This window comes from Cornus florida, unplaced genomic scaffold, assembly GCF_030987335.1.
Source record: "Cornus florida cultivar Cherokee Brave unplaced genomic scaffold, ASM3098733v1 CherokeeBrave_3.0.0_Hap2_Chr02, whole genome shotgun sequence".
Lineage (NCBI taxonomy): Eukaryota > Viridiplantae > Streptophyta > Magnoliopsida > Cornales > Cornaceae > Cornus > Cornus florida.
In genome coordinates this window covers 28027588-28088535 of record NW_026775572.1, presented here as the reverse complement: position 1 = coordinate 28088535, position 60948 = coordinate 28027588, and the positions used below count along the sequence as shown (strand labels likewise).

The following is a 60948-nucleotide window of genomic DNA, read 5'->3' as shown; positions in this document are numbered from 1 at the left end:
ATAAAGAAAAGCTTGGCTGACTGTGGGCTTACGCAGCCTTATTTATGAAGAATTCTTAATAAAATTGACAAACTTATCTGATGGAAATACCTTTTAAGGTGTATTGCATTCCAAGGACGCGCAATGGGACGTCCGTCAGCTTCGGCCAAACGATATGCTCCCTTCCCCACTACTTCGGTAACCTTGTAGGGTCTGGTCCAATTAGGTTCCAATTTCTTTACATGAGCTATCTCTTGCTTCAGAACCCAATCGCCTACCGCAAAGCTCCTGAATCTGACACGTTTGTTATAATTGTTGCGCAGCTGCTGCTGATATGAAGCGAGCCTAATTGCTGCAGCATCCCTTTTTTCATCTAGGAGATCGAGACTCTACTCGAGCTGCTGACTATTGTTTCCTTCAAGTAACAAGGATGTCCGAAGGGTTGGAACTGCCGCTTTGGTTGGGATCACAGCTTCGGATCCATAAGCCATGGCAAAGTGACTCTCCCCTGTGGGCCGCCGTGGTGTGGTTCGGTACGCCTAAAGCACCTGAGGAAGATTCTCGTACCATTTTGTTTTAAGTTTCTCCAGCTTCTTCTTTAAACAACTGAAAATGGTTCGATTAGTTATTTTAGCCTGTCCATTCCCTTGTGGATGACTGACTGCAGCTAGCTTTTGTACAATTCCATGCTCAGCGAAAAATTTTCTTGTACATTTATTGTCGAGGTTCTTACCATTGTCCATCATAATGACTTTTAGGACCCCAAACCGGCAAATGATGTTGTTCCGAATGAAACTTTTTACCTGCTCATGGGTCACACTTGAGTAGGCCTCGGCTTCTACCCATTTAGAAAAATAATCTGTAGCCAGTAGCACGTACTCCTTTTGTTATACAGTCTTGGGTAAATGGCCCACCATATCAATCCCCCATTGTGCGAATGGCCATGGATTTGCCATTACATGCAAATCTTCGGCAAGTTGATGCTTCATGGGATCGTGGCATTGACATTTGTCACATCTCCGAGTATACTCTTCTGCATTCCGGGCCAAGTACGGCCAGAAGTAGCCTTGAGTTAGAACTTTATGTGCAAGGGATCTACCCCTAGAATGGTTTCCACAATCTCCATCATGGATTTGTTTCAACACCACAAGAGCCTCAGTAGGGCTTAAACATTTCAGGTAAGGACCTGAAAATGACTTCCGGTATAACTGGTTGTTAATGATGGCATATTTAGCTGCGGTGAGTTAGAGCTTCCGTGCTTCGGGCTTTTGGTTTGGAAGAATTCCATGCTTGAGGTAGGCTTCCAATGGATCAATCCAGCATGGTTCTCGAGGAATAACTGGAATCACCATTACTTCTTGCTGAGGATTAATGCTGGGCTCGTCCAAGACGTCAATCGGCACAATCCGAGTCAGATCTTCATTTGAGGATGACGCTGCTGTGGCCAATTGATCTGCTTCGGCATTCTCAACACGAGGTACCTGACAGAATTCGATTTGATCGAATCCCCGTGTAACATTCTCTACAGCTTCTTTATATGCTTTCATTCTTTCCTCTTTGGGATGGTACTGACCTGTCACTTGATTTATAACAAGCTGTGAGTCACTAAAAACCTTTAAACAACGTACCTGGAGGTTGCTGGCTAATCGAAAACCAGCAAGTAACGCCTCGTACTCGGCCTCATTGTTCGTAGCAGGGAATTTCAAGCAAATAGACTACTGCAGCTTGGTGCCTTCGGGTGTTGACATAATAACCCCTACCCCTGCACTTGTTTGATTCGAGAAACCATCGACCCGAAGCTCCCACTGTGGTTTAGGGGGTTTCGGCTCTTCGGGAGTGTCTTCATATTCGAGAAGAAAGTCTACTACGGCTTGTCCTTGTGCGACACCTTCGGCTCATAAGTTATATCGAAGGAACTGAGCTCGATAGCCCATTTGGTAATTCTCCCAAATAGATCAGGCTTAGAGAGTATACCCCGTATAGGATAGTTGGTGAGTACCACAATGCTGTGAGATTCAAAATAATGCCGAAGTTTCTTCTTGGCATAGACCAAGGCTAAGATGATTTTCTCTGCTTTACTATATCGTGTCTCCGCATCTGTCATTGTCTTACTTGTGTAGAAGACTGGATATTGCCTTTTTCCTTCCTTTCTAATCAATGCTGCACTTGTCGCTATACTATAAATTGCCAAATACATAATAAGAACCTCCCCGGGTTTTGGAGCGAATAGAATTGGTGGTTCGGCCATGTAACCTTTCAACTGATTGAGGGCCTCCCGCTGCTGAGGTCCCAATATATCTTTATTCTTAGATCTTATAGCATCGAAGAATGGTTTGCGCTTATCTGACAATCGGGATATAAACCGGCCGAGGGCTGCGATCCGACCGGTAAGAACTTGTACCTCCCTGCGATTTTTTGGTTCTTGATTCTGGATGAGGGCCTTAGCCTGAGCCGGACTTACCTCTATCCCTTTTTTATTCACTGTGTGGCCGAGGAATTGACCTGATGATACCGCAAATAAGCACTTGGATGGATTCAGCTTCATGTTGTACTTCTTCAAGGTATTGAAAACTTCCTGGAGATGTTTCGGATGGTCTTCCTTCTTCACACTTTTGACCACCATGTCATCTATATATGCTTCAACTGTCTTTCCCAACAGATTATCAAAGATCTTGTTGACAAGACGTTGATAAGTAGCTCCAGCGTTCTTCAGTCCAAAGGGCATGACCCTGTAACAGTAAGTCCCCTTTTCTGTAATGAAAGCCGTTTTTTCTCCATCTTCAGGGTTCATAGGAATTTGATTGTGTCACGAGTGTGCATCAAGGAATGTTGTGATACCCCTCGGATCCGAGACACGGGTTGATCAGGCTCAGGCCCAAACCCGAGGGAATATCAAACAATTAATATTTTATAATGAACACGGAATACAAAATAAATTAAGAAATGAAATTAAAGCTGGAAGGAACTAAAAATAGAATCCGCAAAATATTATAATTATTAAAATCCATCAAACCCAAACTCCAAAACTCCATCAGTTTACAACTTGGGAATCCATCTCTAGTGGACCCCTATTAAACATCCAAGCGGAAGATAGAACAACTGTAATAAACGTCCAGAAATAAAACTATAGAGAGAGCCCTACATCGTCGGAAGAGTGAATAGAGACCTCTGCTCAGCACGAACACGTCTAAGCCTGGAACTGTCGTGTACCTGAAAAATAGAAGTGGGTCAGGCCCACGCGCAAATTCTATACTACTACAATCCAAACAGAGGCCCGATACGCATGTACATCATAAACAATTTAACAATAGCTAATAGTCCGTAAATATATATATAGTCACACTAAAGGACTCTCACTGGACTATAAGCCGGTCTCAACCTGAATAGAGGTAACATGCTAAAACGCACACGAAGTGGGCACATGTACCTATACCTAAACAAGGTACACCTCCAACCATCGTAGCCAGCTATACATCCCGATGCATATACGCTCCCTAGCCATCGGTCCTGAGGCTCAAGCTCATACCGAGGTACCATAACAGTACATATATAAAATCCATCCAAAATCCCTGGTATTGCCGCTCAACAAGTAGTTGCCATGACAATACAAATCCACGGGAATTAACTTTAGTTAATCCCATCCTTATTCCAAGTAGGTGGGTAATGGTATTGTTTTAAAAACCAAACCCATCCTTAGTATGCCACCGTCCCATACCGGTGCCTACTTTCCAATCCTCCAGTAGTCAATAATACCAATAAATCAAGTATATATCAACTAAATTCCAACATCCAACATTCAATGTTAGCAGTGATAAAATAAGCATTGATAAACAGGGTCACAACAACAACATATACATGCCCAATTTAAGTTGTTCCCTTTAGTCTGATATAAAGACATAATTAATTAAAACTTCCATTTAATACCTTACAAATGACATACAGATATGTAGGGTATGTATCACAAAATCCTAACCTCCACAGTTGATACTAACTGTGATAATGTAAGCATCAAAACAATATTCACAGTATGTATGTAGACATGCTCAAATTATGAGGTTCCACAAAACCGATCTAGTGTTAAACTCAAATCCTCCTAGTATTTAAGTTCCAACAGTTGCTATTACAGAAGTTAAGATAGCTATCATCTAGACCCATCCTTCCAATAATTTATACTAGCAGTGGTAAGGAAAAACGTGAACCACAGAACCACAATGCATCCACAAACATGCTTAATCTAGGTTGAACAAGCATATAACACTACTGTAACTACCAGTTTCATAGCAAAACAGATATCATTTTAGTTTGGTTTAATCTTCATTAATCCTGAAATCATTTAAGACTACAAAGAGTATAAAGCCTAAGGGAAAGAGTAAGGATAGAATCTTGTCTCAGAAACTTTTGTTCAAAGTTTCAACGTCGTCTTCTTAAAAAATCCCGGCGAGTTCCAAAATCTGGTTACTGTTCATGGGTACGAAACACTATTCCTGAACTCAAAATTTGATCTCCTTCGTTCAGATTGTGCGACACTGAGTCATGAACCTATCCTCCAAATTTCAGCTCGATCGGACCACAGACGAAGTGGAATCGGATGTTTGATGAAATCTGGGCAGAATGGAAAAAAACCTGTGCGACCCCGTTACTGTTCACGAGTACGAATCACTGTTCTCGAGGTCAAACTCTGATCTCCATCGTTCAGATTGTGCGTCGCTAAGTCGTGAACCTCTCCTCAAAAATTCAGCTCGATCGGACCACGGACGAAGCGGGATCGGATGTTTGATGAAATCTGGGCAGAATGGAAAAAACCCGTGCGACCCAGTTACTGTTCACGAGTATGAATCACTGTTCCTGAGGTCAAACTCTGATCTCCCGTTCAGATTGTGCGTCACTGAGTCGTGAACCTCTCCTCCAAAATTCAGCTCGATCGGACCACGGACGAAGCGGGATCGGAGCTTTGATCAAACCTTGGCAGAATGTGAAAAACTGCGTTTTTCCTTCTCCACTTCCACAAAACGTGTGCTTTGTTTAAAAAGACCATACACAAACGTCTACCTTATACTTATAGAGTTTTTCTAAACCCTAGGTTCATTTAAGTCCAACTCACAATCCTAACCGGCCCATCCAATTAACGTAGAAACCTACGACGGCTATAATATAAAACCCTAATTTATACTGTAATTAAAACCCTAGTTAGATGTATTTACCTAATTACCCTATTCACCATTAAATACTTAACAAATAATCTAATTGAACAAAATAATAATTAGTAAACCCAATTAAACCAAATAAGACACACATAGAATAATTAAACCAATTACACTTAAACCATTAATGCCAATTAAATAATTAAAACACTAACAAGTAATTCCAATCAAATAACTAAACCAATTACACTTAAACCATTAATGCCAATTAAATAATTAAAACACTAACAAGTAATGCCAATCAAATAACTAAACCAATTACACTTAAACCATTAATGCCAATTAAATAATTAAAATACTAACAAGTAATGCCAATCAAATAACTAAACCAATTACACTTAAACCATTAATGCCAATTAAATAATTAAAACACTAACAAGTAATTCCAATCAAATAACTAAAAATAAATATCATTTAAATAAATTAAATCACCACAAAAGAAAACAATTAAGCACCTAATAAAAAAAAATAATGACACATAATCAAATAAAATGCACTTAAATAATAAATTAAATACCATTAAATACCAGGAATATCATTTTTAAAATTAGGGTATTACAAATGTCAGCTTCTCGTAGCCAGTGGTAGCATCAACCATCTGATCTATCTTGGGCAGATGGAAGCTATCTTTAGGGCAGGCTTTGTTAAAGTTGGTATAGTCTACACAAACCCTCCATTTTCCATTCTTCTTCTGTATGACCACTACGTTTGACAACCACTGTGGATATTGCACTTCTCGAATGAAACTTGCTTGCAACAACTTGTTCACTTCTTCAGCTATAATGTGATTGTGTTCGGGGGCAAACCTTCGGTGTTTCTGCTTAACCGGTTTGAACTCCGGATCCACCTTCAAACTATGGCAAGAAACTAAAGGATCGATCCCTACCATATCCGAGTGATCCTATGCAAAAGCATCTGCATTGCTCCGGATAACATCAATTAACGCCTCATTTTCTTCGGACGTGGAGGAAGAGCCTAAATAAGTGACCTTCTGAGGGTCACCGAGGATAACTTCCACGGCTTTAAGGGTCTCCTTAGTGGGCTTCGCAATTTCCTCTTCCTCCTCTACCTTGAGATACTTGGGTAGAGGGTTCTGTAATTGCTATTTGGGTATATTTTTGGAAGCCACACCTGGTTGTTGCTGAGTAGACACCTTATTTGCTTCAGCCTGTGTCAACATATATCATTCTTTCGCAGCGACTTGATCACCCCATAGATTAATCATTTCTTTTCCGTCCGGAGATAAACACCGCATAACCTGGTGAAGGGTGGACGGAACTCCTCTCATCCAGTGTATCCAACACTTCCCATGATGAGATTATAAGAAGGATGAATCTCTGTTAAAACAAAGTTCTCCTTCAGAGTCCTCTTCGCCGCAGTTACGGAAAAGTCTATTACTCCTAGGGGATCTGTTCTTGTGCCATTGAATCCCATCAACGGGCTAAAGGTAGGTCGAATAGATGATGACGGGATCTCTAGCTGCTCAAAGACCGTCTTTGTGATAATGTTGGCGCTACTTCCTGGATCTATCAAAACCTCTTGATCATACAATTGGCCACTAAAAGACTGATGACTAATGGATCCTCGTGGGGGAGTTGAACTCTGGATAGGTCGCTATCTCTGAATCCAATACTGATGCTACCCGAAGAGATAACATTGACTGAGGATATCTTCCTGAGCTTGTGGGCTGCCCTCAATCTAGATCTGTATACCCCCTCGGACTCTTGATCATCTTCAGACCTGCCATATATTGCATGAATGACTTTTACTTGCTGCGCACCTTCTACCTTACGGGGATAGACCTAACGGGGCTTTGCATACTCCTTTGTCATGAGGTAATCCGCCAACTCACCTTTGGCGATCATATTCTCCACCTATCGCCTAAGGGATCTGCAATCATTGGTTGAATGCCTATAATCTCGATGATAAGCGCAATGTTTGCTTTTGTCCCTTTGCTCCAGGGGTTGCTTTATTGGCTACGGAGTTGTGAACTTCATCTTATTCTCTTGGAAGAGCCGAGCCAAGGTAGTTCGGAGAGGTGTAAATCATTCCTCTACCCTTTGCCTCTTCTCAGGTGCCTGGGTGATCAGCGTTGAGGAACGTTGGCTTTTCTGAATCTTTGAAGTTGGAATTATTTCTGGAGGCCTGTTCTCTACCGTCACGAGGGTGATGTGCTGCGCTCGGTGGGCTATATTTTCCTCGAGCCGAATGTAGATCTGTGCCCTGGCATTGAGAGTCTGCATGTCGGGAGGAGAATATTTGACCAAGGAAGTGTGGAACTTCGTCCCCTAAATCATCACAAGTTTAAATGTCTCTATAGCAGTCGTGGGATGACAATCTGCTATTTCTGAGGCTTCCATGTTGAATCTTGATAAGAAATCCTGCAATGTTTCCCCTTCTTTTGCCTTACGGTGAAGAGGCTGGCAATGCTCTTCTTTTGCTTCTTATTTCCGCAATACTGTGCCAGGAATATGGTGCACAGAATTACGTAATCCAGGATGGACTTATGCGGTCTATTCCTGAACCACTCTAGTGCTGCTCTTGTCAAGCTGGTAGGAAAAACTCTGCACATCCAAGGGTCATTACGATCATCTAAAGCTATTTTTTGAGCGTAATAATTTAAGTGCCGAGAAGGATCCCCCGTTCCATCAAACTGGGTGAAAGAAGGCATGGTAAATTTCTTGGGCCTCTTAACCAGACACACGTCGTCAGTGAAATGAGTTTTGACCAAGGAATTTTTGTGTTCTCTAGCCATCTCAGCAGGTGTCTGAATCTTCAGGAGTCTTTTCTCATGAAAGGCATCCTGAACACCTGCACCATCTGGGATTCTATTGGACCACATTGTGAGCTTATGGCTGGATCCGACTCGCTCATCCTGCGTGTGACGAGGGCCGTTATCTGAAGACACAGCCTCAAATCTCGCCCTTCGTTGTTGCTGAACCTCATTCGGCTGAGCCTCATTGGGCCGTGCCCCATTAGGTGGAGCCCCATTAGGTGGAAGTCCGGTAATCGAAGGAATATTCTGATTAGGGGGTACTGCTGTGTCACCCACTGGTGCCGGTGGTGCCAACTGAGCCATCGCCGTTTGCAGAGTGTTATTCTGCTGTTGAAGCAAGGCGATTTGAGCCACACTTGCTTCGTTTGCCTGATGAAGTACGTCAAACTGGTGTAGAAACTCTTCACGTCTGTTGATCCGTTGAAGATCCTCCGTTCGACATTCTGGATGGTAGTTGCAGGATTCACCTGTGAAACAAGAGTGGGAATATATTTGCACACGATTCCCACAGACGGTGCCAAAGTGTAGGTGCAAAATTTCGCTCAACCAATTACGATCGAGAGAAAATAATACAACACACTCAACAAACAATAAGAATAAACAAGAACAGTATCTATTGAAGAATTGAATTGCTTGCCCCTTTATTGGAGGTCTAGGCCGCTATTTATACACAAAAGTTGGTAGAATTATGGTAGGACTCGCGTTGCTTGTCCTCCAATTCTTTCCATGTATGACTTTCTTTACAAATAGAGTTATTTCCATTGTATGATATTTCCTATGTAGAATTTGCTTTGTATAAAAACTTTCCATCCGAGTTGACTCCTTTGTTAAATAGGACTGAGCCATATTTAATTACATTTGGGCCGGATGCGATTTGGTGTAAGTGACTTGACTAATGAATCAAAACTTCAACAGCGGTGATGTTGGGGTGATCGGTACTTTTGTCTGGCTTTAGAGGCCCAACATAAATAATAATGGGTTAAAGCACAACGTAACTTGGGCTTGATCCGGATGGGCTTCTAAGATCTCCTAAATGCAGATTTGTATAATGGTGTCGTGTCTCATTTTTATTGGAGGGAAATTTTTCCCTCTACACATTTCTTATGTGATTGACTGATTATTGACTAGTCAAAGGGTTAAATGGTCATTTTATCATGTGCAGGGGTATGTTACAATCTATTTAAACCTGAGGATGTTATTGTCCAAAAACCGTTGACCCACATCCGAATGGTATTAACAGAAACCTCAAAAAATGTTAATGCAATTTAACCTAATAATTATTATGACTTATTTTATTTTTTCCTTTACAAGAAACTCACACATTCTTTCTTAAGTTATAGTATATTGGAATATGAGAAATTATTACTATCTTAAGCCCCATAATTCTTAAGTTATTCTTCAAATAAACTATTTTTAATACAAAAATGATCTTAGTCATAAAATTAATTGATTATTAAAGCCGACTTACAAAAAAAAAAATAAGTCAAAATATTTTCAAATAAAATTTTACTGTACAAGTTAGTAAAAAATGAAGTTTTTGTCTGGTCAAATACGGTTAAAAGAAAAAATATAAAATTTGACTAAAATGCGAGGTCTAGTTAAACGAAATTTTACGTAGTAAAACTTTGTATTGGTGTTTCATATGAAATTTTATTGTAAAAGTTAGTAAAAAGTGAAGTTTTTGTCTGGTCAAATACGGTAAAAAGAAAAAATATAAAATATGACTAAAACGCGAGGTCTAGTTAAATAATTTTAATACGAAATTTTAAATCTTCTTGTTGGTGTCTGAAATTAACGTTAAGAAAGATGTGTGCGAGAGAGACATAAGAAAGCTTATCTCATCAGTTACTACACTAGAGAGAGAAACAAGCTACCCTCTGATTGCCACCTGCCCAACCCCCCATTAATTTACACATTTTAGAGAGAGAAAGCGTGTAAGAAAGTTTAGAGAGAGAAACAGAACGGGAAAAAGAGGCATTTGGAGACAGACACCCTAATCACATAGTAAGTACATAAATAGAAACAAGAGAGAGATTGGGACTAGAGAGAGAAAGAGAAGACTCGAATTAACAAGTATATACCTGTTCACAGGGGTCGTGTCGGCTCTTACCAGGCAAAGACCACCGATCTATCGATCTCATCAATCTCTACCATTTTCGAAACCCTAGTCATCGTTATCGATCCAGCTCCCTTTTGTGTACAGGTTGGACAACAATCTGTGAAGGGAAGCGAATTCAATTGGCGATTTTTTTCTAGCCGAATCATTGTGAACTCTTAGGTATGGATTTGTAGTTGTTTGCTTCATTTCGGTTATTCAATCAATATTTCTTGTGTTGAACTGTGCTCATAAACATGTCTGTACGTTTGTAAGTATAGATGTATATAGTTGTGTTGATTTTTTTGTTTTTTTTTTTTTTGCGGCAAAGTTGATTCTAAAAGTGAGTCAATTTGAAGGTGTTCGATCTTTTAGTATGGTTTTTGCTAGCTATCAGTGTTTGATCTCGAGTTTTATGGAAGTATGAAGACCAATTTTGATTGCTTTTCTTGTTTGTCTGAAGTTGTAGCAATCTCTCTCTAATCTGTATCTCATATGTTTTTCACTGTAAAATCTACATCTAATACTTATTGAAATGTTTGTACATGTATATATGGATAATTGGACATGTATGAAGCGAGAACAAGTCAAAGTTCAAGCACAAGCTTTATGGGATGTGTTCAATGTTCCTCTTTTTGTTGAAAAATTACGCCTTTTTGGAAGTATTGACAAACTGTGATTTTTACTGCGCAGATAGTTTTTCCCGAATTTTAAGCTTAAAGGAGGTTTGGAGCATATAATCCAGCTCCTGAGAGGTTCATGCTTTTTGGGTGATCTGTGTCTTCATCCATCAACTTAAAGCCCCAAAACGGGCCGACTTTTTTGCTGTATTTAAGGCCACAAAGCAGAGAGTAACCGACATATTCAAAATTATTAAGGGCTTTTATCAGCCATCTTGGGAGCCATCTACTGCAATAATTGTCTTCCCAGATATATCTGAAAATTCTATCAGTTGGGTCAGTCTCTGTGTTCAACACAATTACAGTCTACAATACGGAGGAAGAATTTTCCTTAATTTTGGGGATCTTATCATCTGCTAATTGAGTACCCTGAGGAACCTCAGTGCGGTCTTGGCATGGCTACCATTGCTGCAAATCATTTCTCTGGAGGGCCTCGATCAGGTTGGAGCTTATATTCACTTTAATCTTATCATCATTTTGTTAGTATTATTTATCCGTGGTAGTTAATTAATGCTTGACGTAGAACTAGAAGGTGTACGTTTCATTAATTGATCAGGGTCTTATTTGTGGCCTAATACAAGGTCTAATTCTTTCAATGCCTGATGATGAAATAGATAATTATCGAGCTGCATGACCACAATACAATTAGCTGCTGTGGTTGGGATTTTATATGTAGCCCACAAAAATTGATGATGTTTCTTTTCCTTGGCATTTTCTGCAACCAAATGGAACTATAGGATTCATTGTGTTAATTTGTTCTCATTAGCATGACCATGTGGTGCTTATTCAATCACTGCTTATTGTTATTCATTTCTTGGTGTTACATAGAGATACGTTACATGGAGACATATCTGTGATCCACAATATTTTAACTCTATGCCTTAGTCAATGGCGTCTTTGCTAATTTTGATATTCATATTATTAGCAGCATATGATGTCTTTGCTAATTTTGATATTCATATTATTAGCAGCATATGATGCCACATTATAGTGATCTGCCGAATAAGATTTCTCAAGCAGCAGTTGACAACTTTCTTTTACCTTTTCAAAGAAATGTCCATACTCCTGTTGTTTATGATTTTCTATTTTTTTTAATCAAGTCCTATTTTCCACGTTGCTTGTTTATAGGAGTGTCAAGTGATGCTTTATACAAAGAACTGTGGCATGCTTGTGCTGGACCCCTTGTCACTGTCCCTCGGGAAGGGGAACGCGTTTACTACTTTCCAGAAGGTCACATGGAACAGGTATACTGAATTCGTATTATTTGTGTGTTCTTTCAGACATATGAGCTCTTAATAGTCATAGGTATTTGTATTCACATGGATTGAAAATTTTCTTCTCTTATGGCCCCCCTTCTTTATAAATGAAGTCTCTAACTTTCAATTTTTATCATGCAAAATATTCATATATGTTGTATTTCTATATATATGATGAGTAACATATATGAGTTGGTTAATTAACAAGTTTACCTCAATGACAATGTTTATGACTTCTAATTGCACATGATTAATACTTTTTGTTGCATTGGGAAAAAGTACAAAAAAAAAACTTTTGTTGCATTTTTTTCTTTCTTTCTATTATTTCTTATTGCAACGCCTATCACCCTGTTGGATGCACAAAACTTTTAACTCTTCCCACATCGTGCTTCATGTGAATCTTTTGCTTAATATATGTCAAATTGCTATTTAACACCCCAAGCATGATTACAATTGTTGACATTTACTTTATTCTGTGATATTTTTCCCTCTGTTTTTAGCATATTGTTTTGTTCCTAACTTTTTTCGAGATACTGATTCTTCTTACAGCTTGAAGCATCGACTCATCAAGGATTAGACCAACATCATCCTTCATTCAACCTACCGGCGAAAATACTTTGCAAAGTTGTGCATGTTCAGCTTCGGGTAAGTTTTATCATTTTCACTTAAATGCTCCTTTTTTATCTCAACTTTTTCTTGGCCTGCGTACGGTATTTCTGCGTCTTTCTTTTCTGGTTTGCTTAGTTGGCTGTACCTTGGATTGTAGGCTGAACAAGAAACAGATGAAGTTTATGCCCAGATAACCCTGCTACCTGAAACAGACGTGAGTTATCTCTCTCTTATTCTCATTGTAAGATTGGGAATCCCAGAGATGATTTGTTCCCCTCTAAATGCTCCATTGAATATATCTGATTTTTTATTTTTTATTTTTTATTTTTTATTTTTATACTATTATTGGTTCTAAATATGGTATTTGCACTTATTGCTTCTTATTGTTTCTTATGCGTCCCTTGTTTTATTCCCTTCTGTGGATCAGCAAGGTGAAGTCACCAGCCTGGATCCTCCTCTCCCAGATCCTCCAAGGTGCAATGTGCATTCATTTTGCAAGACACTTACTGCTTCCGACACAAGTACCCATGGTGGATTTTCTGTTCTGCGGAGGCATGCCGATGATTGCTTGCCTCCTCTGGTGAGCTTTGCAATTTTTATTAAGTATTAACTTAGTTTATAATATTTTGCTTCAGTGCTGCCTAGTACTACCGTCTTGTTTTTGCTTGGATTTTCTTTTGCCTTCTTTTAACGTCCAGTTTCCTATTCAGGACATGTCCCAGCAGCCACCCTGGCAGGAATTGGTTACAACTGATCTTCATGGAAATGAATGGCATTTTCGTCACATTTTTCGAGGTTTGCATATATTATGATTTGTGACTCATTAATAATAATACAGTATATGCTTAATTAGAGCTGGAGACATTCTAACTGCTTAAGATGGAAAGCTTAATATGGGTGCTATATTTTTAGTGCCTAAACATTTTTTGGCCACCCATCAAAGTTCTAACTTCATCCAGCTTGCTAAAATTATTGCGGGACTATTGTACTGGTGTGAATGGGTCATTCAAATGACGCAACAGTTCTTTTCATTTCCTTCGTAGAAGCTAGTGGGTGCCGTACTACTTATGGTGGTCTTAATAATTTATAGTAATGTTATGTGATCAACATCAGTGTTTGTATTAGGGGTTTATATAGTGACTAGCACTGGGAATGTGTCAGGTGACCTTTTTTGATTTGAGTTATAGGAAATACAAATTACTCATGGTTTTTCTATGAATCTATCTCGAAGCTCCTAGACTCCAATAGGATCTTAGGGCAGCTAAGAGTCATTACGTGGATGTTTGATATTGTAATACGATGGGGAGTTAATTCATCCAATGGGCCTCGGAGATCCTTCATATTTCTGGACTTGTTCTCTACCTTAGATTATAACCTTTTGTAATATACAGTTTACTCAATCCAAAGTTGTAACGGAGTGGTTAATTGATGTCATAGCATCTTAAAGTGAAGAGCGACTCAATGGTTCAATTATTGTTGATAGTAAAAGGATAACAACAAGAAAGAAATGAGTAAGAAAAAGTAATATCTAGCTAACTTAAGTGGCCAATTTCCTTACAAGAAAGAAGCTGTATTTTTTATGGTTGTTTTGTTAGAATGGTACAAAGTACTCAGTTTTTGTTCAGATATTCTAGCCATTAGAGTGGGTTATTCTTGTTCAGATATTCTAGCCTTTAGAAATGGTTCAATTTCTTCTAAATAAATTTAGTTTCTGTCTTTCTCTATCCTTGTCTTTCAAAGACAATTGGTATTTTGGGATTAATATTCGCAAGACTTCCATGTGGTACCTCCATGTGACACATCAATGGCTATATAAATGCGGCCCTGGTCAGAATTTCAGGTTGTTGAAACTGTTCTAGTTATCTATATTTCAGTAGACATAAATTAAAAAATCACTTGCAGGGCAACCCAGGCGCCACTTACTTACAACCGGGTGGAGTGTTTTTGTTAGCGCCAAAAAATTAGTTGCTGGCGATGCTTTCATTTTCCTCAGGTAAGTTTCATCATACATAATGAAGTTATTATTATTTTTGTGAATCTAATCACATTACTGCATTTTTTTAAATATTTTATTTCTTTTCCAGGGGTGAAAATGGAGAGCTGCGTGTTGGAGTCAGGAGGCTAATGAGACAACTAAACAATATGCCATCTTCGGTTATATCCAGTGACAGTATGCATATAGGAGTTCTTGCTACTGCATCTCATGCCATTTCAACTGGAACCCTGTTTTCTGTTTTCTATAAACCAAGGTAGTCTTTATTTTCTAATTCTGTTTGTTCAGATATATGTATATGTTATCTTGTTCCATCTTGTTGATATCATCATCTTCTGATTGGGATTCATTTTCATCCATGCCATTTGGATTTTAAAAATTGCATTTCATTTTTTTGGCCCTCGAGCATGCAACGACACTCTTATTTTGGGGTCGGTCTATTTGCTGTTGTTAGTGAACTAAGTTTTCTGTTTTGAAATCAGTACTGGTTATTTGTGTTGGCATTTGCTTGAAAGTATCTTGGTGACATCTTTGCATTAGTTTCTTTTTGGAAGTGAGTATATCTCTTCTGCGGCTAAAGTGTTAGTTTGACTCAGGTTTTTTGACTGAGATTTTGATGTTCCCATTGCAGAAATGAAGTATCTAAGATTCAAACATTTTAGAACTTTTTTGTTTGTTTAATAGTTATTTATATTTAATAATGACCATATTATCTCAACTTTTTCATGTATACGTTCTTTATGGATACTTTTCCGAGAAATTGTTGAGAAATATTGTTTCAAGTGAATTAGCACTATTCATGGCAGAACAAGTAGGTCTGAATTTATCGTGAGTGTGAACAAGTACCTTGAAGCTCGGAGCCAGAAGCTTCCTGTTGGGATGAGGTTTAAGATGAGGTTTGAGGGGGAGGAAGTCCCTGAAAGAAGGTATTTTGTATAGCTGCCTAATTTTCTATTATAAATTTCAAAATATTTATCATTTTTTTTTTTTTTTTTTTTTTGGTTTTTGATAAGTAAATATTTATCAACTTTTGACGTTTCTTATTTTAATATTTATGCAGGTTCAGTGGAACCATTGTTGGCGTTGGAGAAAGTAAATCGTCGAGATGGCCTGATTCTGAATGGAGATCCTTAAAGGTGAATACATTTCTTGAATGAAGCTCATGACTGATAGTTGAATTTAGTGTAGCAACATGTTGAGGTGCCATTTGGACACCCAGTTTTGAATTTAGTGGACCATCTATGTTAAGGGTGCAATTGGACATACAGTGGAAGAGAATTCATGTTGTTGATTGCTTAATATCCCCTTTTTTGGGATTATATGAAATGATGCTTGCATTTTACCGATCGTGTGGTGACGTCACTTTTTAAAGAAAAAACATCAAATGTTTCTGTTCCTGTGGGATATTCAAATGTGCCCTCAAGAAATTGACGACAAAGGAACTTTGTAGTAGATACGGATGAGGTAAATCCATTTGAATGTAACCTGTTCCCCATTTTTCATGGATATTCCTCTGAAATAGCTTTGACCCTGTTGAGGTCAAGAGAAGAAAGCTCTGCTGGAGTTTCTTTGGGATGATTCACGGCTCTACTTTACTGCAAAGACCATGATGAAAAATTTGAAAGGTTTCTGTTTAGGGTACTCTTGTGGGAGTACTCATGTGGATTGACTGAGGCTACAGCCTTAAATAGAGCGGAATAGAAACATGGGATTCATGTAGCCGACCCCAAATAATTGGCTAAAGGCTTGGTGGGGTTTTTTGTTGTACTCTTGTGGAGTACCTAGGTGAGTTCACATGTTGAATTCTTGAACTTGGCTGCTGGCATCCTTCTAAATCAGCTGGAAGCAGTAGCCTTTATAGTCTTTGAACTCAGTGTTTAGAACCCCGTGTGCTGGGATAAAAAAAGTTGTATGTATCACATATCTTGAAAAACAAAGATCTGGAATTGTTAACCCACCTTAAAGATTGACAGATTTGTGTTTTATAAGGCTAAAATGATTCAGTTAGTTGGGTTCATCTCATTTTAATGTCCTTTGGAAGAGAGAAATTCTTCACGAGCTTATTGCTAGATCTCAACTTTTCCAACTAACTGATATCTGACATGGATGATATCTTATCAATCTTTAAGATAAATCCAATGAGTGGCCGCTTTGTGGCGCAGTACATCCTTCATTTGTTAAAGTCGAGATGCAAACATAATTTTCTCTTCAGTTTTAGTAACAATATTCTGAATGATATCATTTTACGGTCCTTTATCACTCCATATTTGTACATGTGGATTGTAAAAGGAAGATTACTCCTCTGACATGATCGAGTGGTTTTTGAAACAAATTGTTATTATTATTAATAATTTTGGAATTGCGCAGTAGTGAAGTTTTTAGATCTTAAGGTTCCTCTTTACTTGTTATTCTTTTACACTGGCAAGGCGTCCATCAAATGTAGTTAAGAGTATTTACTTATTATGGTCACGTGAATGCGGTTTTCTAGTGTATCTTGTTTTTCTGGTGTATCTTGTTTCATTTTCTGTCCAATATTCATTTTCAAAGTTTTTATTTAAGCATATTAAGTTTTGCATGTGTTATTATGTTGTGCAGGTTCAGTGGGATGAACCTTCATCAATTCCTCGTCCAGAAAGAGTTTCACCATGGGAGTTAGAGCCGCTTATGGCAACAACTCCTTCAAACTCCCAACCTCTGCAAAGGAACAAGCGGCCACGACAACCAGTTTTACCTTCTCCAGTGTCAGATCTTTCTGCACTTGGTATGAGAACTTATACTTAGTACCTCTTTGTTGCAGTTCCATGTGTTTAGTCTTATTGAAAATTTTCTTTGTGCCCTAGGCATGTGGAAAACCCAACCTGAGTCTCCCTCAGCTTTCTCATTTTGTGATCCACAACGTGGGCGAGACCATTATCCATCACCTAAATTCTCTGGTACAAAGGTCAACTCTCTCAGCCACTGTGAGAATAGTTCCTTGACCCCTGTTCCGAGCAAGTCAACGTATAAGTCTAACCAGGAGGATAACATAACCGATTCTTTTGTACCATTTGTTAACAAAGAATCCAGTGAAAGACGACAGGGCACTAGCAATAGCTGCAGGCTATTTGGGATTGAACTACTCAACTCTGCTGTGGACGAAACTTTGCCAATGATTACAGTTTCTGGTTCAGAGGGTGAGGATCAGCCAGTTCCATCCGTGGATACTGAATCTGACAGGCATTCTGAACATTCAAATATTAATCGACCTGATGTTCCTTCAGTAAGTTGTGAGCCTGAGAAATCATGCCTGAGATGTCCCCAAGAGTCGCAAAGTAGGCAGATTCGTAGCTGCACTAAGGTATGCTGCCTACTGAACAATGCTTAAATTCAGATGTAATAAAAGATAACTTTCCTATAACTTCCCTATGAAAGATGAAGTATTATCACGAATTGAAAGGGGATGTTAATATCATGCGAGTTTGCATTTTGTTGGGTTGCATTTCCTTTTAGCTTTACATCTAAACTGAGAGTAGCCTAACGGGTTAAGTAATTTATTCTGATTTATGATTAATAAGTGAAAGCAAAATGTTTAGTCTAAATTAAAAAGCTTTGATGATATATATGGACACTTTATCCAGGTTCACATGCAAGGGGTTGCTGTTGGGAGGGCTGTAGATCTGACACGCTTTGATCGGTATGAAGATTTGCTAAAGAGATTGGAGGAGATGTTTGAAATTGAAGGAGAACTTTGTGGATCAGCAAAAAAATGGCAAGTCGTCTACACTGATGATGAGGATGACATGATGATGGTTGGGGATGATCCATGGCAGTAAGTCACATAACTGAGTCCTATTTTGTTTACTTGTTTTATTTTCTTGAATGGACGTGTCAAGCATTGTATTAGCATGTGTTTAATTAGCATATCAATTCGAATTTGACAAGTCTACACTGATGCTAATTAAATGTGTCAAGTTCGTGTTTGACTTGACAATCTGTTTATAACCTGATTGGACTCATTTAGCTAAACGTGTTGTGTATGTGTTTGAAAGGACCTTAATATTATGAAATTTTAATTAAGCATGTCTTGCTGTGTTGTATCCTATCTTGTTAGGTCCTGACACATTTATTAAATAAGTTATGCGGGCCGTGTCGTGCTACTTGTTTAGTAATTGTTTCGTGTTCGAACCTCGACACGAATAATAATTGTGTCGTGTTTGTGTCAACCATATATGTAGGGCTGCAAGTTGGGCGGGTTCAACCCAGCCCAGTCCCAACCCAACCTCAACCCGAATCGGGTTGGGTTGGGCCAACCCGAATTATACTTAACATGGGTTATAGTCCAAACCCAGCCCGAATATTTTTGGGCCGGTCGGGTCGGGTTGACGGGTTGAGTTTTTAAAATTTATTTATATTTTTTTTTTGGAAAATATATATATTATATATATATATATATATATATTATTAAAAAACAAAAAAAATTTAGGGCAAATCATTTCAGCCTCCCGTCTCATTCTCAACTCTCTCTCTCTCTCTCTCTCTCTCTCTCTGCAACTTCAAACTACAAAATCTACAAGAATCAGAAGTTCAAAATCCATATATTTCAGATCTGTCTGCAAGAATCAAAAGTTCAAAATCCATATATTTCAGATCATTTCAGATTGTTCAAAAAATCAAAACCCATATGTTTCAGTTTCCATCGCCGGCTGTTCCAGTTCTTGCCGTTCGCAAGCTTCAGCCGTCTCAAGCTTGCCCCCCCTCTCTCTTTGCAACTGCTAACTTGTATGTATGGGTTTTGTTTTTATTTTTGGAAGTGACGGCGGCGGCGGTGGATCGGCTGAGGACGGCGGCAGAGAGAGAGAGAGAGAGAAAGAGAAAGAGAAAAAAGAGAAAAGAGAGAAAAAAAAAATTTCGGGCAGAGAGAGAAAGAGAAAGAAGAAAGAAGAAAGAGAAAGAGAAAGAGAAAGAGAGGAGAGAGAAAAAAAATTTCGGGGAGGAGAGAGAAAAGAGAAAAAAAAAAAAAAAAAAAAATTTATTTTTGGGTTTTGCGTTGGGTTCGGGTTGAGCCCGAGCCCAACCCGAATTGTCTGGGTTTTGACAAAACCCAACCTGAGCATGAGCCCGATTTGTAAATTGTGTGTCCAAATTTCAAAATTTTTGGGTTGGGGTTGGGCTGGGCAGGGCTAACCCGCCCAACTTGCAGCCCTACATATATGACAGGACACGAACACGACATGGAAACATGAATTGCCACCCTTAATCATAGTTTTCTGATTGCATTGAGCCTCAAACTTCAATAATAGATTCTAGAACCTTCGCACCAGACGTGGATCATGTGTATTTTGCATGGATGATTTTGGACCATTTAAAATTAGGATTTCTCATACTTCTCATCAAATTTCCGTTGTTTAAGATTACAAGCTTAAAGTCTCGCATAATTAGTTTGTAAATTGTAGATCTTTGGCCCTTTTGTTGTTGGATTCCTGAAGCAACTAAAAAACATAAAGATTATCGCCGGAACTTTAGATGGGTTGCCTGTGGATTTAATAAATCTTCTGTTGCATGTTCATGTTTGCATTGTTGGAACAATGCAGTTTGGATGATTAATCTATGTTCTGAAGCAATTATCTAGTATTGTACAGTATTGGCTAATTTCATTTACAGCTTTATATTCTATTACTACTTTGATTTTGATTTCACCATTCTCCAGGGTTGCTGCTTATCTTTAAATTTTGGAGTTCAGCTTTATATAATGAATGCGTAATTGTGATCTCATACCATGGTTTTGATGCAGTTTTCAGTGATTTGGAGGTGGAGTTTGGTCTCTATGACAAAACTGTAAATTTGGTGCTTAAAATTTTAAGATCCAAATTTTAAGTGCTAATTATAAATTGAGAGTTATTGAGAACTTGGCTACTTTTTTGAATTATAAGTCAGTGTCTTTATACATAAAGTCAAGTCTCCATTCCTTAAACATTTATCCTATTTTAAGTGGAATTATTCCTTCAAGCGATATCAAATGCAAGATAATTACTTGCTAGTTTATTTAGAATCAAGTTATCAAACTACACTGCAGTTTATAAAAGCATAGAATGATAGTGTCTATAGTAAGTATAATTAAACTCAACTCAACTCAACTCAATATAAGTCTTTTCTCAATTGCTTGGGGTCGGCTATATGAATCCTCTTTTTATATTCCGCTTTATCTTGCGTCATAACGGCAGTCAAACCATATGTTATCATATATATATATATTCGTACTAACTATACTCATTTTGATTTTGGTCATGTCCTTTTTCTGGCATTATCCTCAATGTGGACCATGTTATTCTTCCTAATTGGCACATTTAGTGGTCTTCTTTGCACGTCCAGACCATTTTAATCGATTTCATCTTATTTTATCTCCAATTGGTGCTATGTAGCCATCCCATGAATGTGTGCATTTCTAATTCTATCAGTTATTATCTGGTTGCACATCCATCTAAACATTCACATTTTCACAAAACTACATATGTTCTTTTTTAGCTGGCTAACTTTCTGGTTCCATAAAGAATGGCTGGTCTAATAACTGTTTTATGGAATTCCCCATTCAATCTTTGTGGGATACGCCGTCCAATGTACTCCATTTAGCGTATCTTGCCTTGATTTTGTACGTCCAGTGTACTCCATTTAGCGTATCTTGCCTTGATTTTGTATTTAACATCGTTTCTAATTTCACCTTCAATATATATAATTGAGCCTAAGAACGAAAATGGTCACTTTTTTATATGTCCAGATCCTCAATCTTCACTACGGCCCTATTTGCATCTCTAGATTTAATTAATTTACACTCCATATATTCAGTTTTATTTTTCCTTATCTTAAACCCTTTTAATTCTAAAGTTTTTCTATAAACATCTGATTTAGCACTTACTCATTCTCTAATTTCATCACAAACACTGATTCTAACGTTTATGCATGTACTCAAAATGTACATCTCTATTCAAAACATAATTTAAAAAATATGATTTGGTCATCAAACCTGGTAATGGCTGGAGACTGAATGAAAATTGTAAGTTAAATGTTTTAGATTGTGTTCAAATAGTAGAAGATTTCTTGGTTGGGATTCTGTAATGTCAATCCTTTTTTCTTTATCTGGGTAACTTTATTGGAATTTCTGGGAGTAAACCTCTCAAAATCATCATTTAATATTGCAATTTTTGGAATTTAGTACTTATTGTGAATATGATCCTTTAAAGATGCGCATCTGATGCTTGGTTGGGGCAAATAAGCAATTGACAGTGTGGATTGAATAAGTAATGTACCGAAATTGTTATCAACATGAATTCTTGTGTACAATATAATACTGATAGTTCCAAAACTATGCTAATGAGTTCTAATTTTTAGCTGTATGTTCTTGTTTACATTTACAGTGAGTTCTGCAGCATGGTGAGGAAGATTTTCGTCTATACAACTGAGGAAGTGAAGAATTTGTCATCCCAGATAAAACATCCTGTTAATGATGAGGTCAAACAATGCAAGTCAGCTCCCAATGCTGCAGTCAGCACTGAAGAACAGTCATCAAACATGGCTTCTGGTCACTGATGTGTCCATGCCCTTTGTTATCCTACTCGAGGAAAGGAGCAACTAGGGCACATATATAGTGAAGGTGTGAGAGAGAAATGAGATCTATAATCACTTTGCACTTTTGTTTTTAGCAGGAAGTGATGCTATCCATGGCATTTTGGTCATATGCTGTGATGGCCAGTTCGGTAACTCGGCATGGGGTGGGTGACGAGGATGCTGGTAACACGAAAGGGTTGCTTTTAGAGATTAGGTTTCGGTAGCATTATATTTTTATTTGTTTTGTTTTGTGAAGGAAATCTAATGCTTGCTTGTTTGGACTTTCAGAATGGGTGAAAAAGTGCTGGCCTTCTCCAGCTCTTCATTAAGAACACAGGAGCTGGAGTAAATTATCCTTCATTTTGCTTGTTATTTTTCATTTTCTTTCGAGTTCGCTAATACGTACATGACTGTGTATACAGTCTTGTATTCTGTATATATATATATAAGGCTTCCAATATCCTTTGGTTCCAAAATTTTTCTTTTTGCCAGTGAGGTGACTTTTGCAACCGGCTTGTGTTCTTCCAAAATTTTATGAACAGGTAGGACTCTGGTTCTCAAGCATGGACATGGAACTACTTTCTTTGTTGTATGTCCTCTGATGTAGCGTTCTGTATTGTATCGTATTTTTCAATGCATTTATATCCAATTTTAAAACATTTATTCTAGATTTCAATACATGGAACAAATGTATTAGAAACATGATTTAAACACCGATTTAAGTGCCTGAAAATTGGAAATAATGATGTTTTGAAAAGTGATTCCAACACATTTAATTTCATTTTCAACACATTTATTTCAAATGGGTTGAAATTGGATTTAAATTTGTTGAAATTTTTTGAAGTACATCAGTGGATCCGGACAATCTTTACAAATTTACTTGTGTTGGACGTTGCTCTCTCTCTCTCTCTCACACACACACACACGGTTAGGATTAATAAATTCGTTGATTGGAATACTTTTGAGGAAATGGAAACTCAATCCATTATTTAAATTACAAAACTTTCTTTATAATTAACTCTCTCTATTCTCTTCTCTTCTAACAAACTCTCTCTCTCTCCTATCTCCCGTTGTACCAAGTTGTACCAAATAAAAAGAGGGAAGAAAATAATATTTTCCTTAAGGATGTCTCATTTATTTATTTTTCTCTCTCTTTTATTCAATTTTCTTCCATCCTACCAAACGGAGCATAAATGAACTAGCATGAGGTGTGCTCTTGTATTTTATAAATAAACTCTTTCGATCCCATATGATTTATATAAATTTATATTTCTGTTTTCTTTTTTAACACACCAAAATCTTATTTTTATTATTTTTAAAAAATATGTTGAACACGACTTGTCGTGACATGAGATAAACAATTTTAATTGATCTTAATCGGGGTTGGAACTTGGGTCATTCGTATACGCATGCTAAATCCTCTGTTTATTATGTAACTGTTATAAAGATTATATGCTGCTTTTTTACTGTGGACTGAGATTCCAACTTTTAATTCCAAATCACTGTCGGTGTACCATGAAGGCTGTCACAATTATCAAGTGCAACGATTTCTACGTCGCTATCAATTACAATGTCTACAAATTGAAACACAAATCATTAGCAATATGCCAAAATCACAACACCTCTATCAGTGTCGAAGACAAAAAACTCACTAAGGATGTCCTCGACTCCTCGCCATTTGCTAGCTCTTCCATACACATTCCTCCTCAACAACCGAAACAAGTGAGGTTTACATTTGATTCACCTTATTATAAAAGGTAAAAGGATATTAACTACTGACAATGCCTATACCCTAAGCTTTTAAAAATTGTTCAATGGTTCAGACCATATAATCCCTAGCCCACACACGTCACAAACAAATGTATTAGTCATTTGTCGTGTCGAATTGTAATTGACCAAAATCGTTGTAACCAACCATTTAAAAAATTTCTCCAGTATTTTGTATTTGTATTTATTTATTTTTACTTGTGATTACATGGTCCCAAACCATCTAATACAAGCTAACTAATGGTAATGTCATGTATGATTTGTTTTTTTATTTTATTTTATAGTCTCAGATCTTTCAAATGTGTCCCATATTATTTACATAAATTTCTTTTCTATCACCAGCCATATCTTAAAAAAAATATAAATACCAATAGATTGACACATTTGAAAATAATCTCTCAAAAATGTGTTGGTTTCCCTAGAGAAGCCACAAACATCAATGAAGAATGAAGGAAATGTGAAGCTCCCAAATAACTTGGGATGTTGATGCCATCCATACTGTTGGCACACAATCATAGGTCTTACAATAAATTCGTTGTTACGATTTCCTTCGGATAAACGCTACAATGAGAGTGCTCTTGCTGAGCTCACAGCCTCGTGACAAATCTGCTATTTTCTTCCTATCACATGTATGACGGAACCGAAAAATGAAGACGAGAATAAATTCACTCACTACAACAGCGGAAGTGCATGTCAAGAAATGAGGATGAGCATAAATTCATTTGATCTCTACATAATATCTGCTCTTTTTCTTCCTATCACATGTACAGCGAAACCAAAAAATGAGGACGAGCATAAATTCATTCACTACGAGAGCAGAGAACTGCATATCGGCTAGAAATGGGAGGGTATGATTATCTCAGAGATCTACTAGTAGTTGTGAAAAAGAACGAAGATTTACACACCATAGCATGCTCCAGTGGCTCAACAATACCAAGGCTCAGCAACTCGAAACTCATTATGGGAAGTACTTCTCAGCAAACCTTATGCGCCTTGGCTTCTTGTACCAAAGTCCTCCTCCACACACCACATGCCTCAAGACTCTCTCTGCATTGCACATTAAAAAGGGATGACAATTGTCCTCATCTTCCTTCTAATATTTTAGTGTGTTGGAGAAAAAAAAAAAAAAAAAAAAAAAAAAAAAAAAAAAAAAAAAAATTTGAAAATTAGAAAAAAAGAAAAAAAGAAAAATCTCCATTTTGATCTTACATAATACTTCTATAAACAACCAGTGGAAGATCCATTGCTGTGGATTTTTTTTGAAGCAGGAAGAAATCCATGATATAAACAACATAGCCAGCATCAAGGACCCGGACAATCAGGACAAGTTTCTGCAGAAACCTGCAAATGAGACCACCTGGACCGGTTACCTCAATGAAGTTTTCTCTTTAACTTTATAATTGTTTCTCAAAATTCAAAGCACTAGCAACATTTTCCGACTCAGAGGTACAGTATTAGAAATAGACATACTTATGAGGAAAAAGAAGTAATAATGAGAAGGTACCAGCAAAATGGCATCTCAAACATGTAATTTTCACTTGGTCGAGTCCTGAAAGTATAAATTTCAAAATTGTAAGTACCAATAAATTGACATAAATGTAGATAATTCAGTCACTCAAAATTTATACTCTTAAGGAACAATACATGCCTGAGTAATGTGTGGGGAAGTGTGAGAGGTTTGATTTGGTCTAACAATATTACGTGATCCCTACAAGCATCCAAAGTAAATTATTTATAGTTTACGAAACTAATAATGTATATTATGACTTCTTATAAGACATAAATTTAGACTAGAATTCTATGTACTACCTGACTTAATTTTGGTATAGGAAGTTTGGGTTGAGGGAAGTTTGCAAAAGGAATGGTAGGATACCCAAAAAATTGACTATTTACAGGCAAACTCCGCATGCCATAGAAGGGGGGAAACTGCATAAATAAACAAAAACTAGTTGTTACGATAGAGTAGAACAGATCTTGTCCACATAGAGTATAAGAATTGACATAAATTGTTAAGGTATAACACACCTGATTAAGGTTCAGTCCTGCTGTCATTGCATTATTATAACCAGCCGTCTGAGAAGTAGTTCCCTCCCCTATTGCTCTTTTATTCTTCTTCTTCTTCTCTGAGCACCCCTCAGGCCTATCATGTGTTACCCCTTTTGGACTCATTCGTGGGGGATCCAACACCACCTTCTCACCAACTGAGCAATGTATATCAGTATCACAACCATCTGCATTGGGATCACAATGTCCCATCACATTCTCTGCTTTTAACTTCCTAACTTCATCTACAATACAGTCTAGATATGCATCTGCAATTGCAGTTGTTTCATCATTATCTGCACTTATACTTGTGACATTAAAAGCTTTGCACATAAGCTTGTTAAACCGTACTGTCTTTGACGATGCAGTTATATTCTGAAATGACTCACCATAGTCATCAATAACAATTCCCTCTTTTACACCTTTTGTCCACCTGTTCAATACATATTGACTTGGGATCTTTTGTACACCGGCATTGAGATTCAGCACTCTTAAAGCATGACGACACAACCAACCCAATGACTCAAACATTTGACAGCTGCAATTTAAACTGAGATCAGCTTTATGGAAGTGTACAATGCGCTCTCTAGGACAACTGATACCTCTTAAAGTGTAGACAACAAGAGGCCCTTTGGTTTCAACATGAACAACATCTTCATTCACCCCTTTCAAGAACTCATCTTGAAACATTTTGAAAATAGCGTCCGTGTACACTTCGGATGCATGCATTAAAATGCCATTGTTGGGTACTAGAATTTGAGGTTTACCTTTGGCACATAAAAAATCATCATTAACTTCAACTTCACGCATTCGGCTTGCACTTTCCTCGTAATACTGCACAAATTCAGTGAGAGTCATGGTGTTACAAGCCACATGTTCAAAAATATTATTTTCACTTTCACTTCTTTGGGTTGATGTAATGTTAGCAGAGAAAGTATCATGGTTGAAGGCTGGGCACCACTTCTCACGGAGGTCATATAATTTCCTAAGCCATTCATTTCCCAAAATGCTCCATTCTTCATTCATACTATTCCATGTAGACTCAAATTCTGTATCTGTTTCACAATCATTCAAGAGCTTTGCAAATTTCTCCTTAAACCCTAAATAGGTAAAGAAAGTGGAAACATTTTGAACTGCATTTTTTGAAATATGCCAAGTACATAGGCGATGTCGTGTACTGGGAAATACCTTTTGTATAGCAATTGACAATGCATTATCTTGATTGGTGAAAATGGTTTTTGGTGCCTTATTCCCCATCACCTCCAAAAATGCTTCAAACAACCAAACAAAAGAAGATATGGTCTCATCTGATAAAAAAGCACAACCAAGAAGTACATTTTTCCAATGATGATTTACTCCTACAAATGGAACACAGATCATGTTGTACTTGTTTGTGCGATAGGTGCTATCAAATATGACCACATCTCCAAAACAATGATAATCCAATTTGGACAAACCATCTCTCCAAAAAAAATTAGCTATTCGATTTTGATCATCCACTTTCATTGTGTAAAAGAACATCGGATCTTCAGATTGCTTCCGCATAAAATAATTTATGAGACTTTGAACATCCATTGCTTTTGACCTTTGGGATTGTAAACAATTGTGATGATCCCGTTCTATTGACATAACATTTTGAACTCCATTGCCTTCTCTGGACAAGTAGGAGTGTGTCTTGGTCACTGTTATGCTGTTTTTGGGTATAGAACTAAAGAAACCCGTGCAAGGATCTAACATCTTTCGGCCTGACCTTAACAAGTGCCTTTGTTCCGGCTTTACAAATGGATGGTTATGTTCAGAGATGAACTGGACTAATTTCCACTTACCATCTTCCACATTAAATATAGCACGGGCATTGCAACCAGTTCTAGCCAACATCCTCTCAACCTTTTTATCTGGAAAAAGGTGAGCATCTTCACTAAATCCCTCACATGAACACAAAAAGACACGTTGCCGCACATCAGTTGTGCCTTCACGACGTCGTACTTTACCTTTTCGGACGCTAAACCCTTTGTTTATGGCGTAACTATTATACAGATTATACGCTTCTTCTTCACTAGGAACCGATATTCCAACTTTTAATTCCAAATCACTGTCATTCTGATGTGTAATGTGAGAGCTATCACCATTATCAACTGCGATGATTTCTACATCGCTATCAATTACAATGTCTACAAATTGAAACACAAATCATTAGTAATATGCCAATACATCCATAGAAAAGAAATTAGATAAGCAATGCAGTTGACAATTAATAATGATGACAAGAGCCAAGTATGGCACAACAATGAAGTCCACAGATTCAAAGAAAGCTTTTCCAAATTAAACCAGAAAGAATATATCAGAAACTACAAGATTCAGCCAAAAACTAAAAATCAGAAATATCATCAACACTCACACACAGTATGATTTATAAGAAACAAATATGTAAACTTAATTTTAAGGATAAAATGTCATTGACTAAATAGGCTACAAGTAAGTTAGACAGTCCCACTTTTTAAATTCTGTTGAGGCATTTGCATATTGGGTCCAATCCTATCTCATAATGGGTTAACCTATTTTTTCATGTACAAATTTTTGGGCTAATATATACGCATGCAATCCTACCATATGAAATTCATGCATTCCATGTTTAGAAACAGAAGTCAGTGTGAGCACAAACCCTATCTTCTTCTTCTATTTTCCCCATTTCTTTTTTCTGGGTACCCAGCAAGACTAATGTAGATATGCATGGTAGGAACTTCCCAAACTCCAATTGGGCGCAAATGCTTTAATTTATTAAAAAATTGAACTTTCAGAACAAAATTAACATGGACATGTATTGTACAAGACTACTACTGTGTGTGTATATATATATATATATATATATATATATATATATATGCATGTTATGAACTCTCCAAGCTCCAATTGGGTGTTCATGGTTTAATTGATTAATAAGTGTGAACTTTCAGATCAAAATTAACATGGATATGTAATTGTTTTGATGGGCAAAATAAATAAATAAATAAAAGATTATCACTTACCATTATCCGTGATTGGTTTGCCCTTAGATGCCATTTTGCTTTTACATTTACTCCTCGCTTCCGTGTGAGAGCTTATTTTCTCTCCGACAGAGCCGATCGCGGTCAGAGACGATTCGATTTCAGTGAATTACCTAGAGCGCAGAGTGAGGGAGGGTTTGAATATTGCGTTTGATCCAACCAAATGTTGGAGAGAGAGAGAGAGAGAGAGAGAGAGAGAGAGCGAAATAGAGTGGACCTTTGTCGGGCCTTTTCAGTTTTACGGGTTTGCATTTTAGTATTGTTTGGGTTAGGCTTCAAATTTTATAATTGGACTGAAATAATCCTCGTTTTCAACATGGGATTTTACATTATATTATTATTATTATATATATATATCTATTTTCGATATTATTATATAATTGGAAGGCACAAAATTAGTGTGTCCTAGGATCCTTATCTTACCATATTACAAGTTAAAATTTTTATTTTGTTGATATTCTAATTGCATTATTAATTACGTTTATTAAAATAATTACTTAACTTATAGAAAAATGGTAAAATACTCAATCAGTATATTTATTAATTGATGTATGTCCTTAATTGATTTAAACACTTTAGAGAAGAGGGTGTACACATTGAAAATTTCTACACTCAATTGGGATTTTATTCTAATTTTGGATCATCATCATAAGTGAGCCCACGGAACAAGTAAAATTACCTAGCAAGTCCAAACCCACTTGAGATGGGTCAACCACTTGAAAATGGATAAAAGGTAATTATCAATAATAAAAAAAATTATATATATATATATATATTAATGGAATAATTATCAAAAGGAAAGCAAAGATGGAGGTTAATCCATTTGGTTTGAATGGGCTCATGAAAACCTTATAAAAAATCGTAGTTTCTGGATTTTGAAGCCTCCTCAGGTGTGCTCTTGGAATTAGAGGATACTCCTCCATCTTAGAGGGCTCGCTAGACCTTTTATCAAGCATGTGGTGGGGAATGGGAAGGATGTTTCACTGTGGCATGATTACTGGCTCCCATTAGGTCCCCTTGACACCAAAATTGACCACAACCTCATTACTTGCTCTCAATGGGAGTCCAAAGATTGATTAGGCATGATCAATTGAGACCTCCTCGGCTTTTCATAGATTTAGTTCCATCCATTGGGACTACAGAGCACCTTCCTGAATTGAGTGTTGGGTCTCAAGACTCTATTGTTTGGACCTCTACTCTACGGGTGGCTTTCGTTTTACTACTGCCTATAGAGCTCTCATTTCACCATCTCTGGCTGTCCTGTGGCACTTGGTCGTCTGGTTTTCAAAGCATATTCCATGATATTCATTCATTACGTGGGTTGCTCTTAGTCATAAGCTCAAGACAAGGGACAATTATGCTCTTGTAAAGAAAATTGCCTCAAATTATTATTCATTGTGTAATGTTGTTGCTGAGACTCACCAACATCTCTTATTCAAATGCAAGTTTGCTTCTGAGATTTGGATGTTTTTCCAACATCTCTATGGTATCTATGTTGGAGACTACAACTTATATGAGATCACTAATTGGATTGTGTCAATGTGGAAGGATGGTACCAAGGATCCAGAGGCGTATGTTTTCAAATTATGTCTTACAACTTCAGTATATTTCATCTGGAATGAGAAGAATAGGCGACATGCCTTGAACCAAATGGCTTCCACTGCTGCGGTCACTAAACTGATCTACAACAGTGTGAGGAACCGTCTCATGTCTATCGCCGTTGCGTGGAGTTTGCCTTCCTCAGTCTTTCATGGAGATCATTGAGGGTTTGCCCTGTGTTGCCTTTGCACCTTTTTGTCCCTGTTTCTTGTTGTTGTTGCAACGTTTTTTTTTTTTTTTTTCCTCTCTGGGCTGGGCTGCTTGTAGCTTTCCTGGGTTGTCGCCTTTGGGCTGTGGGCTTTTGCCCTTCCTTTGTATAGTTTTTGCTTTTGTTTTTTAATGAATTGATTTACCAAAAAAAAAAAGAAAAAAAAAGAGAGGAAGAAATAAACATTCAAGCAACAAGAGACGGAGAAGGCTCAAGGAGTTCAATAAAACTCTGCTAAATTCTACACTAATCACAAGCACATTCTACAAGTGTCGATTGTCTTCAAACCTTCAACCAACCGTTTGAGATTAAAGTTTTACAGCCCTTAATCGGAAATCAATCCAATTTTTTTTTCATTTCTCGAAGATTTTAAAAAAGCTCGTAACAACCGTTTTGAAATTCATTTATTGCACATCTACTGCAATGTCTTATATTCTTAAATAAATTTTGAGAAAAAAATTAAATAAATAAACTTTTAACTAGTCATTGTAATAACATCTAAGTATTTTTCAAATTATTTAACATTTTTTCAATTATTATAACTAATTACCCAATTAAAAATATTATTAACATTTTCCATTGAAAATTATTCTCAAACTATATGATTCATCCATATAAATGTACATGTGGTGACGATAATTATCTCAGGGTTGACTTGGACCCATAATCTCACTTACAACCATACATTCTTCACACTCGAATAAAGTGATTCCAAATGTTCAGATTGTTCGGCTATACTTTGAGATTGATAGGACTCTTTCTCACGCTCTTCGCAACAGCTGTTAAATGTATTTTCATTTTCAAAGATGGTGCGAATGCCCGCACCGAGTCCGGCTAATGGTAAAAAATATGAAGCCTAGCTCCATTTTACCAATTCTAAAAGCGCATTTGGTTTTTTTTCTTCATATATTTGGGATCTTCAAACACTACGAGCAAAATTGATTTCGTAAAGTCATTCGCACAAGCATAATCGGCTCAAAATTTCACTATATGTAATTGATAGACTTATATATCCATGAAGGACGCTAAACAACCGCTCTTTCCATTGAGAAGTCCTTTTTAAACCCTAACCGTAGAAGAAGAACCTATACCCTAACCCTAGAAGGAGAAGAGAAGAAATGTGGGGCTTTTTCTTTACTTCTGTATGGTACATCGCTGGGATTTTATTTTATGTTCCCAATTCGAAATTATGTACTATAATTAAAATTAAAATTTCTTTTGTGTTACCCGTGTCTAAAATAACACACAACACAATTAATTGCATTGAAAAATAATCCCGAGCTGAAAAATCCATCCCGTGCTCACACGGTGACCTCCCGGGTCAAAAATTCAAAACTGTGGGAAAGGTCCGAAATGCATTTTCAAGAGTCCATGACTCAAAGAAAGGATAAAAAGAAACCTATGAACCCTGTAAATGTATCCTAATGCCACAAAAATAAAAATATAAAGAAAACAAAAAAGGAACCGGTCTCTATAGACGTGTTTGCTAATTCTGAGGTAAATCAAGCAAATGATTCTTAGTAATTATTGATTTTCATGCATAAACATGTTGCACGTGAAAGCGAACAAAACATAACGATGTTTAAGGGCTATCAAGGGTAAAAAAGTTAAAGCCTCCGACCATATGAAGAATTCAACCAGTCTGACAATGAAATAACCCGTGTAATTTATAACACTTCCATCGGGATGCCCAAGTATAGGCAACTGCAATGACATTTAAAACTAAATAGCTGTCTTTGATAATTTTGATATTTTGGGGCTTATCATCTTGATATGCGATAAATAGTGACATAGAAAAGCCACTCCCACAAGCCATGATGATCAAAATCGATTCAATTTTTTTTAATATCCAATCGATAGATATATCCTTCCATGAAAGATGATGTTGCATTCGACGTATCCTTCTGCTATTTCCATTGTGAAGATGATTTGTTTACCGCCGTAGAAGGAGAAGTTTCCTAACTTAGTTTATTGGTCTTTTTTATGTTTTTGTTGTGCTGGAAATTATGTGATGTAATTAAACTTAAATTTTAATTATTATTATTTTTGGGTTCTCATGATGTAATTAAATGTACGGCCATTTGTCTTTGCTTAGATGGCCTTTACAAAGGCCAATTGCCTATAACAATAGCAAAGAAGTTTGATGGAACCAAAAAAAAATTCATTTATTGCACATCTACTGCAATGTATTATATTCTTAAATAAATTTTGAGAAAAAAATAAATAAATAACTTCCAAATAGTCACTGTAACAATAACTAAGCATTTCTCCAATTATTATAACCAATTACCCAATTAAGAATATTATTAACATTTTCTATTGGAAATTCTTTTCAAACTATATGATTCATCCATATAAATGTACATGTGGTGGCGATAATTACCTGAGGGTTGACTTGGACCCATAATCTCACCTACTACCATACACACTTCACACTCGAATAAAGTGATTCTAAACATTCGGATTGTTCGGCTATACTTTGAGATTGATGGTTTAACTATGACTCTTTTCCATGCTCATCGCAATAACTATTAAATGTATTGTCATTTTCAAACATGGTGTGAATGCTCGCACCGAGTCCGGCTAATGGTAAAAAATATGAAGCCTCGCTCCATTTTACCAATTCTAAAAGCGCATTTGATTTTTTTGATATATTTGGGATCTTCAAACACTGTGAGCAAAATTGATTGCGTAAAGTCATTCGCACAAACAAAGAGGATCATAATCCATATAAAATTTCTCCATATGCAATTGATAGACTTATACTTCCATGAAGGACGCTAAGCAACCGCTCTTTCCATTGAGAATTCCTTCTTAAACCCTAACCGTAGAAGGAGAACCTAAACCCTAACCCTAGAAGGAGAATAGAAAAAACTTGTGGGTGGTTTTTTTTCTTTGCTTTTGTACGGTACAATGCTGAGATTTTATTTTGTGTTCTTAATTTGAAATTATGTATTGTAATTAAATTTAAATTTTATTTTGTGTTACCATTGTCTAAAATAACACACAACAAAATTAACTGCATCGAAAAATAATCTTGAGTTGAAAAATCCGTCCAGGGCCCACACGGTGACTTCTCGGGTCAAAAATTCAAAACTGTGGGAAATTGTCCGAAATGCATTTCTAAGAGTCCATGACTCAAAGAAAGGCTATAAAGAAACCCACGAACCTCGTAAACGTATCCTAATGCCACAAAAATAAAAATATAAAAAGAAACTCTATAAAATAAAAGAGGAACCGATCTCTACAGGCGTGTTTGCTAATTCTGAGGTAAATCAACTAAATGATCCTTAGTAATTATTGATTTTCATGCATAAACATGTTGCCCACGGAAGCGAAGAAAACATAACGATGTTTGAAGACTATCAAGGGTAAAAAAGTTGAAGCCGCCGGCCATATAAAGAATTCAACCAATCTGACAATGAAATAACCCGTGTATTTTATAGCGCTTCTACCGGAATGCCCAAGTATAGGCAACTGCAATGACACTTAAAACTAAATAGCTGCCTTTGATAATTTTGATATTTTGGGGCTTATCATTTTGATATGCGATACACAGTGACATCGAAAGTCACTCCTACAAGCCAAGATGATCAAAATCGATTCAAAATTTTTCAATATCCAGTCTTCCGCTATTTCCATTTTGAATATGATTTGTTTACCACCGTAGAAGGAGAAGTTTCCTAACCCTAGAAGGAGAAGAGAAGAAAGATTAGTTTACTGGCATTTTCTTTGCTTCTATTGCGCCGGAAATTATGTAATGTAATTAAACTTAGATTTTAATTTTTTTTGGGTTATCATTATGTAATTAAATGTACAGCCAATTTGGCTTTGCTTAGATGGCCTCTTGATGTTGGACCGTCACAAAGACCAATTGCCTATAACAATAGCAAAGAAGTGTGATGAAAAAAAAAATTCATTTATTGCGCATTTACCGCAATGTCCTATATTCTTAAATAAATTTTAAGAAAAAATAAATAAATAAACTTCCAAATAGTCATTGTAACAACAACTAAGCATTTTTCCAATTATTTAACATTTTTTCAATTATTATAACTAATTACCCAATTAAGAATATTATTAAGATTTTCCATTGAAAATTCTTCTCAAATTATATGATTCATCCATATAAATGTACATGTGGTGGCGATAATTACCTGAGGGTTGACTTGGACCCACAATCTCAGCTACAGCCAAACACACTTCACACTCGAATAAAATGATTCCAAACATATGGATTGTTCAGATACTATTAGGATTCTTTCCCATGCTCTTCCCAATAGCTGTTCAATGTATTTTCATTTTCAAACATGATGCGAATGCCCGCACTGAGTCCGGCTAACAGTAAAAAATGTGAAACCTCGCTCCATTTTACCAATTCTAAAAGAGCATTTGGTTTTTTTGGATATATTCGGGATCTTTGAACACTGCGAGCCAAATTGAACGTGTAAAGTCATTCGCACAAGCAAAAAGGATCATAACCGGCTCAAAATTTCTCGATATGCAATCGATAGACTTATACTTCCATGAAGGACGCTGAGCGGCCGCTCTTTCCATTGAGAAGTCCTTCTTAAACCCTAACCGTAGAAGGAGAACCTAAACCCTAACCCTAGAAGGAGAGAGAAGAAACTTGTGTGTGGGGCATTTTCTTAGTTCGAAATTATGTATTGTAATTAAACTTAAATTCTATTTTGTGTTACTGTTGACACCCATTTTGGTAATTTGGATCTGGGCTATAATTGGGCTTGATAAACATTAACATGGTATTATGGGCCAAGAATATATTGGCCTGATAAATGATGATGTTCAAGAACTTGGGTTGCACAAAAATTGGGCTGAGGATACAGTGGTTAGTTTGGGCTTAGAAGTATGGCTTTAAAACATTGGATTTGGGTCATGATTGGGTTGAAGGGATTCGGATCAACAAATCAGTTGAAACAAGGCTTATCAGTGTTATGCATGAAAGGATTACAGATACAGGAACAATGATGTGGCAGGTTTTACACAGGGCAAGGCTGCACGCAAGGGCTAGCTGATCGGATATGAATATATTTGAAATCTTTTGAAACACTTTACGTTAGGTAGGATTTATATGATTACCAGATTTTAGTTAAGAATTAATCTTTATCTAGGAATATCAATTTGAGTTTGAATTTAGTAGTTAGTGAGAGTTTTATTGTAATTAGAATGCTAATTGGTAGGAATTTGTTTACAGTATTTTCTATAAATAAACAAAGAGGTATGCTGTACTAGTGGTCCAGCACCCTCAGAATCATTATTATTATTTGCTTGCTTTTTCAAGCCTTTCTAAGAATAGCATCCTTGCTATTTCTTCTTTATCTCTATTTTTCTATCTCAATCTCTCAGTATCTTTCTCTCTCTCTCTTCCTTTCTCCTTATTCTTTTTTTTTTTTTTCTCGCTATATCCATTATTCCCCCCTTTCTATTCTCTTGTTACATTACTATAATTCGTTTACAGAAAGTCCTTTTAATTGAGGCAATATTGAACTCATTTAGGAGTTTATTTGTTCTATATCTCCTATAATCGCCTGAAATCAACATTCCCTAAGAGACTATAAGTTGACAAAATACAATCGAACCATATATTTGGTTCTGGCACGCCCGTTTTCCATCAATTTAAGATCGGCTTTAGCCAGCCGATTTTAGGGTCAACAGTTACCAGTGTCTAAATAACACACAACAAAATTAACTGCATTGAAAAATAATCCCGAGCCGAAAAATTCGTCCCGGGCCCACACAGTGACCTCCTTGGGTCAAAATTCAAAATACATAACTGCAATATATAAGCTCTTATGCCTCTGGAAAATCAAAATGCATACCCACTGGTGTAAATACTGTTTTGCAAAGAAATTTTTGTGGCCTCTCATTTCTCTTTCCGTTCATCCAGTCTCTTTCTTTTCTCTTCTTTCTCCATTTTTTTTTTTTTTTTTTTTTTTTCAAGCTTTAGTCTTGATTTTCACCTAGCTCCTTTGAGTTTCCGGGTTTGCCATAGTAAGGAAAAAGGTCGAGGATGGCGATGGTCTAACTTTCCTTGGTTTTTATTTCACATTTGGAGCACATTACTTGAAAGAGATTTATAAGGTTTGTTATCCTAGTAAGGTAGAGGGTGTGTTGTGCCTTTAACAGTTTAACCTATGGTTTCTTTGAGTTTTGTGGGCATGCGGTGTGTTATGCATGCATAGTGTGAGTTGTGTGTGGTTTTAATATGTATAGTGATGATAGTCATTGATAACGATGATTACATGATTTGTATTAATGAAATCTATGTTCACTATGTTCAATTGTATCATTAATATTAGTATATGTGATTGCCTTAATGTCTATGCATGAGTTTACTTTAATTTTCAATTTTCACCTCACATATTAGTATATGTGATTGCCTTAATGTCTATGAATATATCCTTAGAGGCACGCTTATGTGAAGCTATGTGAATCATTGCACTCTTTATGATTGATAAATGCTCCAGTGAGTTAAATTAAGCATTCTTGATTATATAATGCAATAATAGATGAGCATGCCATCATTGTAATACCCCTAATTTTTAAAAGGATATTTCGGGTATTTTATTTTTGATTTAATTATTTTTTTGTGATTAATTGTTTTCTTTGGTTGTTGTGTTAATTATTTAATTGCGGGTATTTTGTTTAATTGTTAATTATTTTGTAAATTGTTAATTATTTAAATTGTTTTAATTATTTAATTGGTGGTTAATGGTTGTTTTTTTTTTTTTTTTTTTTTTCTTTATTTAAGTTATTGTTATTATAAATTTACGTAAGTTCATGTAGCCGGCACTATTAAACCTAGGTTGTTCAATGGGCCGAGTTGTATAAGGATTAGGGTTTAGAATTTAAAAGTCTATATATATGCATATTCTACGTTGGTTTAGGGTTACAAAACAAAACCCTATTCATTGATACTTATACCGTGAGATAGAGAGATACAGAGAGTGGAAACTAGGACGTTATCGGAGAGGTTCAAGGATACACTGGATGGAGTGCTTCTGGGTTGAACCAAGAGCACCTGAGGTGTAGAACATGAGTCTCAGACGTGGACAGAAGTTACAAAGACAGCAGTTTAGAGTTTCAAATCAGAAACTCAAAGGCAAGTCACTATTCTTCTCCTTCCCTTTAATTCGTGATCTGTGCATGTTTAGGGTGACTCCAGGGATTAAACCAACGTTAAAATGGATTAAATAAATATCATAATTCATCTTGAAATTATGTTTGTATTAGTTTTTAAATCGTTGCATAATTCTGCCGTTGGTTGGAGGTAGTTCTCACTTAAAAATCTGTTTGCATTAATGTTTAAACCTGAAAATCTTTCATGTATGTGGGATGTGACCATGCTTATAATTAACTCTGGAACATCAATTGATCTCTAGAATAAGCTATAAAAATTGTACAGAGCCTCTGAACTTCACCGGAGGCGAAGAAGATGATCAGATTACGCGCAACGGCTCACAGTGGAGTAGAGCCGGCTCACCCCAAGGGTGGAGCCGCCTCCACAAGAGGTTGAGCCAGCTCCACATGCATTGGAGGCGGCTCCACATGCAGTGGAGGCGGCTCCAATGTGGAAGGAGGCGGCTCCAATCTCTGATGTTGGTTTCTACGTGGTTTTGGGTTCGGTTTGGCCTGTAGGAAGGTTTCTGAGTGGTTCTAGGGCTGTGAATGGTTTATTAAACTGTTCTAGAGTTTTAAAAGGATTGGAAAACATGTTGGTATTAATTTTAAAGTATGAAATAACCTACAGATAATTAATACACTGCATGTGGAAGGTTGATTTTTACTTCAACATTGCTTGTTGTTCCTATAAAGTACTTTGGTTTCTAGCATAATTTTAAACTGTTGTTCATGGTTCAACTGTTTTATAAGCATATATTACATACTCTGGGAAAATATATAGGTATGCTTAAATGGAAATTAATTGATGTTTAACTATACTAGTTATTGCATCAAGTTATGGTACTGTTTTATAGGAGTTAGTTGCTGTGTTTTACTCTAATATTTTAAAGGACTAGAATATGACTTCTAGATTATATACTGGATATATATTTGAATCATACAAAGATTGGATTGGTTGTATGTTGGTTCTGGAGTATAGTTAATAAATGTATATGGTGCTATTTTTGTTAACTATGTTGGATGGAGGATTGTATGCACCGGTATGGGACGGTGGCGTACTGGGTATGGACTATTTTCAAACACTGTGTTCTACCTAATCTGGATGTAATGATGGATTAAGCAAAAATGTTAAGTTCATCTCATAATTGTGTCATATCATTAAAACGATTGAATGACCTGTGGTGGTTTTAGGATGGATTGGTTATACATTTATCAAACCACAATACAGATGGTTGATATTTTGTATTAGGAGTACAAGGATTTTATATATATATTATATGATGCTATGGTATGAGTTTGAATCTCAGGACCATGGTTAGGGCACGTATATCGCCTAGGAGGGATAACTGGATATAGGTGTTGTTCCCTGGTAGATCTAGGTACATATGACCACATTATTGTGCGATTTGCATGGTATCTTTACACAGGCTGAGACAGACCTACTGGACTAGTGAGCGTCCTATAGTGTGTATTATATATATACATATGGACTACTCTAGATATTGTTGAGTCTTCCTAGGATGTATCTGCGTATCGGATTACTGTTTGGATCGTAGTAGAATAGGACTTGCATGTGGGCCTGACCCACTCTCTTATTTTTCAGGTGTTCGTCAGTTCCAGGGTTAGAGCTTGGACTTGCAGAGCAAATACAGACATTCATTCCTCTAACTACGTAGGAATCTTTGCTATGTTTACCTTAAGTTTCTATTTCAGTTATTTTAGTTTCTTTTGGGATTTTAATAAGGGGTCCACTAAATGGATTCCCGAGATGTAACTTATGGAGTTTTGGAATTTGGATTTAATAGTTTTCATTTATGATATTTTGAGGATTTCAATTAGTACTCTTCCAGCTTATTGTTATTAAATATTTCATCTTGTATTCTGTGTTCGGTTATATATTAATTGTTTGATATTTCCCTCGGGTTTGAGCCTGGGCCTGATCAACCCGTGTCTCGGATCCGAGGGGTATCACAATCATAGTGATTGAAACTATAGGATATGATATTTATGGATATCATTTGCTTATGTGGGCTTGTGAAGTGCTAAATGTGATTATTAAAGTGTATGTGCTACTTTGTGAATTGGATGTTGATTTTGTGAGACACTTGAGAATTTGTTACTTTCATGCGAGACCTCGACGCTTACGGGTGAAACATGGTTTTACCATTTTACAGCGCACTCGTTTTGTTCCTGGTGGGTTAGTAGCCCGAAAAAACTATTATTTTACCGGTACCTTTAGTAGGGATATCCGTGGGTGTGGGTATGTTCCGAATTATCCCATTTGATGATTTCGAATATATATTTACAAGATAGCATCCATGTGTAGTTGTGACATGGGATTTGGTTTACATTTCATTTTCTTTGTATATGCTTACTTGGAATGAAATGGGTATATTTATGGTTCTCTTGCTAGTTCTACGATCATCCCTTTACGACTTCTCTTGGACTAGACGTTAGGAAGCATGTCCCTTGCATTGCTTAGCCAACTTTATGTTTGTAGGATTCAAAGGAACATAGTTTTTTTTGTATAACATATTTCATATTGAGCAATATTTGCTCACCCCGTTAATATTAATCTTTTTAGGAAAGGGCGTTGCCATGAAGCACTCTCCTCATCCATAGTTGTGATGTAGATTAGAAGGACTTTTGACATGCTATGTGTAGCATTTTTGTTAAACTTGGATTATATGTATGAATGATGTAATTTGAAGAAACTTGATGTATTATATATGTATATCAATAAGTAGCCATGTTATAATATGTATGATTAATGTCAGTTTCATTCCATGTTGCTCATGATTACTAACATGTTAGATATGGTATTGGCCTTGTCGACTTTTATTTTGTACTTGAAATGAGAGGGGTTGTACCCCATTATCTCCGTATTCATCATGTACATGGACTTATAGTCATTCTCATATTCATTTTGGCCTTCATCTTGGCATTTAAGTTTGGTTAAGGTTTAGAGTAGAGTTAGTCAACTAGCTAGGGCTACATGTTAGTCTACTAATGAGTGTTTTCCAGTAGGAATGTGTGCTATGGGTTTTATGTATGGGAATGCGTGCCATGGGTTTTCAGGATTGGTTTTGGACATTTTTTTAGAGTCTTAAACTCTTTAAAATGTAATTGGAGTTATTTTACTCATTTTGGGTTTTTGGGCCCGGAAGGTTTCGTGTTGGCAAGCCATTGCATCATCTCTTTATCAAAAGAGGACTCCCAAAATTAAAGCCAAAACATTCATTACCAATAATATGAGGAGAAACACAGAGGACTGCCTTCATATAAATGACAATTCTTCAACTTTTATATACCTCATAACAACCTTTTTCATTTACTCGGCCTTCATATATCTCATAACCTTACTTTTTTTTTTTCCAACTTTCATATATCCAATAGTAACCTTATTACTCTTTCTGCCAGTATCATATCTTATAGAGAACCTCCAAGGGTGGTTGGAGTGAACAAAAGGCAATTACCAAAAATTATGTTGGGACTTCCAAACTGATTTAATGTTTTCCATGTTTCTATATAATAGGTTTCCATACTTTCATATCATAGCACCCTCTCTACTGGATAGCCAGAAACATCAATTATAGTTTTTCCATCTATATGACTTCCATATCATATCATACATTTACTAGATACAGCCAGATTACTCTATTATATTAACAAAACAATTACAAACTCATTTAATTTTGTGTTTTCTATATCATAACATCATCTCTACTATAGTATTCTCTATTATTTACAACAAGTAAGGATATAGCAGTATTTATTTGCTTTATCTTTTAATTGTATCAATTTTCAGAATAATACCCTCCTCCTAAAAAATTGATGGAGAAAGTGGACCTGGCGGGTTTGGATGATAATTGAGATTTAACTCTTTGCTAGCTTTTTGGCAATGGTCAAGAATTCGCATTTAAATTTACCACAGTTTTTTTTTTTTTTGAAAGTTAAATATCAAATGTATAAAAATGAGTAAACAAAGTACAGCCCGTAAAGAGTTAGTCTAATGCTAACTACAAAGTACATGGAAGCCCAATAGGCATAAATAAAACTGTAACGGGGAGAGGTGGAATCAGGATTTTAATTCGGAGGGATCGCAGTGTAAAAAAAAAATAATAATAAAATAATTTAAATAAGAATAAAAAAAATACGTATTATATACATCGTTCTTAAGTGAAAAAAGAAGAATGTTAAGAAGTAGGGGGCCAAAAAAATTTAATAAGAAAAAGAAAAAGGGAGGAAAAATGAGAAATTTGAAAGAAAAAAAATTAGAGTCTGAGTAAAGAAGGAAAATTTAACTTTTTTTTTTTTTAAAAAAAAAAAAAGAGAAATCAAAGGAATATTAAGAACAAAAGAAAAAGGAAAAAAAAAATTTAAAAAAATAATTTTAGAAATTTAAAATTTTAGAAGGGACATAATATAGAAATTTTCTTATAAATGTACAAATTAAAATAAAAATTATTATATTTTATAGTGGGTGGGCCCAGGCTAGGAGGGGCATATGCCTCCTCTGGGCACAAACTGGTTCCACCCCTAGTAAGGGGTGGGCGCTTGCTCATTTATCCACCTACTTATACACACTTTAACCCCCATCCAAATCTGATGTGGGACAAGTCTCACTTGTAACATTTTCCCTCACCACATCGTATTAAGGAGGGGATCTGGCTCTGATACTAAGTGTAACTGATGAGTGTTTACCCATTTATCTAAAAACTTAAGTTGTTGGGTAGTGCTACATACCCACCTATTTATACACACTTCAACCCCCCATCCAAATCCGATGTGAGACAAGTCCCACTTGAAACATCACTGTAAAAGCCCAAGCCTAATCCAAACAAACAAATGCGCATATTAAAACATGTGCTACACAAAATACAATTTAGCACATTTTTCCTACAAAAGACCTGCTATATTATGATCATGCCATAATAAAACATGTTAGAATATTTTAAGGTAAAATCGTATGATCTAATGATTAAACCTTCAATTTTGTCAGAATAAAAAAAAAATAAAAAGTATGTGATAAACTCTAAGGTTGTGTTCGTCTGCATAGAGTTGGAGTCTTAAAATTGAAATTGGTGGAATTGGAAAAAAAATTGGTTCAATTTTGTGAGTTGTTTTTCTCCAATTCTAATTTCAAAGTTTTAGTTTCATGCAGTTGAACATAGCCTCATATGCGTAAATAAATTTATTAAAAATAAGAATATCACTTCATATTTTATTAAAAAAAAAAATGTTATTGGCACTCCACTGTTAATTGAAATGACCAAAGTAATGCACTAATGCGAATCATGACACTAACTTCTCTCTCCTTACCATTTTTAACTTCTTGATCTTTCTCATCTTATTCAACACATTAGATTATCTTGTCTCAACCTCATTTTTATCAGTTCCATCATGCTTTTTCAATACACAAAATAACCATAATCATTCCCTTAACAATGGAGTGAGATCATTTGGAGAAAAAAAATTGTCTTTGTGCTTATTCCATCATCTTTTGGAAAGAGAAGTGATTCATTCAACCTTCATAAATCATTAAATCAATAGACCGGTTTAGAAATATAGGGTTTTGGTTGCCACAAAAATAGAAAAACACAAGAAGAATATAATAATTGGCCTATGCTTCTTTTCTTCACCACTGTAATACAAAATTTGGACCTACGGTATATAATATATATATATATATCTATGTACACTCTTGGAGTTTTTATGAATATTTTTGTTCCTTTTATCGCCATTACGAAGCGTTATTTGTATCGGCACAGAGGAACAAGCAGAATGGCAGACAGTATAGATGGTATAGTATAACGAGTTTGGATGCAAAAGCATTAGCTGTCAACAAAAAATTTTGCATGCAATTTTATTTTATTTTATTTTTTAAAAACATTTTAGACCAAATTAAAATTGGATATAAATATGTAATAAAATTGAATATATATATGTATATATATGTATATATATATATATATAATTACAAAATAAATAAAGGGTGTAGATGAATATTTAACATATATAACTAATATGGAAACGTTTATAATAAAAAAAGAAAAAGAAAAAGAAAAAGTAGTTCTACATGTTTGTTGATAGTTCCCGCCATGGACTAGTTGATTGGTAGATTGGGCCACGGGGACTCTGTTAATTGTTTGTTTGTGTCTTGTGGGCATTTTGGGCTTTGTCATAGGTTTGTATACCCCCATATCTATAGTAATTATTCTTTTTATTTTTATTTTTTTTTGAAAAAGAGTAATTATTCTTTTTGCTTCTTTATTACACATACTTAGTTAAATAATAATTGTTGAGGGTGAAATCCGCACGGTCTGATACGACATCGTTTATCTGCAAGGGAAAGAGGAAAAAATCGATGAATCTTGACAGCACCGGTGTGGTGACTTTCAAGAGCTCTCCGACGATCAAGTTAGTCACCAGAGGTCTAAAAAAGAAGGCAGGGATTTAATCATAGTTTTTTCATCGTACCTTATTCCCGAGTCGTCGTCCTATTTATCGTCGTTTCCCTTATTCTTGATAAGGGAAGTTCATCAACCTTATCCCATGGAACTTATACCATGGAGACTTGATAAGATTTGTCATCATTTTTATCCATGGAAATACAAATCTTATCCTTGATAAGATTTGTCATCATTTTTATCCATGGAAATCGTTACCTCCAATAATAAAATATTATCATTGATCACCGAAGAGGTCTGGCGGTTGGTCAAAGTAGATTAGGTTTATTTTTCCCTATCAGTTGCCCCCCATTCCTAAGCTTGCTCGTTTAGCTTTGGGAATGTAATTATATATATATATATATATATATATATATATATATATATATATATATATATATTAACCCTGGAACAGTACCCGCAGGTATGGTTCACATGAACATTATAGGAAACTTTTTTTTTTGGCCCTGGAACAGTACCCGCGGGTACTATTCACATGAACAGTACATTTATTTTTATTTATTCAATTTTTTCTCTTGCACTGGAACAGTACCCGCAGGTACTATTCATGCGGGTACTATTTACATGAACAGTACAGGAAATTTTTTTTTTTTTTGGCCCTGGAATAGTACCCGCGGGTACTATTCACATGAATAGTACATTTTTTATTTTTTATTTCTCTTGCCTCGGAACAGTACCCGCGGGTACTATTCACATGAACAGTACATTTTTTTTTTTTTTTTTGCCCCCGGCACTATTCCAGGGAACAATGCCGCGGGTACCTTTCCTTTGGGTAATGATCCCTTGGGTATTCTGCCCTTGGGCACTATTTTTGGTACCGTTGGATACTCTGCCACTGTGTACTATTTTTGGTACCTCTGGGTATTATTTTTGGTACCCTTCTGCCCTGGGGTACTATTTTTAATACCCCTTAATAATCTTCTCCTGAATTGTACGAGTTTCACTCAGGTCGTCACTCCTTTAATAAGGGAATTAAACTTTACGAGTTTTACTCGTCCCTTTAATAAGGGATTTTTATTTATTATCCCTTATAGTACGGGGATATAGATTACGAGATTTATTCAGCCCGGGTCCTGGTAATACAGGACACTCATTTACTATCCTTATAGTACGGAGATATGAATTACGGAAGTCATTCAGCCCGGATCCTTTTAATACAGAACTTTAGGTACTATCCATTATAATACGGAAAGTAGTCGTCTCGTCCCTCTAGTACATGAAGGAAGTTTTAATTATCTCACCCTTCTGTATATAAGGAATAGTCGGCTTCTTGTCCCTTTAATAAGGGAAGAATGTGTAGTTGGCCCTTTAAGGAGATAAATAGATTATTATGGGCTTAATATTACCACAGTAGGGAATTGAAAATATAATATTTATTGCATAGAAATTGAGGGTCATCCACCTCATTGATGATGGTGACTTTATTGGAAAATAAAATAACATGTGAAATGATGAACTGAGATGCTCTCAGTCTTTATTTTGAATGACTTGATGATAAGGCTAATTCTAGCTATGAGGCAATTGTTAATCGGTATACTTATCTGAGTCCTCCTCACTATATGTCCTATCGCTTTGGCTGGAGAATGATCCTTTATAACTGGTATCCTTCTCATCCCTGGTGAGAGGGGCTGACCTCTTCTTGTCCTCTCTTTCCTTTCCTTTCTGTGCATTCATAACGTCTTCAGCGTTCATGTGTTTCTGTGCTCTGACCAACAACTCTGCCATGCTAGTGGGAGGTTCTTTGGATAAAGCAAACAAGAATTTGGAGGTTTGGAGTCCTCATATGAAAGCGGTCAAGGCCACCTTGTCGTCCACCTCTTCTGCCTGCAATATCTCTGTGTTGAATCGGGTGATGTATTCCCGGATCGACTCGCCTTCCTGCTACTTTACGGTAAGCAGGTAGGTGGCTGGCCTCCTATGCCTCTGACCTGCAATGAAGTGGCTCACAAATTGCTTACTCAGTTCTTCGAAGGTGTTGATGGTTCCTGGTTTCAGCTTGTTGAACCAAACTCTTGCTGATCTCTTAAGTGTAGTGGGAAAAGCTCGGCACATAATTTCGTCTGGTACGGCGTATAAATGCATAAGAGCTTGAAAGATTTCCAGGTGATCGAGGGGATCTTTGGTCCCATCGAAGCTTTCAAATGAGGGTATCTTGAACTTGCTAGGCAGCGGACATTTCATAACGGCAGGGCTGAACGGCAAGTGGGTCCTTTGTACCAGGTCATTTACAGCTGCAGGACCTTTCCCTTTCATAGCCTGCATTACACCTTCCATTTTTCCCTTGAGATCCTCGACCTGCAGGTCGAAATAGGTAACTTTCTTTGTCTTTTCCTTAAGACAGAAAGCTGTGCCTTCCTGAGGTCGGGAATTCCGTGGGAGAGATGGGTGTACCACCTCTCTATGTCGGTTTCCCATCTGGCTTTGTTCCACTTCGGTCTCATTTTGGGAGGGATGATTATCCTGCTTTGCAAGATTCCCATTCCCTCCATTTGGATTTGAGAAATCTTGTCGTGGTAAGTTTTGTTGAACCGATGGAACAAAGATGTTGCAGGAGCGTTGCATTTTGCTGGATCAACTGGTTCATTCTCTGACTCAGAGTTTGGACCTGCAGTTCCAACGCTGCAAGCCGTGTCTGGTTGTTTGGGACGTCTAGGTTTTCACCCGACTCTACCCTTTGACCAGATCCCTACGAAGGTGTTCCTTCGGTAACCATACCGAACCGCAAACGTATATACCCAACCAAGTAATTAATTGATTCAAGGGAATCGTCGTTCCCACAGACGGCGCCAACTATTGAGGGTGAAATCTGCACGGTCCGGTACGACATCGTTTACCTACAAGGGAAAGAGGATAAAATCGATGAACCTTGACAGCACCGGTGTGGTGACTGCCAAGAGCTCTCTGACGGTCAAGTTAGTCACCAGAGGTCTAAAAAGGAAGGCAGGGATTTAATCATAGTTTTTTCGTCGTACCTTATTCCCGAGTCATCGTCCTATTTATCGTCGTTTCCCTTATTCTTGATAAGGGAACTTCATCAACCTTATCCCATGGAACTTATCCCATGGAGATCTTATCCTTGATAAGATTTGTCATCATTTTTATCCATGGAAATACAAATCTTATCCTTGATAAGATTTGTCATCATTTTTATCCATAGAAATCGTTACCTCCAATAATAAAATATTATCATTGTAACACCCCCACATTTTCCACGCATAAGTTGATCAGGCTTATACACGAAAAACGAGGGATATCAAAAACAATTGGCAATATACAAGCATGGAATACAAAATGATGATAATAAAAGAATTTAGACCGGAAAGGAACACTAAATAATACAACATCCATCCATCCTTTATTTAATACAGTACTTCATTACAACTTGGAAATCCTACGTCAGGGATCCCTAAATATAACCCTGAGAGTTCAACGTCAAAAGTAAATAAAAACTGAAACTGAAATACTACATAAAACTTCTACCCTGCACTGGATCGTAGGAGTAGATGAGTTCGGATGATGGTCCCACACTGCTAACCTCAGCCTTGAAACGGATACTGACCGTATCCTGAAATAACAACAATGGTGGGTCAACCCCACGAGCAAGTCCTCTCTACTATGACCCAAATCAGAGAATCAAATAAATTAATCATTATGAATCGGATGAGTACTATATCTGTATACATCCTACGGGAACTATCCGATGTATAACATGACCTCAACCAGAATAGACGGTGATCACTTAGACTCACACTAGGTGGTCAAGTGTCGCCTTTCCCTACCCGGGAAATCAGCTATTATACATGGTGTACGGTACTGACAACACAGACTATAACGAACTACACAGTGATAACACCTCGCAAAGTACTGATGAATATACTGAGCATATAAATTAGGCAACACATGCCAACAATATTAATAAATGTACCGAGAATGTCAATTTAGGCAACACATGCCAATAATATTAATAAATATACCGAGTATGTCAATTAGGCAACACATGCCAATAATATTAAACCACATACCCCGACAGCCACACATCTGTCTATCGCAACGAATGCATAAGGTATAAATGAGTCTAAACTTATTAGCCAGCTCATATGGTTCTATATGGCAACACATCCATATAATATAAATGCGACATAATTAAATAGTCCATTTATTTCCTGAAATGCACACAGCATAATAATCATGGTTTATATATCAATTAACAGTATAAACATCCTATAAGATATCATGGATAATTTATCTGACTAAAACCATGGCCTTATTTAATTTAACAGTAATGTTTGATACCATTAAATACGATAATAACACTATTTATATTTAACAATGTCGTTAAATAAATCACATTAGTATCCGTACTGCGAACGAGCCAATAAATGCTTAGAAAAGATTAATCGGCCATAAGAATAAGTAACGGGTGTTAAAATAATAATTTCGTGGCCCGTTAAACCCGTAATTACCAACACAGTACCTAAAAATCCAAGTTTAAGGTTCTGGAATTTACAAAACAGGCCCTAAGGGTATTCTGGTAATTTCCAGCAGCTGTAGGGACCCCACACGCGCCCTCACGCGCCTCCCAGAGCCTCCCCACGCGCAGCCCAACCTTCCCCACTCTCCCACGCGCCTCCACGCGCGTCTGGCATCAGCCACGCGCTCCCACGCGCGCGCACGCGCTGCCACGCGCGCACTAAGGGTGCCTTGCTGACGTGTCACTTCCTGGTTGGTTGGCTGCATCCGGATTCCGTACTCGCGTCACACCGGATCATCTCACCCTATCTTCCCTCCATCCAACGCCCACAGATCCGGGTGTACCGCGGTATCATGGACCGCGATGCACCGGATCAATCAGACTCCACTAATGGCCAGGATGCGCGCGTACACCCTCCTATGGTGTGCCGCGTCGCACCGGATCACTCCGGTCGTCTCCCCCACTGCCGGCGACCGGAAAACTCGCCGGAAGGTCGCCGGAAATTGCAGAAAATGCCCGGAAAAATCTAGAAAATTCTAGAAAAATCCCTAAAGTCTTATTTAATTATTTTTAGCCATTATTAATTTCATAGGACATTAAATAAATATATACCATCCTATATAATTAAAATTCCATTAATTTAATAAAATAAAATTAATAATTTATTAACCTCCAAACCTTGGCTCTATGCATAAAAATAAGCTAAACAATTAATTTATTAATTCAAAGGGGAAAAGTAGATAATAACTTGCCTTTTTGGATTTAAAATAAATCCGCCGGTCTGCGCGTAGTCGGGTAAAATTGCCTACACCGGTCCAAGCTTCTTTCTCTTTCTCTTTTCCTTTCACTCTTATAAAATAGCTCTCTAGAATTTATACTTTGCTTCTAACTCCCTTTTATTTTTTCTAAGGCAAGCTAGTTAATTTATACACAAAATATATAATATAAATATTACAAATATCTAATTTATAATAACTTCTCACCCATTTCTCATATTCCTACCTATATGGCTTTAAGACAATGCTATCTTTAATCAAGATATTTGATCCACCATTCTACCATAGTAAATGAAATTCTATCCTAGTATTTAATTTTCCATCATTACATTGATTTATTATAACTATTATTATTATTATTACTAATATTATTATTAATAAACTTTTATTATTATTATTATTATATTCTTATTATTATTATTATTAAACTAATATAATTATTATTATTGTTATTACAAAATAATATAATATATTATCATAATACTTTATAACACAAATATAATACTCTAATTAACTAATATTGCTTAATTAAACATAATCAACAAATAAAAGTAATTAAAATAATACATGCACAATTAAATGAATAAATTTACTATTTTAACATACACAATTAATTTACATGCACAATTAAATGAATTTAATAAAATAATGTAGTATGCACAAATAAATAAAATTAATTAACCTAACACAAAATTAATTTAAATACATTCTTTAAAATTACGGGGTATTACATTCTCCCCCCCTAATAAAGGAATTTCGTCCCCGAAATTCACTACATACCTGTCTTAAAAAGTTCTGGATACTTGGCACGGATAATATCTTCCCGTTCCCAAGTAGACTCTGTAGCACTATGATGACTCCACTGTACACGTACTAATGGAATAGTCTTCGTGCGCAGTATCTGATTCCTACGATCGAGAATACAGTAAGGTTGTTCCAAATAGGTTGCATCGGGTTGCAACTCAATCTCACCCACATCAATGTGTTGGTATCGATCTTCATCCCGTAGAAATTTTCGCAGCATAGATACATGAAAAACATTATGTACCCTATGAAGATTATCTGGTAGAGCCAGACGATAAGCTACTGCCCCAATCCGATCTGTAATCATAAAAGGACCCACAAAACGAGGCGATAACTTACCCTTTGACCCAAACCGCATTACTCCCTTCATAGGAGAAACCTTAAGCAAAACCTGATCACCAACCTTAAACTCCAAAGCACGAGTTCGACGGTCAGCATAACTTTTCTGTCTGCTTTGAGCTGTACGCATCCGATCCCTAATAATAACGATCTTTTCTGACGTGTCCTTAATAAATTCAGGACCCAAAAAGCTGTTCTCACCAACTCCAAGCCAACAGACAGGAGACCTACACGGTCTACCGTACAAAGCCTCAAATGGTGCCATACCAATAGTTTTCTGATAACTATTGTTATAAGCAAACTCTGAAAGCGGCAAATATTCCTCCCAATTGCCCTTAAAATCAAGAACACATGCCCGCAACATGTCTTCTAAAATCTGATTAACTCGCTCAGTCTGTCCATCTGTTTGAGGATGATAAGCAGTGCTAAGATATAGTTCTGTACCCAAAGCCTGCTGAAAGCTCCTCCAAAATCCTGATACAAACTTCGGATCTCTATCTGATACGATGGACAATGGTACACCATGAAGTTTCACCATTTCTGCAATATACAGCTTAGCATACTGTTCTGACGTAAAGTTTGACCGAACAGGCAGAAAGTGAGCGGACTTGGTCAATCTATCAACAATGACCCAAATAGAGTTGTGATTATGCTGTGAAGTAGGTAATCCCTCTATGAAGTCCATGGAAATACTCTCCCATTTCCACTCTGGTATGGGAAGTGGCTGTAACGATCCTGGCGGTCTCTGATGATCAATTTTAATCATCTGACAGGTGCTACATTTAGAGACAAAGATAGCTATATCTCTTTTCATGCCGGCCCACCAAAACTGGCGTTTCATGTCCTGATACATCTTGTCTCCCCCTGGATGTACAGAGAACTGAGAAGTGTGTGTCTCTCTCATCACAACATTTCTCAAATTATCAGCTGAAGGCACAATTAAACGTCCCTTGTACCTCAATCCTCCATCAGTCCCTATAGAATAAAAAGGAACATCTCCGGAGGCTAACTCCGAAACCCGATCAATACACTGTTGATCTGAGAGTTGCGCTTGAATGACCTGATGAATGATAGAAGGAGTTACTACCACACATGCCATAAAAGCGTCTGCTAACTCATCAACAGTCTTCAAAGCATCCCACTCTGTTGTAAACAAAGCTGAAAGGCTGACATATGGTCGGCGGCTGAGTGCGTCTGCTACAACATTCGCTTTCCCTGGATGATACTGAATAGAGAAGTGATAGTCTTTCACGAATTCCAACCATCTGCGCTGTCTCATATTCAGTTCCCTCTGTGTGAACAAATACTGTAGACTCTTATGATCGCTAAACAATCGAAAAGTCTCCCCCAAAAGATAATGTCTCCAAATACGCAAGGCAAAAACCACTGCGGCGAGCTCTAGGTCGTGAGTCGGGTAATTAAGCTCATGAGGCTTAAGCTTCCTAGACCCATAAGAAACTGGTCGCTCTTCTTGCATCAACACACAACCCAAACCCTTCAGAGAAGCGTCGGTAAATACTAAATACTCGATTCCACTCTGAGGTGTGGCTAAGACAGGTGCAGAAGTTAACTTACTCTTCAATTCAGCAAAAGCAGTCTGACAAGAATCATCCCATACAAATGGTACATTCTTCTTAGTCAGATGAGTAAGTGGACCCGCAATTTTGGAAAATCCCTGGATGAACCGGCGATAATACCCCGCTAATCCCAGAAAACTGCGAATCTCTGTCGGTGAGGTAGGCTGTCCCCACTCCATAACGGCCGCAACCTTGGCTGGATCTACTGCTAACCCTTCTTCTGACACTACATGTCCCAGAAATTTGACCTCTTTCTGCCAAAATTCACACTTCTCAAACTTCGCAAACAACTGATGTTCTCGAAGTGTCTGCAATACTGTGCGTAAATGTCTGGCATGGTCCTTCTCCGACTTGGAGTAAACCAGAATATCATCAATGAAAACAATGACAAACTGATCTAAGTATTCTCTGAATACTCTATTCATCAAGTCCATAAAGACAGCTGGAGCGTTCGTTAAACCGAAAGGCATAACACGAAACTCATAAGATCCGTACCTCGTGAGAAATGCTGTCTTTGGAACATCTTGTTCTCTGACTCGTAGCTGATGATAACCAGACCTCAAATCGATCTTTGAGAAGTAAGTAGCTCCCTTCAACTGATCAAACAGGTCATCAATTCTGGGCAACGGGTACTTGTTGCGAATAGTGACCTTGTTCAGTTCTCTGTAATCAATACAAAGACGAAGAGATCCATCCTTCTTCTTTACAAACAGTACTGGTGCTCCCCATGGTGAAGTACTCCTGCGAATAAATCCCTGGCTGAGCAACTGTTGAATTTGATCTTTCAACTCTCGCATCTCCACTGGTGCCATTCGGTACGGCGCCTTAGCAATAGGCGTAGTGCCTGGAGCTAAATCAATAACGAAATCTATCTCTCGACTCGGTGGCAAGCCTGGAATTTCCTGGAATACATCCTGGAATTCCTGTACTACCGGGATGCTGTCAAGAGATACCGCAGTCGCTTCCTGTGAGTCCTCCTCAAGAACGAATAAATAAGTGCTAGGCCCTCTATCAGGTTGTGGTACAACAAGAAGATACATCTCCTGTCCTGGTATAGAAAATCCAATAGACTTTTCGTAACAGTTAACCTGAGCATGGTACTGAGATAACCAGTCCATCCCAAGTATAACATCATACGAATGCATATCTAACACTAACAAATTTGCAAGAAATCGAAGTCGGCCCATATCTATAAGGATATCACCGCTATACTCTCGTAAAATTGCGCCAACTCCCAATGGTGTATAAATATTAAGAGGTTGGTCACATAACTGAGTCGTCATACCAGATAAGATAACAAAAGATCTAGACACAAAAGAATGTGATGCACCAGTGTCAAACAGTATACGAGCAGTTCTACCATGTATAGAAAACATACCCTCAATAGCCTGAGGAGCCTGCGTATTATGTGGCATGAAGTTATAAACTCTGCCATGGTGCAACTGCTGTGGAGGTTGTCCCGGAGGAAATGGTGGTGCTGGAAGTGCCGGAAAATTCTGAACTTGCCCACGTGGCATCGGTGGGGCCGGTAGAGGTAACGGCTGATTAGGTCTCGGCTGCCCATACTGTCCCTGCTTAGCTTTGGGACACATCTTGGCCGGATGCCCAATCTCTCTACAGTGATAACAACGTCCCATAAAAGGACCTGTCTGCCTCCTCTGTTGACTTCCCGACCACTGTTCCTGTCCGGTCTGAGGTATCCCACCTTGTCTACCCTGATTAGGGACTCCATCCCTCTGCACATCTGGGTTTCCTTTGTTTTTCTTCCAAGGTTGATGTCCTTGAAATCTGCCCCGATCATTGGACCTGGTACCACTGCTGCTTCCTTTCTCCACTGTCTGGTAGTCTCGGTTAGTCCGCTTATCTCCCTTGGACTTCCGGTAATCACTCCTCATCTGGCAGTGCTGTAAGGCGGCATTAACCACCTGGATATAAGTAGTATATGCTGGACTACCTAAGATCACCACTTTAATCGGCCATATTAACCCCTTCACAAAGCGGTCTCTCTTCTTTTCTTCCGTATTGACCTCCTCTGGTGCAAATAATGACAAATTTATGAACTTCTGTTCATACTCAGCCACAGTCATATCTTCCTGTTGCAGATCCAGAAATTCGGTCTTCATCGCTGATCTTACTGACATAGGAAAATACTTGTCGTCAAAGCGAGTCTGAAATTCAGCATACGTCAATCTGGTCCTGTCTTCGACAGTAGTAACAGACTCCCACCACTGCAATGCATTGCCTATCAGCATAAACGTAGCCAGCATCTGTTTCTGCACTTCGGTACAGATTACCATCCGAAGATGACGCTCGCTCTCCTGTTTCCACTGATATGCTAACAAGACATCTGTGGACCCCGCAAATGTCGGTGGATCTCCCCGGATGAACGAGTGACGAACTTTGTCCCATGACATTGGCTGTGCCACTGGTTCAGGAATAGGTACTATCGGAGGAGGTTGCTGGTTTCGTAGAGCAGATGCTACTCCTGCTGCCACCGCTCGTGCAATGATGTCAGCAACTTGAGGAGAGAATTCCTGATTCTCATTTTGAGTTGGGGAAATACTGCGATGACGGTTCGCATTCCTTGTCCCACGCCGAGACATCCTTCTTTTAAATTCAGAAAAATCTAACGTCAGTACATTATCATGGACCGACTAAAAGAATACAAAGAACCCTAATACTTAGGCTCTAATTATCAGAATACACAACGCGGAAGTATAGTAATCACAGATCCCTAAGACACTCGAACCTGGAATGCTCTGATACCAACTGTAACACCCCCACATTTTCCACGCATAAGTTGATCAGGCTTATACACGAAAAACGAGGGATATCAAAAACAATTGGCAATATACAAGCATGGAATACAAAATGATGATAATAAAAGAATTTAGACCGGAAAGGAACACTAAATAATACAACATCCATCCATCCTTTATTTAATACAGTACTTCATTACAACTTGGAAATCCTACGTCAGGGATCCCTAAATATAACCCTGAGAGTTCAACGTCAAAAGTAAATAAAAACTGAAACTGAAATACTACATAAAACTTCTACCCTGCACTGGATCGTAGGAGTAGATGAGTTCGGATGATGGTCCCACACTGCTAACCTCAGCCTTGAAACGGATACTGACCGTATCCTGAAATAACAACAATGGTGGGTCAACCCCACGAGCAAGTCCTCTCTACTATGACCCAAATCAGAGAATCAAATAAATTAATCATTATGAATCGGATGAGTACTATATCTGTATACATCCTACGGGAACTATCCGATGTATAACATGACCTCAACCAGAATAGACGGTGATCACTTAGACTCACACTAGGTGGTCAAGTGTCGCCTTTCCCTACCCGGGAAATCAGCTATTATACATGGTGTACGGTACTGACAACACAGACTATAACGAACTACACAGTGATAACACCTCGCAAAGTACTGATGAATATACTGAGCATATAAATTAGGCAACACATGCCAACAATATTAATAAATGTACCGAGAATGTCAATTTAGGCAACACATGCCAATAATATTAATAAATATACCGAGTATGTCAATTAGGCAACACATGCCAATAATATTAAACCACATACCCCGACAGCCACACATCTGTCTATCGCAACGAATGCATAAGGTATAAATGAGTCTAAACTTATTAGCCAGCTCATATGGTTCTATATGGCAACACATCCATATAATATAAATGCGACATAATTAAATAGTCCATTTATTTCCTGAAATGCACACAGCATAATAATCATGGTTTATATATCAATTAACAGTATAAACATCCTATAAGATATCATGGATAATTTATCTGACTAAAACCATGGCCTTATTTAATTTAACAGTAATGTTTGATACCATTAAATACGATAATAACACTATTTATATTTAACAATGTCGTTAAATAAATCACATTAGTATCCGTACTGCGAACGAGCCAATAAATGCTTAGAAAAGATTAATCGGCCATAAGAATAAGTAACGGGTGTTAAAATAATAATTTCGTGGCCCGTTAAACCCGTAATTACCAACACAGTACCTAAAAATCCAAGTTTAAGGTTCTGGAATTTACAAAACAGGCCCTAAGGGTATTCTGGTAATTTCCAGCAGCTGTAGGGACCCCACACGCGCCCTCACGCGCCTCCCAGAGCCTCCCCACGCGCAGCCCAACCTTCCCCACTCTCCCACGCGCCTCCACGCGCGTCTGGCATCAGCCACGCGCTCCCACGCGCGCGCACGCGCTGCCACGCGCGCACTAAGGGTGCCTTGCTGACGTGTCACTTCCTGGTTGGTTGGCTGCATCCGGATTCCGTACTCGCGTCACACCGGATCATCTCACCCTATCTTCCCTCCATCCAACGCCCACAGATCCGGGTGTACCGCGGTATCATGGACCGCGATGCACCGGATCAATCAGACTCCACTAATGGCCAGGATGCGCGCGTACACCCTCCTATGGTGTGCCGCGTCGCACCGGATCACTCCGGTCGTCTCCCCCACTGCCGGCGACCGGAAAACTCGCCGGAAGGTCGCCGGAAATTGCAGAAAATGCCCGGAAAAATCTAGAAAATTCTAGAAAAATCCCTAAAGTCTTATTTAATTATTTTTAGCCATTATTAATTTCATAGGACATTAAATAAATATATACCATCCTATATAATTAAAATTCCATTAATTTAATAAAATAAAATTAATAATTTATTAACCTCCAAACCTTGGCTCTATGCATAAAAATAAGCTAAACAATTAATTTATTAATTCAAAGGGGAAAAGTAGATAATAACTTGCCTTTTTGGATTTAAAATAAATCCGCCGGTCTGCGCGTAGTCGGGTAAAATTGCCTACACCGGTCCAAGCTTCTTTCTCTTTCTCTTTTCCTTTCACTCTTATAAAATAGCTCTCTAGAATTTATACTTTGCTTCTAACTCCCTTTTATTTTTTCTAAGGCAAGCTAGTTAATTTATACACAAAATATATAATATAAATATTACAAATATCTAATTTATAATAACTTCTCACCCATTTCTCATATTCCTACCTATATGGCTTTAAGACAATGCTATCTTTAATCAAGATATTTGATCCACCATTCTACCATAGTAAATGAAATTCTATCCTAGTATTTAATTTTCCATCATTACATTGATTTATTATAACTATTATTATTATTATTACTAATATTATTATTAATAAACTTTTATTATTATTATTATTATATTCTTATTATTATTATTATTAAACTAATATAATTATTATTATTGTTATTACAAAATAATATAATATATTATCATAATACTTTATAACACAAATATAATACTCTAATTAACTAATATTGCTTAATTAAACATAATCAACAAATAAAAGTAATTAAAATAATACATGCACAATTAAATGAATAAATTTACTATTTTAACATACACAATTAATTTACATGCACAATTAAATGAATTTAATAAAATAATGTAGTATGCACAAATAAATAAAATTAATTAACCTAACACAAAATTAATTTAAATACATTCTTTAAAATTACGGGGTATTACAATCATTGATCACCGAAGAGGTCTGACGGCTGGTCAAAGTTGGTTAGGTTTATTTTTCTCTATCAATAATAATAATAATACTTGGATCTGAATTTGATTCGAATTGATAACTTGAATCTGAATCCAATAATCAACATTTGATAACTTGGATCTGAATCCAATAATTTATTAGTCAAACAAAATTAGATATGAATGATAATCAATCCTTGATTATTATTCAATAAGATATAATTTAATGTATAATATGTTATATATATCATTTAACATTATAATATGTATTTACTGGAAAATAAATGTCATAATTTGTAATATTCACATATTATTAATATCTTTTTCTTTTTTTTTTTCATCTCTATTTTAGCTCTCTCTCTCTCTCATTCAAATACCAATTTTCTACCTTATAATATATTTTTCTTCTTGATTTTTTAGGCATTATTTGCTAATTTCTTTTGATATTAATTTTTTAAAACAAAAATTACACTCTTAACCAATCTTCTTATACCAATTTTAGCTCTCTCTCTCTCTCATTCAAATACCAATTTTCTACCTTATAATATATTTTTCTTCTTGATTTTTTAGGCATTATTTGCTAATTTCTTTTGATATTAATTTTTTAAAACAAAAATTACACTCTTAACCAATCTTCTTATTGAATCACATTAATAACAAATCAAATAGGAATTTATTATGAAGAATAAATATTATATGATTGAATAGATTCTGATCAGATCCGCATGTTTATATACTTATATATATATATATATATATATATATATATATATATATAAAAGAAAAAAAGTGACTGATTATTGATTTGTTGCAAGGTAGACGTGAGAGCAGTTTTTGCTGCAATTGTGGAAGAAAGGCGGATCATAAGCATACGTGCAAAGCAAAGATAAAACTCATCGTTTCCTCTTTTACTTCAAGCTATCATATATGTTGTTTATATTGTTATTTTTCTGGTTTACTATTTGTGCCTCATCTTTAAGAAATTGATCGGGTGCAATGAATGATTACAAACACTCCATCAAAATAAAGTGAAGCTGATATAGAGGTTTTAGTAAGGTTTTATCAGAACATATGTTACTATGTGCCTTTTATATATGTATGTGTGTGTGTGTCTGCGTGTGTGATATATATGTATGCGGATTTGTGTATAATCTGTGGATAAAGAGCAATGAAAACTGAACTACGACGGCAGTGGGCATTTCAATTTTCAAGTGGGTAAAGTGCAAATAAGTCCATTCTATGATTTCTATCAATTTGAAGAATGAGATGACAAAAATACCCTTACAATAAAACTCAAAAAAGAAAAGTAAAATAACAGAAATAATGAAATGACCAAAAAGGACCCCTTTTGCAATTTGCAGTGGGTGGCTACGTTTAGGGTTCGTTTGGTTAGCAGGAAATAGATATAAAGGAAAAGAAATAGAAATTTTTTAAATTTGTTAGGAGTTTGGTTAGTATGAAAGAGAATTTTTAGGAAGTAAATTTCTCGCAACCGCTTAATTTTTCTCAAAATGTTTCTCGCAAAAAACACAGAGAAATTTTACTTTCCCGTAAAAGTGACGCCTTCATATCTTAGTTTACTATTGTACTCATGCCACTTTCTCCACAAACTTCATTAATAGGTCAGTTCCCTTCTATTGTATATTGCTTATATAATAATGTAATACTATTTTAATTATATATAGTTTTATATGTGCATACAAAATTAAAATTTTATTATATTTTTTTCTTTTCATAATTAATAATGATTTAAAGTGATATATATATATATATATATATATATATATATATATATATATATATGTTGGAGAATTACGTGATTTATGTAATTGTTAGATAAATTTGGAAAGTATTAACTGTCTGATTTTGTACTAATTACAGGCTAATATAGCTGGTGTATTAAAGTTTAGGTTGACTTATTTTATTTTCTGATCTTAGGGATTTGATTGTATATTCCTTAATTTACTGGATTCTAATCTGATTGTATTCAGCCTATAAAGGTTAGGCTGCTTTGTATTAGAAAGTCATGAAATATACTCCAGTTTTTCCCAATTTCTGTGTTATGGTATCAGAGCACTAGGTACTCTTTCTGGGATAAAATATTTCATCATTTACAGATTTCATAGCAGCTTGGAGTTCAGTTTTTTACAGAAGAAAAAAGAGATGTCAGAGGTTACACAAACCAGCTCTCAATCGGAGGAACCTACAATCCAACAACAGGTTCCTGGAGATCTACAGAACATTCAAGCTGCGTATAGGCTGAATGGAACGAACTATTTAAAGTGGTCTCAACTTGTTCAAACCTTTCTGAAAGGGAAGGGCAAGCTCAACCATCTTCTTGGAAAAGGGCCTAAGAAAGAAGATCCAAAGTTTGCTGCTTGGGACGAAGAAGACTCAATGGTCATGTCACGGCTATGGAATATTATGGTACCCGAGATAAGTGATACTGTCATATTTTTGACAACCGTTCAAGAGATATGGGAGGCGATCAGACAAACTTATTCGAAGAAAAATGATGCAGCCCAGGTGTACGAGATCAAGGTGAAGCTAGCTGCCACAAAACAAGGGAACAAGATTGTAACAGAGTATGCCAACACTCTGAAAAATTTGTGGTACGAGTTGGACTATTACCAGGTTTTCGAGATGAAGAACAGTGAGGATGTTGCGTTGTTGAAGGCTTTCATAGAAAAAGACCGAATCTATGATTTCTTAGCAGGCCTTAATCCGGAATTCGATACTGTAAGAGTTCAGACTTTGGGGAAATGATTATCCTCCCTAAATGAAGCAATTGCAACTATTCGTGCTGAAGAGAGCAGGAGAGGAGTTATGTTGGATTCGCAGCCATTGGAAGGATTGGCACTCCTTACAACCGCTGATAGTGAACGAACTTTGGAGAAGAAGTCTTCAGCTATTACTGATTATAAGAAATCTGACCCGAAGAGGACATTCAAAGAGAATCTGGTATGTAACTAT

At 36.8% G+C, this 60948-nt stretch overlaps 2 protein-coding genes across 6 annotated transcripts; one reads left to right on the top strand and one right to left on the bottom strand.

Annotated features, from left to right (window-relative positions):
• Nucleotides 1-9889: 9889 nt before the first annotated feature.
• Nucleotides 9890-22656, top strand: LOC132294457 (auxin response factor 1). 2 transcript variants are annotated; one of them, XR_009478092.1, is made up of 16 exons: nucleotides 9890-10234; nucleotides 10745-11172; nucleotides 11860-11975; nucleotides 12537-12632; nucleotides 12754-12810; nucleotides 13024-13176; nucleotides 13307-13391; nucleotides 14499-14589; nucleotides 14681-14845; nucleotides 15396-15515; nucleotides 15650-15725; nucleotides 17185-17350; nucleotides 17430-17926; nucleotides 18207-18397; nucleotides 21978-22213; nucleotides 22456-22656. XR_009478092.1 is itself a non-coding variant. In XM_059792327.1 (15 exons), exons 2-15 carry the CDS (start codon nucleotides 11127-11129, stop codon nucleotides 22147-22149), a joined length of 2031 nt encoding a protein of 676 aa, XP_059648310.1. In that variant the 5' UTR covers nucleotides 9890-10234; nucleotides 10745-11126; the 3' UTR covers nucleotides 22150-22656. The 2 variants fall into 2 exon arrangements, 1 of the variants encoding a protein (XP_059648310.1); XM_059792327.1 differs by having other exon boundaries at nucleotides 21978-22656.
• A 1725-nt stretch (nucleotides 22657-24381) lies between these two features.
• On the bottom strand, nucleotides 24382-29258 carry LOC132294456 (protein FAR1-RELATED SEQUENCE 5-like). 4 transcript variants are annotated; one of them, XM_059792324.1, is made up of 7 exons: nucleotides 29004-29258; nucleotides 25960-28148; nucleotides 25744-25860; nucleotides 25583-25642; nucleotides 25405-25483; nucleotides 25144-25275; nucleotides 24382-24981 (listed from the first exon to the last, which is right to left on the bottom strand). In XM_059792324.1, exons 1-5 carry the CDS (start codon nucleotides 29035-29037, stop codon nucleotides 25469-25471), a joined length of 2415 nt encoding a protein of 804 aa, XP_059648307.1. In that variant the 5' UTR covers nucleotides 29038-29258; the 3' UTR covers nucleotides 24382-24981; nucleotides 25144-25275; nucleotides 25405-25468. The 4 variants fall into 4 exon arrangements, with proteins under 4 accessions (XP_059648307.1, XP_059648306.1, XP_059648309.1 ...); XM_059792323.1 differs by having other exon boundaries at nucleotides 25439-25483; XM_059792326.1 differs by lacking the exons at nucleotides 25583-25642; nucleotides 25744-25860 and having other exon boundaries at nucleotides 25439-25483.
• Between the last annotated feature and the right edge of the window lie 31690 nt (nucleotides 29259-60948).

Bases quoted from the DNA above. Each gene is read 5' to 3' on its own strand.
- LOC132294457 (XM_059792327.1), top strand. From the start codon at position 11,127: ATGGCTACCATTGCTGCAAATCATTTCTCTGGAGGGCCTCGATCAG. The intron at 11,173-11,859 runs GTTGGAGCTTAT...GCTTGTTTATAG, and splicing joins CTCTGGAGGGCCTCGATCAG to GAGTGTCAAGTGATGCTTTA. The intron at 11,976-12,536 runs GTATACTGAATT...TTCTTCTTACAG, and splicing joins CAGAAGGTCACATGGAACAG to CTTGAAGCATCGACTCATCA.
- LOC132294456 (XM_059792324.1), bottom strand. From the start codon at position 29,037: ATGGCATCTAAGGGCAAACCAATCACGGATAATG. The intron at 28,149-29,003 runs GTAAGTGATAAT...TTCAATTTGTAG, and splicing joins CAAACCAATCACGGATAATG to ACATTGTAATTGATAGCGAT. The intron at 25,861-25,959 runs GTGTGTTATACC...TTATTTATGCAG, and splicing joins CAGGACTGAACCTTAATCAG to TTTCCCCCCTTCTATGGCAT.